This window comes from Chenopodium album, chromosome 3 (genome assembly GCF_948465745.1).
Source record: "Chenopodium album chromosome 3, dcCheAlbu1.1, whole genome shotgun sequence".
In the NCBI taxonomy this organism is placed as follows: domain Eukaryota; kingdom Viridiplantae; phylum Streptophyta; class Magnoliopsida; order Caryophyllales; family Amaranthaceae; genus Chenopodium; species Chenopodium album.
Window position 1 is genome coordinate 28,900,262 of NC_137836.1, and position 72,089 is coordinate 28,972,350.

The 72,089-nt window shown below is 41.3% G+C and overlaps 3 protein-coding genes and 1 pseudogene across 3 annotated transcripts; 3 read left to right on the forward strand and 1 right to left on the reverse strand.

The window, feature by feature from the left end:
• Positions 1–16,330: 16,330 nt before the first annotated feature.
• LOC145624968 (uncharacterized) lies at positions 16,331–17,422 on the forward strand. The gene has a single exon (XM_081678055.1). The coding sequence runs from the start codon at positions 16,331–16,333 to the stop codon at positions 17,420–17,422; it is 1,092 nt and encodes a 363-aa protein (XP_081534181.1).
• Positions 17,423–28,924: 11,502 nt separating this feature from the next.
• LOC145624969 (putative mitochondrial protein AtMg00860) lies at positions 28,925–29,469 on the forward strand. Its single transcript, XM_081678056.1, has 2 exons — positions 28,925–29,222; positions 29,312–29,469. The coding sequence occupies exons 1-2, from the start codon at positions 28,925–28,927 to the stop codon at positions 29,467–29,469; spliced, it is 456 nt and encodes a 151-aa protein (XP_081534182.1).
• A 55-nt stretch (positions 29,470–29,524) lies between these two features.
• On the forward strand, positions 29,525–31,054 carry LOC145624970 (uncharacterized). Its single transcript, XM_081678057.1, has 2 exons — positions 29,525–30,406; positions 30,626–31,054. The coding sequence occupies exons 1-2, from the start codon at positions 29,525–29,527 to the stop codon at positions 31,052–31,054; spliced, it is 1,311 nt and encodes a 436-aa protein (XP_081534183.1).
• Positions 31,055–38,389: 7,335 nt separating this feature from the next.
• LOC145626037 (small nucleolar RNA R71) lies at positions 38,390–38,488 on the reverse strand (annotated as a pseudogene).
• Between the last annotated feature and the right edge of the window lie 33,601 nt (positions 38,489–72,089).

Here is a 72,089-nt window from a genome sequence, read left to right on the forward strand (position 1 = left end):
ATGGCCATTAAGGAATATTTTAAGAACATCAACAAATCCATCGAGGCATTGTTTTCCATGATGGAAACCCTTACCACTAGGGTCACTACCATGGAACAAAACAAGGTCACTGTTTCTACCCTTGACAAATGGAAGGAACAAATGAGTAAGATTTCTAAGGATTTCACTTATGTGGAACATCCTCTTACTCTTTTGGATGTGAAAGACAGGCTCCCTAAAAAGTTCTTCGTTGCTGATATTCTAGAGTTCAAGCCTATTAACAATCAAATATTCATTTTTAAGGCGTTCTCTGCAACCATGGCTCTTAAGGTATTGGACGTAACACTCTTCCCTACGGTTCTCCCTCTCTCCTAAGGCCATGCTTGCCAACAATGGTTTTATTCCCTAAATGCCAAGCGTATGCGACTTGGCAAGATGTCAGCGACAGTTTCATGAATCGTTACAAGTGTAACGTTCAAACTAAAACTTCTTAACGTGAACTCTCCATTGTCAAGCAAAAAGAGAATGAAGGCTTCACCGCTTATCTGAACAGGTGGAGTGAAACGACTTTACTCTTGGTAGATCCTCCAAAAGAAAGAGAGATGGTTCGCTTCTTTATTCAAAATCTGACTCACAAATATAGGTAATTCTTAAATTTCTTCCACTAAACACTTTCGAAGCAGTATATGACATCGGCATCAATATCGTGGATGAGCTAATAAAGACTGTTGGTAGTAACAATAATAACACTTGAAAAAACAAGAAGAACGACCATCCTTCTTCTTCGTCTTCTAAGCACGAAAATACTACCAACAATATAAGCCAAGTGATCTCAATGAAGTGTTAGCTCTTGATGCTACGTTGCCCAAGAAAAAAAGAACTTACACTCCTTTAGGAATGACTTATGATGCGGCCTTTGATCGCCTTTATGGTCAAGGCTTTATTACACCTATTGGGCCATTTCCAGAGCCAAAACCTGAAGAAAGGAGCGCCAAATGGAATCCTAATGACCATTGCAAGTACCATCAAGGAAGGGGCCACACTACCGAAAAATGTTGGAATTTGAAGGACGTCATTCAAGACTTGGTGAAGGCAAACAAACTTCCTGTCCCTCCAGGCGGCAAGAAGTAATAAAGACCAAGCGCATAGCGAGTTCATCATGCAAGATTTCATGATATTTTTTTCTTAATCATTTCCCTTTTCCCCATTAGTCTAGCATAGATTTCCCTTTCTGTTATTTGATCATTGTGTTTGTTGATTCATCATTTCCATCAACAACAAGAGCATTATTCCTTTATATCTCGATCATGACTTTCTTATGCAACCAAACAAAAAAAAAAAACAATTGTCGAACTAAAAACAAGGTACACCAATGATTTGTGGCACCTTTGCAACCTTGTCATTCCCCTTAAACAATTTTTAATCACATATCCATTTCTTCATTAACGACTTTGAGCCTTGTCTAACGGTTGGCCTCATTTATTCAACCCGCATTCACCTAACCCTAGGATGGGAAGGTGTGTAAATTGTGTAACATTCAGAAAGCAAGTTCAACAAAAAAAAAAGAAGTCTAAAGGAAAGTGTTCTAATGTCTTCGATATGAACATGTCTCAAATTACGTCTCTCATCGAGTGCTTGGTATCGTGCCTGAGAAACATGAATGCTAAGTGAGTGATGGACTGCATGATATGAGATTGTCTACATTAATTCCAAACAATGAAAATAAAAGAAAAGAGATTCAAAACAACAAATATATGAAAAATAAAACTTGCTAAGTCTTATACATAATTGTATATCTAGGGGGCTTCTCACGGGTCCTGAGCATTTTACCCCTTTCTTCCTTAAACCATTAGCTTAACCACATTATAACCCTTGAAAGACTCTTTGAGGTGTACATACACGTGTGCAAAGTTCGGTTAGAGCTACGTTCGGCCTAATTCCTAACGGATACGTAGGCAACCTCACATTGAGGTGCAGCCACATTCCTATGCTTGACCGAATCAAAGAATATCCAATGCTTATCCCTATGACCCTATCCATCTAGAGCTAGAATTGGGGGCTTGAACCCACATAATTTAGCATAGCTAACATAAAGGGTCACCATCTTGACTCTTCTCACATCTATTTCCTTCACCATAGCCTTTGCAGCCTCACCTTAGTATCACTTTAACACACTTCTTGCACACATACATAGCCATATCATCTTTCCCTTAGGAACCCTTTATCTTAAAATCTTGTTTCCTTACCGCGCATGCTTCATCGTCTTCCAAGAGAACATCATTAGAAGAAATGTTATATACTTTCTTAGCTTCCTGGCCTGAGCAATATTCATTGTTTCACGCATCGCATAAGGTGATGAACAACATTTATATATTAATGATTTGTAATCATACAAAGCATATCGTACTTAGCCTCCAGACCTAAGTGACGTTCAAGATCGTTTTTTTTACACAATATATGATGCTTAGCTCCATGACCTAAGTTCATTCATGTATCGTGCCACATGATGTAATTTTCCTTAGCCTCCTGGCCTAAGGACATGCATCATGCATACATTATTTACAAGACAGCAATTTAATCCATACGATTCATTTCGTCTTGTTCAACGAGGAAGTTCAAAACTTCTTCCCGTTTTCATATTTTTTCTTTCGGGGAAATTAAAAAAAAATTCAAAATTTTCTCTTCTAGGGAAGTTTAAAAATAAAAGTTCAGTTTTCATGTCTTTCTTTTACGGGAGAAAGTCGATACCCTCCACTTGTCTCATGATGAAAATGACGGAAATTTTTTGCTTTTGCATTTTTGTGTTTATGCACAAACTCACCCAATACACATATACACACAATCACAAGTCATACACATTTCATGATAAGTCAAGCTTGGTCAAGTCATTCATAGTCTATACGAGTCCCTTGGCAAATTTTATTTTGCAGGTGTCATCTACATCCCACGTTTGGGGATAAGCGAACCATCTACATCCCATGATCGGGGATAAGCGAACCATCTACAGCCCAGGTTCGGGGAAAAGCGAACCAATTATAGCCCACATTTAGGGACAATTGAACCAACTACATCCCACGTCCGGGAGCAAGTAGACCATCTACATCCTACGTTCGAGGACAAGCGAACCATTTACATCCCACGTTCGGGGACAATCGAACCAACTACAACCCACGTTCGGGGACAATCGAACCACCATGATTTCATGGCGCAAGGTTCTCGATACACAGAGACTTGCAATCTTATTAGACAAGTTTTTCCTCAAGCATGGAAAATTGTCTGTCGTTGTCATTTCTCCAAGTGAAGAAGTCAGTGATTGAATTAACTGCCGACTTTCCTCAAGCATGGAAAGTATTATCGGTAGGTTTCTTCAAGCATAGAAAACCATCAATTCATATGTCGACTTTCCTCAAGCATGGAAAGTATCATTTGGTAGATTTCTTCAAGCATAGAAAACTACCAAGCTCATTTGTTGACTTTCCTCAGGCATGGAAAGTAATTCAACAAAATGTCATCCGGTGGATTCCTTCAAGCATAGGAAGCTACCAAACACATTTGTCAGCGTTACACTGGTGTCAGATATTATCGAACATATTTGTCACCGATACACTAGTGTCAGATACACATTCTATCCCTTTACTCTTTTATCTGTGGAACTAACATTCTTCTGCAGGTATCGGCATATAAAGAGTGATTTAGGATCGCAAAATTTCATGAATCATTCTCCGTTCCTATCGATTACTTTAACTATCATTTTCAAAATTGACGTTTCTACAAACTCAGTCAAAGTGGAGGCTTGTTTAGACACCTAAAAATGTCTCCCCAAAACCAAACCCGATGATGAACAACCTTTCACTGCCATTATTGGTCTGGTTCTTACATCCGTGTTTCCAATCAATTCATTTCATAAACCAATTCATTTCCTAGCTCATTTCCCTAAACCATAACTTGTTTACATCTTTTCGTGTCCACATCACAAAACCAAGAGAAATTGACTTTGTGGACTAATAATTTTGAACCAATTATTATTTTATTGTATAGTCCTTGAAATAAGCTTTCCAACCTTACATCATAAGCCCAATTCTGATTTAAAACGAAGAAGATATGAGCAAAACACTAAACTCGGCCCAAAATCGACACCCTTCTACTAACACGACTATATTTTAAAATATACAATTTATTTTGACCTGATTCTAATTGGGTTATAAATTAGACTTGATAAAATTTCCAATAATATATTATATGCCTTATTCCAAGTTATGGATCAAAAGTTATGACAATTTTAAAAACATGTTAAAAACAAGAATTAACCCGCATTAAGTAAAATTGTCGTGTCACAGCACCTGATGACGTATTGCGGTGCCTGGTACCGTGACACGGTATTATTCAAGTGTCACGGTGGTCTCCCGTGTTTTTTCTGTGTTACTTTACTCACGCGCTTATGAACTTGGAAGCAAAAAATGTCCCGTGTCACTCCATATTCTGCCGCGTCACTCCAAAATTTGCCACGTCACTCAATATAATTCAGTGTCACGGTGAATCTAAGTCACTCCATATTTTTCCGTGTCACGGTGCATATGGAGTGACACGAGAATTTCCTAGGTTTTCTCCGCGTAAAACCTAAAACGCGTTTTTATCATTTTAGGGCTGATTATTCCCTGTGTCACACTATTTTAACCCGTGTCGCGATATAGTTTGATGTGTCGCGGTATATTTTGCTGTGTGGTGGCATGCTTTGCCGTATCGCGGCGGTGTTTTTTAGGTTTTTTTTTTTTAATCTTTTTAATCTTTTTTAGGGTTTCGTGTGTTCCCTCAGCTCATTTTCCCTATAAATACCCCCTCCTTTCTATTGTTCGGGGCATCAAAATGGAACAAATAACTGAGGGTTTGTTACACCCAAAATCATTTTCTTCTCTCTTTCCCTTATATTCTAAGCCTTAAACCTATATTTCTAATCACACCATTCTTCCCTTAAGCACTTCAAGGAGTCCATACGACAACCGAGGTTCCGTCCTTAAATCAAGGTGTGAAAGGTACAAATAACTGAGGGTTTGGACCAAATTAACTCTACATTTATTTAATTTAATTTACAATTGATTTATATTTTTTTGATTGAAGTTACTAACAATTTATTCATGATGTAGCAATTTAAAGGAACGCGTGGTGTGTGAGTAATTAATTAATTTAATTACTTATTTTATTTTTCTAGTATCATGATTCAGTTATTTTATATTTGATTTTACTAACGCTATTATTGTTAAATTGCTTCCAATATTAATGTTTATCCTATTATATTTATTGATCACCATATTGCATTTTTAAAGGGAAAATGTAATTGAAAATGACGCCTAATAAGATAATTTTGAGAACCTATTTAGGTTTCTTTTTAATCTTATTGTTTAATCAAGTGATCACAAATATTTTAGAATTATGTTTTGCATTAATATTCAACCAATTTAGCATCATAATAGTTTGGAGCAAATTGAATATTTTATTTGCATGCCTTTGAGATCATAGAAATCACTTTTCACTATAAGAATCGAGTAGAGGCCAATACGGGCGAATGTGACTCCATGACTCACTTCGTACCATCATCCCCGATCCTCCTTTAGTGGTTCTGAACCATATGGAGTTAGTAATCTCATGGATTATGAATGGGGTGTAACCTTCACGGGTTAATCATTGTTGTCTATCGTTGTCCCTTTATTGTGGTTGCCTTTTATGATCCGTGAACGGTTTACAAGTGAAAGGAATGGTGTCCTTCGAACAAGTGTACTATTCCGTTAGTGGGTTCAGAATTATTAGAAAGCTAATATATTCAGTGAGGTTAAGTGATCGGAATGCCTGGGTGGAGGCTGCTTCCGATCAGTAATATTAATGAATAATTAATATTACAGCTTAATCTTGACTGAACCCTTCGGGTCACACCCAAGCATTCAACAAACCGAAACGACGAATTAATTCGGAAGGAATTAATGAGTCGACCGAGTAATATTTATTTAGACGTCGGAAATTCGAGCTTAGAGCGTCGAAACCGAGCGTCGGAAGTCGAGTCGAAAAATAGTGAAAGACGAGACGAGAAATAGTAATAAATCAACAAAAGACCAAAATACCCCTAGCATCGGAATGCCCAAGCAAACCGAGTGCTAAGGGCGTATGGCCTAGCATGGTGGCTAGCATGCACACCAAGCCGAGCCTAGGCTGGCTGGTGCATGCTAGCGCACCCATGCTAGCATCGCAAGGCTAGGCGCTGCCAGTGCGTGCTAGCATGCTAGGCACAGCCTTGTGCGCGCAATGGCTAACAAGCCATGCCGCAACAAGCTGCAACAGCTAGCACGCTAGGCGCGCCAGCTCGCCACAGCTAGCAGCAGCATGGCTAGGCCATTGCTTGCTGCCTAGCAGCGCTGGCCAAGGCACAAGGCCAGCAGCAGCCCGCTCAAGCATGCTGGGCTTGCTGGCCAGCAGCGCCTGGCAGCCCGCATGCGAGTGCTGGGCCTACTGTGCTTGTTGGGCGTGGATGCCACGGACAACAGCATATGGCAGCCCACCTTGGCTGCCTTGGTGCCCAAGGGTGAGTGCCATGTGGCTTGTGGTCCTTGAGTGTGTGTGGAGTGAGGTGGCCGGTTATGGGAGAGGGAGTGGGGAGCAATTTTGGTCCCCCCCTTCTCCAAGTGTTCCTCACCTAACCACTCACATGAGCTTGCCACTTGTTGATTTATTACTAGCTTGATTATTAATTTTATTTTAGCTTTAAAATAAAATGGGAAAATCATACTTTCCCACATTGATGGGAGAGTAAATGATACTCCCATCATTTCCTATAAATACCCAAGTATGGGCATTGGGAATGATGCTTGAGTAAGAGTTGGAAAAGGCATCACAATTAGTGAAAACCTTTGAACTCAATATAATTACTCGGGTTTTATTGGTCGGGTCTTGCTAACCCCAATACATTGGACCTAGTCGGTTTTGTTGGTGCGGGTGGACTTCGTTGGAGGTCTCCGTGTGAGCGGGACTTGAAGCTTTCAAGTAAAAGCTCATTTTGGAGCGAAGCACGCGTCAAAGGTAATTAGTTTATCTTAATCTTGTGATTAATATAATATAATTATGTTTATGGTTTTATTTCTTGCGAGTGTCGGACTCACCAAACCCCAACAGCGGTATCGGAGCCTCGCTCGTTTATTTTTAAAATCATAATATTTTCAAGGTGTTTTTATGGCTTAATTTTTCTGGTTTTAAGTTGCTAATTAGATTAGTAACTCGTTTTTCCAATTTTTACCTCGTATTAGAGCTGTCTTCAGCTCCCAAACCCAGATTTCGACCTAAAAATAGTGAATTTTGGGTGGAAAAGGCGTTCTGGAAATGGTTTTTACCTTGTAGGGCACGGTTTTTAGCCAAAAAATGACCAGAAATGCATTTTTCGAGGGATTTTTGGTTTTGACGAAAAATTTTAAGTCTTTCTAACCTTGAAAATTGATTGCATATTTATGGTGGTTATGTAATTGGTTCTTTCCTTAATTTATATGCAATTTTAGACCACTTTAAGCATGATTACTTGGTAGTAATTGGTGCTTGAAAGTTTGGTTTTATTTTTCACATAATTGCAAATTGATTGCATTAAGTGTGAAATTGTTATTCTTTGTTGCTTCCAAGTACTAAAGATTCAATCTTTATTTATGATAAGTGATTGAAACTTTGAGTTACTAAATTCCATGAATTTTGGTTAAACTTTGTTGCTTTAATCATTTTTTAGTTGATTGGAATCATAAAGTTTAAAACTTGTGATTGAAATTGGTTTATCTTCATATTGGAAGATATAATTTTTCATGAAGTCACAAGTATTAAAGTTGGAGTCTTTATTGAACTTATGTTCATTTTTTCCAACTCCCTTTTATTTTGTCAAAATCTCAAGATTAATTTAAAGTGATTAAATTAATAGTGAGAATTGCCCTAATTTATTTTATTACACCAAGTTAAACCAATTTTATTAAAGAATGGTTCTTGGAAATAAATTTGGTTAATCGCATTTGGATTAATTATTTAAGTTGGACTTGTTATTTTTCATTTTTCCTCAAAATTGATTCTAAAATTAATTTAGAATTGATTTATAATGTCACACACAAAAATCAATAATTTTCGAAGCATTAGCACGCAATACGAGGCCTAAGAGCCCCGAGCTAGCTCTCGGCCAGCTGGGCTGCTCACGCAACCCATATGTGGCTACCGAGGATGCTGGGCACTTCGTTCTTAGGTGCGTGGTGCTGCGCGTGTGTGTGTGCGAGGAAGGGCGTGGGCTGCTGCTCGCTGCCAGCAGCATAGCGCGCCAGCCAGCAGCAAGCAGCAGCAGCATAATGCTGTGCGTTGTGCATGCTGCTACGCTTGGCTGGGGTGGGCGTAGCGCATGCGAGCACAAGTAGCCCACAAGCATGCTTGGTGTTGCGGGGGTGCGCATGGGCATACTACGTGCTTGTTGTACGGTACGTACAATCCCATAATTGGCACAATAACCCCGGGTTATTAAGGCGATGCTATTTTAAAGTTAATTTTAGCGTTGCTTAATATGTAAGTAAAGATAATTTTTGGACAACAAGTCTTAGTGCTAGGCACTTAGACATTTTGGAATACGTATTTTGCTTAAATTGTCGTTTTAATTATTTTAATTATTTTGTTTATTTAATTAAAATTTTTGGAGGCTAGGCCTCGGGTTTTGAGCGACATTTGCAAAATTAATTTTGGCAAATATTTGGGTTCACCGACTTAATTAATTGGATTAGTTAAGTTGTATGCGGAATTTAGTGGGAGCGTCTCTAAGTTATTACCATAACCGGTTAAAACAACTTTGACTAGTTTAATTAGGCGTGTTAATTGGATTAACCACCTAGATTAGTTACTAGTTCTCGCGCGTTTTATGCATTGTTACTTGTTTATCCGTTGTAAAATGCATGGGCCATTCACAGATAGTGAATGGATGAATGGAATGTAAATTCTCTCACAGGTTTTATGAAATGGCAACTAGTGGGGCCCGATTAGGATAGAAAATACGGACTGTGATCCGTGATGTATTTTTGTAAATCTAAATACGGTCTGCGAACCATTGAGTATTTTTGTACCTTAATATTTAGATTAGTCCTAATCGTAGATACTAGCAATTGTAATATTTTGGTCAAGTCTTGAAGACGGGGTTCTTAGAAGACTTAGCCATGAAGTTGCAAATGAAGACCTTTTGAAGACTTGAAGATCTCAAGGGGTCATGCTAGTTGCCAAATGCATCTCTATTTATGTTTTCGATATATATTTATGTTTATATATATGAATTATATGTTAGATGCATGTTTAGGATTTCGAATGTTGAGATGATTAATTAAGTTCACTTAAATCAACCAACATCGAAACCCTAGGTCCCTAAAATATTGAGTAAAACTTGCCATTCCAAAACACACTTACCAACCGAACGAGGGTAGTGGTGGGCTACGCCAAAGCGAGGCATCACTACTTCTCCAAGGAACGTAAGGCATACGGGGTATGCAAGGTGGTTTTGGTTATACTCAACGATATAAGTGATGGAGTCCTAACATGTCGTGGCAAAGTGAATAAATTGTTTAGAGAACATTGTATGCGACGATTTATTCAACCAAGAGTGGCTTGGAGCCATTAGCAAAGCGTTGCTTACCTTAGGAGATTGAGTGTTAAGACAAGCCAAAGCATGCTTAACCACTCTTTGTTTCTTTAGATCTAGGAATCGACTTATTCTCACCTAAAATGGGGACAATCTTTAATGTGTGAATAAGACGTTTTAAATAAATTTGATTAAAATGCATGAATTCAATCTTATTTAAGTATAATGAATGGTTTTTTATTTCAAATTCTTTCAATTGTAGAATCATGTCTTCAACTAATGTCAACGACCTTATGCTCCCGGAATTGCCCGAAAAGTTGCCAATTTCTCTGAACTTGGTAAAATTTAAGGAATGGGAAGAGGAACTCCGAAAGACCCTCCGAAATTTCTACCTAGAGCACATTCTGGACACTCAAATCCCAAGTTTCTACTCAAAGAGGATTATGAGTGATGAGGCACATGAGGTATGGAGTGTGGATTGTAAAAGAGTTTCTAGACTCATGGAAAACTCCATCCCGGTACAATGGAAGGGGAAGTTCTCCAACTATTTTCCGAACATGATGCTCAAAGCTCTAGAAGATGTAGTCAATTTGAGAGTCACCAAAAGTACCAGAGGCAACTATGATGGACTTGTGGAAGATGTGACTAGGTCACTCTCGAACATGAGGATCAAGCCACCGCAAGATGGGTGTCTCACAAAAGAGAGACAAGAAGTATGGGCTAAGGTCTATAATGCAAGACTTAGACCCGGGATGCCACTTCAAGCTCATGTGCTCAACATGACAAGGCTATTCACCCATCTGGAGCTAATTGGCAAACCAGTGGACGATGAGCAAGCGGCTCTCATGCTACTAAGCTCACTCCATTCGGGGTATGTTGCATTAAAGATGCGACTTACGGCCAAGCGGAATAAACTGTCCTTGATGGAAGTTGTTCAAGAGCTCCAGAAAACCTATTCTTGCAAGAAGGCTAAGGTTGCTCTAAGACCAAAGAAGAAGGAGTTCAAGAACAAAGCTAAGATGCGCTGCTTCTATTGTAGTAGACCCGGACACTACAAAAGAGAATGTAGCATGTATCTAGAAGATGAGGCGAAAAGAAAAGTAACCTCAATCTCAGGTATCATCTTTACACTTGAACATAAGCAATTTATAAGGTATTAGATACCGGAAAATTGGCTCACTATATGCTCCTGTTTCAGGAACAAAGTGAGCGGTGCTTTTCAAGTGGATATGAGTACACAAGTGGAAGAAGAAGATAATCTTTCAAAGAAAACTTGTAATCTCATATTTTGTCTAGATTTAAAACTTGTTTAGTTTTATCTACCATATTTTGATCTTGTGGCGTTGGACGTCATTTTGAACTTGACCACAAGACATATCATCTTGTTTATATTTATGGAATGACACGTTTGTGTCTTTGGACAAATTGTTTATAATGATACCAAAAGATCTAAGACCATAGAGTCAAATCAGACTTACTTGTGGCATTGTCGTCTTGGCCACATCAACATCAAACGCATCAAGAAACTTCTACAAGAAGGTGTTCTTGACTCTTTCGATTTAGAATCGTTTGAGAATTGCGAGGGATGTCTATAAGGCAAGATGATTAAACAGCCATTCTCCAAGTTGGGAGAAAGGGCAAGTGACTTATTGGGTCTTATACATACCGATGTATGTGGACCAATGAGCTCAACCACAAGAAATGGACATCGATATTTCATCACTTTCACAGACGACTATAGTAGATATGGCTATGTCTACCTCATGTTGCATAAATCTGAATCATTTGAAAAGTTCAAAGAATTTCAGAGTGAAGTTGAAAATCAGCTTGGCAAGAAAATCAAAGCCCTTCGATTGGATCGAGGTGGTGAATACTTGAGCCAAGAATTCGATGACCATCTGAAAGAAAAGGGTATACTTTCAGAATTGACACCTCCAGGAACTCCACAATGGAACGGAGTATCCGAAAGGAGAAATCGAACCTTGTTAGACATGGTACGATCAACAATGGGTCTTAGTGATCTTCCTATCTCTTTCTGGGGACACGCACTTCTAACTGCGGAACTAACACTGAACCGTGCTCCATCAAAAGCTATAGAAAAGACTCCATATGAATTATGGACGAAGAAACCTCCCAGGTTATCTTTTCTAAAGATATGGGGATGCGAAGCATATGTCAAGAAATTGATTTTTGACAAACTTCATCCCAAATCTGACAAGGTTTACTTTGTGGGCTACCCAAAAGAAACGAAAGGGTATTACTTCTACAACAAATCGGAGAACAAAGTGTTTGTTGCTCGCGATGGTTTCTTTTTGGAGAAGGAGAACCTTTCCAAAATGACAAGTGGGAGGAAAATCGAACTCGACGAAGTTCGTGAGGATGAGCAACAAAATCATAATGACAGTCAAAGTGCTCAAACAGCATCTGTTGACGCAGGTCAAAATGATCAAAATGTGCAACGTCGAACCGATAATGCAAATGCTCAATCCATTACCCTACGAACCGATAGATATCTTGGTTTAGTATTAACCGAGAATCAGGACATCCTGATTATGGATGGAGATGAACCGGCAACCTACAAGCAAGCGATGGCAAGCACTGACTCTGCTAAATGGCAAGAGGCCATGAGATCTGAAATGGATTCCATGTTTGAAAATCAAGTCTGGGACTTGGTTGACTTACCCGAAGGTTATACACCTATCAGATGTAAGTGCATTTTCAAGTTGAAAACCGACAAAGATGGAAATGTATTCATTTACAAAGCTAGATTGGTGGAAAAAGGTTACAGACAAGTTCATTGTATTGATTACGATGAAACCTTTTCACCAGTCGCAATGCTTAAATCCGTTCAGATCCTCCTAGCGATAGCTGCATATTACAATAATGAAATATGGCAGATGGACGTCAAAACCACCTTCCTTAATGGTTATTTGGAAGAAACTGTGTATATGACACAACCTGAAGGTTTTGTCGACCAAAACAATGCTAGGAAAGTTTGTAAGCTTAAGAAGTCCATTTATGGATTAAAGCAAGCAAGCAGAAGTTGGAATCTGCGATTCGATGAAGCCATCAGTAAGTTTGGTTTTATCAAGAATCCAGATGAATCTTGTGTTTACAAGAAGGTCAGTGGGAGTGACATCGCCTTCCTAGTCTTATATGTCGATGACATATTGCTCATTGGAAACAACATTCCGTTGTTAGAGTCTGTAAAGGCCTGGCTTGGAAAGTGCTTCTCAATGAAAGACTTTGGAGAGGCTCAGTACATACTAGGCATCAAGATCTATAGGGATAGATCGAAAAGGATGATTGGATTGAGTCAGAGTACTTATATTGATAAGGTACTTGCTCGATTTGGCATGGAGGAGGCCAAGAGAGGTCACCTGCCAATGTCACATGGCATAACCCTAAGTAAGAAGTAGTGTCCACAGACACCTGATGAGCGGGTAAGAATGAATCAGATTCCATATGCTTCGCTTATTGGATCGATCATGTATGCCATGATATGTACTAGGCCATATGTATCGTATGCCTTGAGTGCTACGAGCCGTTACCAATCAGACCCAAGAGAGGCGCATTGGACTGCGGCCAAAAATATCCTAAAGTACTTGAAAAGGAACAAGGATAAATTCCTGGTGTATGGTGGTGCAGAGGATTTAGTTGTGGAAGGTTATACCGACGCAAGCTTCCAGACAGACAGAGACGATTTCAAATCGCAATCTGGATATGTGTTCTGTCTAAATGGAGGGGCGTTTAGTTGGAAGAGCGCAAAGCAGAGTACAAATGCAGATTCTACAACTGAAGCCGAATACTTAGCAGCTGCTGAAGCAGCTAAGGAGGCTGTTTGGATTCGTAAGTTCGTTGGTGAACTTGATGTTGTACCCTCTATAAAGGGTCCAATAGCCCTCTATTGTGACAACAATGGAGCTATTGCTTGGTTCATCTTCCAGGAGATTCTAAACGCAGCTTAGTTAGTCTTCCTGCTGCTACGGCTTATCATGACTTGTAGATAGTTAGTTCTTGCTTTTAGCTTTCTCTTTTCTAATTCTGGTTTTTCTTCCTTCTTTTGCTTATTATTTTATTTTTTAAATTGTTTTTTATTCTAGCTTACTCATTTCTTTCTATGCCTTTTGTATAGGATAGCTCCCGCTGAACTATCGCCCAACCCCCAGGGTGCGCACTCACCGACGAGAAAGCAATTAAAGGAGGGATCACTAGCCCGGCAGAGTCAGCCCGCAGGGCTGACCAGGCTGAACTCTCCACGAAGGAGATGTTACGCCTATAAATAGAGGGTAAAGTACAACGGTAAGAAGGGAGACACTCAAGTCATTACACTTTCTACATCTTTCTAAGTACACTTTCTCTCTCTAAACACTCTCTAACTTAAGCTTCGGAGGGGGTTCCTCGAACCACCCCCGATGGCAGTTTACGTGTGTTGCCTTGTGTAGGTAGTTGACGGCACCCAACTTACCCAACAGAACCCTTGGATCCACACCTGGAACAATTGGCGCTAGAAGGAGGGGATTGATCATCTAACCCGAGGTTCACCAATTGAGCTAGGGACTAGTTAACTAACCACCATGCCCGGAGAAGAAACTGTACAGACACCCATGCCTAAAACTAATGAGACCAGCCAAACACCATAAAAAACACCCCCAGTAACCATTGATCCAAAAGGATCCATCGGAAACCCCAAATCGACCATCTCACAGAAATCCAACCCCATCGGATCGACATCAGCTGCTGCTACAGCGGCGTCGAAACCAGTAGATCCGGTGGGATCCAGTTCCATTTTCAAATACGGAATGCCGTTAACAGGCGCGAACAATGAGCTCATTGTTCCAGCACCTGTAACCAAGAAACCGCAGCCCGTACATATGGCAGCCATTCTGCAGAACCTCTCTAAGTGCAGTAAGTAGTAGCTAGCTGCAATGGCTGCGGTCCTCACCAATATGGGTAAGGGGGCAAGTCCGTCACCGACAACGACAGTTGCGGAGCCTGTAGCGAAAAAGCCGGCGTCCACGACCCTCACCCTTTAACAGAAAGAGCTCATTCAGCTGAGGAAGAAGGTATTGGAGCTGGAAGCTCGTAAACTGAATCGTGAATGGAGTGTGGAGGAAATAACCCCTGCTCGAATCAGCCCGGAGAAGCAGGTCCCTCGCAGCAGGTCACTAGCCTCAAAGCGGGGACCCAGCCCAGAGAAAGACAAACGAGCGCGAACCACAACACCCAAAAGCCACATGTCAGCTTTTGAGAACCATATGGTACTTTACACTATGACAGACTCAGTCTGGTGTAAGGCTTTCCCGCCGACCCTGGAGGGGCTGACAGCGGAATGGTATAGAGCCATTCCCAAATGTTCCATATACTCGTACAGCTAGTTGAAAAGAATGTTCATGGAGCATTTCATAACCTTGGTAGACCGAACCAAGATGACAACCGAGCTGATGTCATTGGTTCAAGGGAAAGACGAGCCCCTGAGGGAGTTCATCACTAGATTCAACAAGGAGGCAACAACCATCCCAAATATGATCTAGGAGGTAGCGCTACTAGAAATGCAGAGTGGCTTACTACCATGATCACCGTTCAGAGCGTATATGGGGCGTAAGAGCCTCAAAACACTTGCTGAAGCGCTGGGCAAAGCGCACGAGTTCATCAAAGCAGACGAGACTGACAAAGCAATACTGGGTAGGAAAGCACCTGGTGACTCAGTTAAGCGGGTAGAGGTCACCCGGGCAGAGAACACAACTAGGGTGGACCAGCCGAGCAGGGCTGAGCAAAACCGCAGAGAAGCGGATAGGGCAGTAGGACTGAGAAGGTCAGACTCAAAGAGAGGGCCAAGGCCTGGGAGGTTTGACCAATATACCCCGTTAACCCATTCCAGGTCTCATATATTCAGCGTGAATAAAGCTGACGACAAGTGGCAGAGACCCCCGAGGATGGTTAACAGGAATCGTGATACCAGCAGAAGGGTAGAAATGTTTCGGGCTGAAGAATGCTGGGGCAACTTTTCAAAAGGCAATGGATAGAGTATTCCCACACCAAAAGGGTAGAAATGTTGAAGTATACATTGACGACTCAATTGTTAAGAGTGTCACGCAGGCTGGACATATCATGGATCTGGAGGAAACATTTGCCACCATGAACAAGTATAAAATCAAACTCAACCCGAAGGAATGTGTCTTTGGAGTGAGCTCGGGAACGTTCTTGGGTTTTCTGATCAGCGAGAGAGGGATAAATGCCAATCTAGAAAAGGTCGAAGCAGTCCTCAACCTGCCTGAGCCTAAGAGCATCAGGGATATCATGCGGTTGACAGGAAGAATGGCTACGCTGACCAGGTTCATCAGCAAGTCAGTGGATAAGGCCTTGCCGTTCTATCAGCTATTGAAAGGGAACAGAGAATTTAAGTGGGGGACTAAAGAGAAAGAAGCCTTTGAGGGTATTAAGGAGCATCTGACTAAGCTCCCAACAATGATCAGCCCGGAGCTGAGGGAAAAGCTGCAGCTTTACATCTCTACGTCAATACAGACAATCGCAGCCGTTTTGCTGGTAGAAAGATAGAAGAAACAAAGGCAAATATACTTCGTAAGCCACGTGCTGACCGAGGCAGAGCAAAGGTACCCATTGGTAGAGAAGCTAGCCTTCGCTGTGGTCACAGCAGCAAGGAAACTAAAGGCATATTTTGACGCGCATGTAGTAGAAGTCCTCACAAACCACCCGCTGGAGAAAGCATTACAAAAAATGGATGCATCGGGCAGACTCTTAAAATGGGCAATTGAGCTTTCTGAGTATGAATTCGAGGTCAAACCTAGAGCAGCCATCAAGGCACAAGCTTTAGTGGAGTTCATAGTGGAAGCCTCCTACGAGGAGAAAGAAGATGATATTGGGGTCTGGAAGGTGGAAGTGGATGAGTCCTCGGCCCAAACAGGTAGTGGAGTAGGAGTCATAATGACATCTCCTGAAGGAAACGTATTCGAGTATGCTATAAAATTCAAGTTCAAAGCATCGAATAACGAAGCTGAGTACGAAGCGGCGCTGGCAGGCATGCGTATGAGCCTCGCAGCCGGAGCCCGCAAGGTACACCTGCAAACTGATTCTCAGCTCGTTGCCAGCCAACTGCAGGGGGCGTATGAGATAAGGGAAGCCACCACGTTGAAGTACGTAACCAAGGTAAAAGAACTGGCAGCCCAGCTAGTCCACTTCCAGATATACTTGGTCCCCAAAGCAGGAAACTCTCAGGGCGACGCCTTGTCCAAGTTAGCCAACTCTACCTTACAAAGCCTCACAAGGACAGTGGTGGTTGAAGTGCTAGAAGAAAGCAGCATTGCCGAAAAAGAGCAGGTAAACTGCATTGGAAGGCAGAAAGCCTGGTTCTCAGACATCTTGGCGTACAAAGTCCACGGCTCACTGGCCGATGATGAGGTACAGGCTAAGAAGGTGAAGAAAGACTCCAACTGGTATGTAGTGATGAACGGGGAACTCAACAAAAAAGTTTTCTCAAAACCACTAATGAGGTGTATTCCTGAGTGGGAGCAGGAGGGCATTATGGAAGAAGCCTACTCCGGAATATGCGCCAACCACATTGGTGGAAAAGCATTGGGAGTAGAGGTCCTTAGAAGGGGGGTATATTGGCCAACTCTCACACAAGACACACTAGCATATGTGAAAAACTGCGACAAGTGTCAAATGTATTCACCAGTCATAAATCAGCCAGCAAACGATCTAACTCCAATCTTTAGCCCGATCCCGTTTGCCCAGTGGGGAATGGACATATTGGGACCTTTCACCACTAGGTCAATGGGCAGGAATTATCTCATTGTGGTGATAGATTAATTTATAAAGTGGATAGAAGCCAAACCCACTAAGTACATAAAGGCAGCCCAAGTCAGGACGTTCATATGGAAAAACATCATCACGAGATTCGGGGTGCCACAGTGCGTAGTCTTTGATCACGGATGTCAATTTGACTGTGACACCATAAATGACTACCTGGGGGACATGGGCACCAAGTATGCAAGTGCCTCAGTCTGCTACCGGCAGAGCAATGGTCAAGCAGAAGAAGCAAACAAGCTGATCCTGACATCCCTGCAGAAGAAGCTAGAGGAGTATAAAGGCTTGTGGGCAAACCTAGTCCCAGAGGTCTTGTGGGCAAACAGGACCACTGAGGAGGAGACAACCTGTAAGAGCCCCTTCACCCTAGCCTACGGGGCTGATGCAGTTGTCCCAGTGGAAGTACAAATCCCCAGCCTGAGGATACAGCACTATGAGTAGCAAGGAAATGAAAAGCGTGGAAGAGCTAGACTTCATGCCAGAAGTAAGGTTGAAAGAAGCTCTCAAGTTGGCAACCCAGAAGAGCAGGATTTCAAAGGCTTTCAACAAGAGGGTCAAGCATAGGGAGCTCCTGCCTGGAAACTTGGTCCTTAGAAGGACAGCAGCAGTGGGAAGAGGAAATCAGCATGGAAAGCTATCAGCAAACTAGGAAGGCCCTTTCATCATTCACGAGCAAGTTGGACCAGGAGCGTTCCCCCTTGCAGATCAAGAAGGTCAGGTCTTAAGAAACAGTTTCAATGCTGATGTGTTAAAGAAGTATTTTGTTTAAACAGTCTGAACAAACAAACATAGTTGTTTCAAGTCTGATAGACTTTTATTCAGCCCATGTTATGTTAATTAAGGCATTTGAGCCATTTTTATTAAATGAAATACAAGCCTCTACGTGAGGAGTATGCTGCGTAAATTTGTTTAATATGTTATGACCAAGCATCATATGCTAACATGCAGAAGTCAAATAAGGACAGTAACAAAGTGTTAGAGGCAAGAAGCACTCTAGTGCAAAGTGGCAAAGAAAACGCATCCCTCCCCAAAACCTCACCTCACCTGCTCACAGCAAAGTAGGGCACCACCTCGGGGACGCCTGAGGGAGAAGCCTGGCACGTTCAGCTTGAGTAGGAGAGAAAAGGGAAAAAGAAGAGGATGAGCTATGTGGGAAACACTAAGGCTCTCTTAGTCCCACTTAGCCCATCTCTTTGAGGGGGAGATGAAAGGATAAGACAACCAGACAATTAGCCCTTACGAAAAGAAGTAAGTAGGCACAAAATGACAAAGTCGCAACATAAACAAGCTGAACGACATAAATAAGTCGTATCAAAACAAGCTGAATGACAACTCACAAAATGACAAAGTCGCAGCATAAACAAGCTGAACGACATAAATAAGTCACAGCAAAACAAGCTGAATGACAACTCACAAAATGACAAAGTCGCAGCATAAACAAGCTGAACGACATAAATAAGTCACAGCAAAACAAGCTGAATGACAACTCACAAAATGACAAGTCGCAGCATAAGTAAGCTAATTGACACAAATAAGTCTCAATAGGGTTGATTAAACAACGCGCAATCGAATAAACTAGCCAGCGCACAGGCAAAATCTCTGGTCAGAGCCAAGTAGAGTGCGCAATGCATAAGAACTTAAAGCAAATACAGCAGGAAGGATAAAATGCGACAAAGTTCCTGCTAAAGCACAACAGAGTACAAAGAAGCAGGTAAGCGCTAAGCAGCTAAATTAAGAAGACAGGGAGGCCCAACCTACGAGGCCCCACCAAATGCAATAAAGATGCTGCTGCGCTAAAAAAATCTGGATACTGCTAAGAAATGCATAGTTTCATGCAAATGTGCAAACAATAAAATAAACAAGAGACAAAGCAGCAGAAGAAGATCATAAAAGGCATACATTATAAAGCTGAACCCCTGCCCCCCATGGCAGAGTAAACATTCAGCAAGTCAGTCGCGGGGAAAATAAAGAAGAGCCCTCGTCCACCAGGACAAGGAAACACTCAGCAGGTAAAGTTAGGAGAACACAAATACAAGTTAAGCTGGGCATACCCAGCAACAAAAGACAAAGTATTCAGGAATTACACGGAGAAACATAATCTTTGGCAGCTATACACCCCAAAGATAGTAACAAAAACTATCTAGTTACAACAGATCTGGGTGAGGGAAACTCAGAGGAACCACTAGAGTAGGAGGGTGACAGCCGCCATAACCTTTATTGATCACCAGTCAAGGACTCCACTCCAATAGCTGCAGCAACGTCAGGGCAGAGAGGCACCTCCAAATTCAGCACAGCTTGGTTGGAAATCTTGCAGCTGGCAGCACGAGGATGATCAATAGGGAGGTCAAACAAACCAGCCTCACCTGCAGCTTCAACCTTAGCCCAGAAAACGTTGAAGCGAGCCTGTTGCTCCTCACCTCCACCATATAAGCTGCTAACGCACCGAGCCGCAGTTTCCCATCCACCATCATGGCGATCAACCAATAGCTTAGCAAAAGCAGGAGAGAACACAAAAGGTCGGAGAGCCTCTTTCCTAGCAGCTTCCAGCTCAACTGTATACGCAGCTCGCAGATCTGCCATTTCCGCCTCCTACGCCTTCACTCTGGCCTGAGAGGTCCCCAACTGTTCCTCGCACCTCTTCAACTTGGTCTGAGTGAGATGAAATTCTCCCAACTGGAGCTGCAGGGCATCCGCCCTGTCCCTCAGCGGAGTCACCTCACTAGCCATGTATAGACACCGATTTGTGTCTCCCAAAAACCAAACCCGGTGATGAGTTCCTTTCGCGTCGAATCATAATCGAATGAAGTGAAAGTGTGGAAAGTTTAGTGCTGCGGATAGTTTTAATTTCTTTTCTCTTCTCTTTATTTTTGAAAACCTATTTTAAGAAAATAGCCAATCCAGTTTGGTTGTACCATGATATGGGTCCAATAGTAGTGTAGTTGGATAGGGCTTGAAAAGAGCTTTCCAACGATTTATTATAAGCCCAATTCCGATGAATATTGAGCAAGTTATGGCCAAATTACTGAACTGGGCCTGGTTTGAGCCTTATATGCGGCCCAATGATCTAGAGGAGGGCCTAATATGGATTTATCGTTCCTAATGCAATTAGGAATGATTTTAGTCTTCTATATTCTTCTAGAAGGTTCTTTTCATTCCTAATTCAATTAGCATTGATAAATTGACTTTTGTTGACTGCATATTGATTGCATATTTATGGTGGTTATGTATTTGGTTCTTTCCTTAATTTATATGCAATTTTAGACCACTTTAAGCATGATTACTTGGTAGTAATTGGTGCTTGAAAGTTTGGTTTTATTTTTCACATAATTGCAAATTGATTGCATTAAGTGTGAAATTGTTATTCTTTGTTGCTTCCAAGTACTAAAGATTCAATCTTTATTTATGATAAGTGATTGAAACTTTGAGTTACTAAATTCCATGAATTTTGGTTAAACTTTGTTGATTTAATCATTTTTTAGTTGATTGGAATCATAAAGTTTAAAACTTGTGATTGAAATTGGTTTATCTTCATATTGGAAGATATAATTTTTCATGAAGTCACAAGTATTAAAGTTGGAGTCTTTATTGAACTTATGTTCATTTTTTCCAACTCCCTTTTATTTTGTCAAAATCTCAAGATTAATTTAAAGTGATTAAATTAATAGTGAGAATTGCCCTAATTTATTTTATTACACCAAGTTAAACCAATTTTATTAAAGAATGGTTCTTGGAAATAAATTTGGTTAATTGAATTTGGATGAATTATTTAAGTTGGACTTGTTATTTTTCATTTTTCCTCAAAATTGATTCTAAAATTAATTTAGAATTGATTTATAATGTCACACACAAAAATCTATAATTTTCGAAGCATTAGCACGCAATACGAGGCCTAAGAGCCCCGAGCTAGCTCTCGGCTAGCTGGGCTGCTCACGCAACCCATATGTGGCTACCGAGGATGCTAGGCACTTCGTTCTTAGGTGCTTGGTGCTGTGCGTGTGTGTGTGCGAGGAAGGGCGTGGGCTGCTGCTCGCTGCCAGCAGCATAGCGCGCCAGCCAACAGCAAGCAGCAACAGCATAATGCTGTGCGCGCTGTGCATGCTGCTACGCTTGGCTGGGCTGGGCGTAGCGCATGCGAGCACAAGTAGCCCACAAGCATGCTTGGTGTTGCGGGGGTGCGCATGGGCATACTACGTGCTTGTTGTACGGTACGTACAATCCCATAATTGGCACAATAACCCCGGGTTATTAAGGCGATGCTATTTTAAAGTTAATTTTAGCGTTGCTTAATATGTAAGTAAAGATAATTTTTGGACAACAAGTCTTAGTTCTAGGCACTTAGACATTTTGGAATACGTATTTTGCTTAAATTGTCGTTTTAATTATTTTAATTATTTTGTTTATTTAATTAAAATTTTTGGAGGCTAGGACTCGGGTTTTGAGCGACATTTGCAAAATTAATTTTGGCAAATATTTGGGTTCACCGACTTAATTATTTGGATTAGTTAAGTTGTATGCGGAATTTAGTGGGAGCGTCTCTAACTTATTACCATAACCGGTTAAAACAACTTTGACTAGTTTAATTAGGCGTGTTAATTGGATTAACCACCTAGATTAGTTACTAGTTCTCGCGCGTTTTATGCATTGTTACTTGTTTATCCGTTGTAAAATGCATGGGCCATTCACAGATAGTGAATGGATGAATGGAATGTAAATTCTCTCACAGGTTTTATGAAATGGCAACTAGTGGGGCCCGATTAGGATAGAAAATACAGACTGTGATCCGTGATGTATTTTTGTAAATCTAAATACGGTCTGCGAACCATTGAGTATTTTTGTACCTTAATATTTAGATTAGTCCTAATCGTAGATACTAGCAATTGTAATATTTTATTTAGTCTTGAAGACGAGGTTCTTAGAAGACAAAGCCATGAAGTTGCAAATGAAGACCTTTTGAAGACTTGAAGATCTCAAGGGGTCATGCTAGTTGCCAAATGCATCTCTATTTATGTTTTCGATATATATTTATGTTTATATATATGAATTATATGTTAGATGCATGTTTAGGATTTCGAATGTTGAGATGATTAATTAAGTTCACTTAAATCAACCAACATAGAAACCCTAGGTCCCTAAAATATTGAGTAAAACTTCCCATTCCAAAACACACTTACCAACCGAACGAGGGTAGTGGTGGGCTACGCCAAAGAGAGGCATCACTACTTCTCCAAGGAACGTAAGGCATACGGGGTATGCAAGGTGGTTTTGGTTATACTCAACGATATAAGTGATGGAGTCCTAACATGTCGTGGCAAAGTGAATAAATTGTTTAGAGAGCATTGTATGCGACGATTTATTCAACCAAGAGTGGCTTGGAGCCATTAGCAAAGCGTTGCTTACCTTAGGAGATTGAGTGTTAAGACAAGCCAAAGCATGCTTAACCACTCTTTGTTTCTTTAGATCTAGGAATCGACTTATTCTCACCTAAAATGGGGACAATCTTTAATGTGTGAATAAGACGTTTTAAATAAATTTGATTAAAATGCATGAATTCAATCTTATTTAAGTATAATGAATGGTTTTTTATTTCAAATTCTTTCAATTGTAGAATCATGTCTTCAACTAATGTCAACGACCTTATGCTCCCGGAATTGCCCGAAAAGTTGCCAATTTCTCTGAACTTGGTAAACTTTAAGGAATGGGAAGAGGAACTCCGAAAGACCCTCCGAAATTGCTACTTAGAGCACATTCTGGACACTCAAATCCCGAGTTTCTACTCAAAGGGGATTATGAGTGATGAGGCACATGTGGTATGGAGTGTGGATTGTAAAAGAGTTTCCAGACTCATGGAAAACTCCATCCCGGTACAATGGAAGGGGAAGTTCTCCAACTATTTTCCGAACATGATGCTCAAAGCTCTAGAAGATGTAGTCAATTTGAGAGTCACCAAAAGTACTAGAGGCAACTATGATGGACTTGTGGAAGATGTGACTAGGTCACTCTTGAACATGAGGATCAAGCCACCGCAAGATGGGTGTCTCACGAAAGAGAGACAAGAAGTATGGGCTATGGTCTATAATGCAAGACTTAAACCCGGGATGCCACTTCAAGCTCATGTGCTCAACATGACAAGGCTATTCACCCATCTGGAGCTAATTGGCAAACCATTGGACGATGAGCAAGCGGCTCTCATGCTACTAAGCTCACTCCATTCGGGGTATGTTGCATTAAAGATGCGACTTACGGCCAAGCGGAACAAACTGTCCTTGATGGAAGTTGTTCAAGAGCTCCAGAAAACCTATTCTTGCAAGAAGGCTAAGGTTGCTCTAAGACCGAAGAAGAAGGAGTTCAAGAACAAAGCTAAGATGCGCTGCTTCTATTGTAGTAGACCCGGACACTACAAAAGAGAATGTAGCATGTATCTAGAAGAGGAGGCGAAAAGAAAAGTAACCTCAATCTCAGGTACCATCTTTACACTTGAACATAAGCAATTTATAAGGTATTAGATACCGGAAAATTGGCTCACTATATGCTCCTGTTTCAGGAACAAAGTGAGCGGTGCTTTTCAAGTGGATATGAGTACACAAGTGGAAGAAGAAGATAATCTTTCAAAGAAAACTTGTAATCTCATATTTTGTCTAGATTTAAAACTTGTTTAGTTTTATCTACCATATTTTGATCTTGTGGCGTTGGACGTCATTTTGAACTTGATCACAAGACATATCATCTTGTTTATATTTATGGAATGACACGTTTGTGTCTTTGGACAAATTGTTTATAATGATACCGAAAGATCTAAGACCATAGAGTCAAATCAGACTTACTTGTGGCATTGTCGTCTTGGCCACATCAACATCAAACGCATCAAGAAACTTCTACAAGAAGGTGTTCTTGACTCTTTCGATTTAGAATCGTTTGAGAATTGCGAGGGATGTCTATTAGGCAAGATGATTAAACAACCATTGTCCAAGTTGGGAGAAAGGGCAAGTGACTTATTGGGTCTTATACATACCGGTGTATGTGGACCAATGAGCTCAACCACAAGAAATGGACATCGATATTTCATCACTTTCACAGACGACTATAGTAGATATGGCTATGTCTACCTCATGTCGCATAAATCTGAATCATTTGAAAAGTTCAAAGAATTTCAGAGTGAAGTTGAAAATCAGCTTGGCAAGAAAATCAAAGCCCTTCGATCGGATCGAGGTGGTGAATACTTGAGCCAAGAATTCGATGACCATCTGAAAGAAAAGGGTATACTTTCAGAATTGACACCTCCAGGAACTCCACAATGGAACGGAGTATCCGAAAGGAGAAATCGAACCTTGTTAGACATGGTACGATCAATAATGGGTCTTAGTGATCTTCCTATCTCTTTCTGGGGACACGCACTTCTAACTGCGGAACTAACACTGAACCGTGCTCCATCAAAAGCTGTAGAAAAGACTCCATATGAATTATGGACGAAGAAACCTCCCAGGTTGTCTTTTCTAAAGATATGGGGATGCGAAGCATATGTCAAGAAATTGATTTTTGACAAACTTCATCCCAAATCTGACAAGGTTTACTTTGTGGGCTACCCAAAAGAAACGAAAGGGTATTACTTCTACAACAAATCGGAGAACAAAGTGTTTGTTGCTCGCGATGGTTTCTTTTTGGAGAAGGAGAACCATTCCAAAATGACAAGTGGGAGGAAAATCGAACTCGACGAAGTTCGTGAGGATGAGCAACAAAATCATAATGACAGTCAAAGTGCTCAAACAGCATCTGTTGACGCAGGTCAAAATGATCAAAATGTGCAACGTCGAACCGATAATGCAAATGCTCAATCCATTACCCTACGTAGGTCTTAGAGGCCGAGATCTCAACCTGATAGATATCTTGGTTTAGTATTAACCGAGAATCAGGACATCCTGATTATGGATGGAGATGAACCGGAAACCTACAAGCAAGCGATGGCAAGCACCGACTCTGCTAAATGGCAAGAGGCCATGAGATCTGAAATGGATTCCATGTTTGAAAATCAAGTCTGGGACTTGGTTGACTTACCCGAAGGTTATACACCTATCGGATGTAAGTGCATTTTCAAGTTGAAAACCGACAAAGATGGAAATGTATTCATTTACAAAGCTAGATTGGTGGAAAAAGGTTACAGACAAGTTCATTGTATTGATTACGATGAAACCTTTTCACCAGTCGCAATGCTTAAATCCGTTCAGATCCTCCTAGCGATAGCTACATATTACAATTATGAAATATGGCAGATGGACGTCAAAACCACCTTCCTTAATGGTTATTTGGAAGAAACTGTGTATATGACACAGCCTGAAGGTTTTGTCGACCAAAACAATGCTAGGAAAGTTTGTAAGCTTAAGAAGTCCATTTATGGATTAAAGCAAGCAAGCAGAAGTTGGAATCTGCAATTCGATGAAGCCATCAGTAAGTTTGGTTTTATCAAGAATCCAGATGAATCTTGTGTTTACAAGAAGGTCAGTGGGAGTGACATCGCCTTCCTAGTCTTATATGTCGATGACATATTGCTCATTGGAAACAGCATTCCGTTGTTAGAGTCTGTAAAGGCCTGGCTTGGAAAGTGCTTCTCAATGAAAGACTTGGGAGAGGCTCAGTACATACTAGGCATCAAGATCTATAGGGATAGATCGAAAAGGATGATTGGATTGAGTCAGAGTACTTATATTGATAAGGTACTTGCTCGATTTGGCATGGAGGAGGCCAAGAGAGGTCACCTGCCAATGTCACATGGCATAACCCTAAGCAAGAAGTAGTGTCCACAGACACCTGATGAGCGGGTAAGAATGAATCAGATTCCATATGCTTCGCTTATTGGATCGATCATGTATGCCATGATATGTACTAGGCCATATGTATCGTATGCCTTGAGTGCTACGAGCCGTTACCAATCAGACCCAAGAGAGGCGCATTGGACTGCGGCCAAAAATATCCTAAAGTACTTGAAAAGGAACAAGGATAAATTCCTGGTGTATGGTGGTGCAGAGGATTTAGTTGTGGAAGGTTATACCGACGCAAGCTTCCAGACAGACAGAGACGATTTCAAATCGCAATCTGGATATGTGTTCTGTCTTAATGGAGGGGCGTTTAGTTGGAAGAGCGCAAAGCAGAGTACAAATGCAGATTCTACAACTGAAGCCGAATACTTAGCAGCTGCTGAAGCAGCTAAGGAGGCTGTTTGGATTCGTAAGTTCGTTGGTGAACTTGATGTTGTACCCTCTATAAAGGGTCCAATAGCCCTCTATTGTGACAACAATGGAGCTATTGCTTGGTTCATCTTCCAGGAGATTCTAAACGCAGCTTAGTTAGTCTTCCTGCTGCTACGGCTTATCATGACTTGTAGATAGTTAGTTCTTGCTTTTAGCTTTCTCTTTTCTAATTCTGGTTTTTCTTCCTTCTTTTGCTTATTATTTTATTTTTTAAATTGTTTTTTATTCTAGCTTACTCATTTCTTTCTATGCCTTTTGTATAGGATAGCTCCCGCTGAACTATCGCCCAACCCCCAGGGTGCGCACTCACCGACGAGAAAGCAATTAAAGGAGGGATCACTAGCCCGGCAGAGTCAGCCCGCAGGGCTGACCAGGCTGAACTCTCCACGAAGGAGATGTTACGCCTATAAATAGAGGGTAAAGTACAACGGTAAGAAGGGAGACACTCAAGTCATTACACTTTCTACATCTTTCTAAGTACACTTTCTCTCTCTAAACACTCTCTAACTTAAGCTTCGGAGGGGGTTCCTCGAACCACCCCCGATGGCAGTTTATGTGTGTTGCCTTGTGTAGGTAGTTGACGGCACCCAACTTACCCAACAGAACCCTTGCATCCACACCTGGAACAATTGGCGCTAGAAGGAGGGGATTGATCATCTAACTCGAGGTTCACCAATTGAGCTAGGGACTAGTTAACTAACCACCATGCCCAGAGAAGAAACTGTACAGACACCCATGCCTAAAACTAATGAGGCCAGCCAAACACCATAAAAAACACCCCCAGTAACCATTGATCCAAAAGGATCCATCGGAAACCCCAAATCGACCATCTCACAGAAATCCAACCCCATCGGATCGACATCAGCTGCTGCTACAGCGGCGTCGAAACCAGTAGATCCGGTGGGATCCAGTTCCATTTTCAAATACGGAATGCCGTTAACAGGCGCGAACAATGAGCTCATTGTTCCAGCACCTGTAACCAAGAAACCGCAGCCCGTACATATGGCAGCCATTCTGCAAAACCTCTCTAAGTGCAGTAAGGAGTAGGTAGCTGCAATGGCTGCGGTCCTCACCAATATGGGTAAGGGGGCAAGTCCATCACCGACAGCGGCAGCTGCGGAGCCTGTAGCGAAAAAGCCGGCGTCCACGACCCTCACCCTTTAACAGAAAGAGCTCATTCAGCTGAGGAAGAAGGTATTGGAGCTGGAAGCTCGTAAACTGAATCGTGAATGGAGTGTGGAGGAAATAACCCCTGCTCGAATCAGCCCGGAGTAGCGGGTCCCTCGCAGCAGGTCACTAGCCTCAAAGCGGGGACCCAGCCCAGAGAAAGACAAACGAGCGCGAACCACAACACCCAAAAGCCACATGTCAGCTTTTGAGAACCATATGGTACTTTACACTATGACAGACTCAGTCTGGTGTAAGGCTTTCCCGCCGACCCTGGAGGGGCTGACAGCGGAATGGTATAGAGCCATTCCCAAATGTTCCATATACTCGTACAGCTAGTTGAAGAGAATGTTCATGGAGCATTTCATAACCTTTGTAGACCGAACCAAGATGACAACCGAGCTGATGTCATTGGTTCAAGGGAAAGACGAGCCCCTGAGGGAGTTCATCACTAGATTCGACAAGGAGGCAACAACCATCCCAAATATGATCTAGGAGGTAGCGCTACTAGAAATGCAGAGTGGCTTACTACCATGATCACCGTTCAGAGCGTATATGGGGCGTAAGAGCCTCAAAACACTTGCTGAAGCGCTGGGCAAAGCGCACGAGTTCATCAAAGCAGACGAGACTGACAAAGCAATACTGGGTAGGAAAGCACCTGGTGACTCAGTTAAGCGGGTAGAGGTCACCCGGGCAGAGAACACAACTAGGGTGGACCAGCCGAGCAGGGCTGAGCAAAACCGCAGAGAAGCGGATAGGGCAGTAGGACTGAGAAGGTCAGACTCAAAGAGAGGGCCAAGGCCTGGGAGGTTTGACCAATATACCCCGTTAACCCATTCCAGGTCTCATATATTCAGCGTGAATAAAGCTGACGACAAGTGGCAGAGACCCCCGAGGATGGTTAACAGGAATCGTGATACCAGCAGAAGGGTAGAAATGTTTCGGGCTGAAGAATGCTGGGGCAACTTTTCAAAAGGCAATGGATAGAGTATTCCCACACCAAAAGGGTAGAAATGTTGAAGTATACATTGACGACTCAATTGTTAAGAGTGTCACGCAGGCTGGACATATCATGGATCTGGAGGAAACATTTGCCACCATGAACAAGTATAAAATCAAACTCAACCCGAAGGAATGTGTCTTTGGAGTCAGCTCGGGAAAGTTCTTGGGTTTTCTGATCAGCGAGAGAGGGATAGATGCCAATCTAGAAAAGGTTGAAGTAGTCCTCAACCTGCCTGAGCCTAAGAGCATCAGGGATATCATGCGGTTGACAGGAAGAATGGCCGCACTTACCAGGTTCATCAGCAAGTCAGTGGATAAGGCCTTGCCGTTCTATCAGCTATTGAAAGGGAACAGAGAATTTAAGTGGGGGACTAAAGAGAAAGAAGCCTTTGAGGGTATTAAGGAGCATCCGACTAAGCTCCCAACAATGATCAGCCCGGAGCTGAGGGAAAAGCTGCAGCTTTACATCTCTACGTCAATACAGACAATCGCAGCCGTTTTGCTGGTAGAAAGATAGAAGCAACAAAGGCAAATATACTTCGTGAGCCACGTGCTGACCGAGGCAGAGCAAAGGTACCCATTGGTAGAGTAGCTAGCCTTCGCTGTGGTCACAGCAGCAAGGAAACTAAAGGCATATTTTGACGCGCATGTAGTAGAAGTCCTCACAAACCACCCGCTGGAGAAAGCATTACAAAAAATGGATGCATTGGGTAGACTCTTAAAATGGGAAATTGAGCTTTCTGAGTACGAATTCGAGGTCAAACCTAGAGCAGCCATCAAGGCACAAGCTTTAGTGGAGTTCATAGTGGAAGCCTCCTACGAGGAGAAAGAAGATGATATTAGGGTCTGGAAGGTGGAAGTGGATGGGTCCTCGGCCCAAACAGGGAGTGGAGTAGGAGTCATAAGGACATCTCCTGAAGGAAACGTATTCGAGTATGCTATAAAATTCAAGTTCAAAGCATCGAATAACGAAGCTGAGTACGAAGCGGCGCTAGCAGGCATGCGTATGAGCCTCGCAGCCGGAGCCCGCAAGGTACACCTGCAAACTGATTCTCAGCTCGTTGCCAGCCAACTGCAGGGGGCGTATGAGATAAGGGAAGCCACCACGCTGAAGTACGTAACCAAGGTAAAAGAACTGGCAGCCCAGCTAGTCCACTTCCAGATATACTTGGTCCCCAAAGCAGGAAACTCTCAGAGCGACGCCTTATCCAAGTTAGCCAGCTCTACCTTACAAAGCCTCACAAGGACAGTGGTGGTTGAAGTGCTAGAAGAAAGCAGCATTGCCGAAAAAGAGCAGGTAAACTGCATTGGAAGGCAGAAAGCCTGGTTCTCAGACATCTTGGCGTACAAAGTCCACGGCTCACTGCCCGATGATGAGGTACAGGCTAAGAAGGTGAAGAAAGACTCCAACTGGTATGTAGTGATGAACGGGGAACTCAACAAAAAAGTTTTCTCAAAACCACTAATGAGGTGTATTCCTGAGTGGGAGCAGGAGGGCATTATGGAAGAAGCCCACTCCGGAATATGCGCCAACCACATTGGTGGAAAAGCATTGGGAGTAGAGGTCCTTAGAAGGGGGGTATATTGGCCAACTCTCACACAAGACACACTAGCATATGTGAAAAAATGCGACAAGTGTCAAATGTATTCACCAGTCATAAATCAGCCAGCAAACGATCTAACTCCAATCCTTAGCCCGATCCCGTTTGCCCAGTGGGGAATGGACATATTGGGACCTTTCACCACTAGGTCAATGGGCAGGAATTATCTCATTGTGGTGATAGATTAATTTATAAAGTGGATAGAAGCCAAACCCACTAAGTACATAAAGGCAGCCCAAGTCAGGACGTTCATATGGAAAAACATCATCACGAGATTCGAGGTGCCACAGTGCGTAGTCTTTGATCACGGATGTCAATTTGACTGTGACACCATAAATGACTACCTGGGGGACACGGGCACCAAGTATGCAAGTGCCTCAGTCTGCTACCGGCAGAGCAATGGTCAAGCAGAAGAAGCAAACAAGCTGATCCTGACATCCCTGCAGAAGAAGCTAGAGGAGTATAAAGGCTTGTGGGCAGACCTAGTCCCAGAGGTCTTGTGGGCAAACGGGACCACTGAGGAGGAGACAACCGGTAAGAGCCCCTTCACCCTAGCCTACGGGGCTGACGCAGTTGTCCCAGTGGAAGTACAAATCCCCAGCCTGAGGATACAGCACTATGAGTAGCAAGGAAATGAAAAGCGTGGAAGAGCTAGACTTAATGCCAGAAGTAAGGTTGAAAGAAGCTCTCAAGTTGGCAACCCAGAAGAGCAGGATTTCAAAGGCTTTCAACAAGAGGGTCAAGCATAGGGAGCTCCTGCCTGGAAACTTGGTCCTTAGAAGGACAACAGCAGTGGGAAGAGGAAATCACCATGGAAAGCTATCAGCAAACTAGGAAGGCCCTTTCATCATTCACGAGTAAGTTGGACCAGGAGCGTTCCCCCTTGCAGATCAAGAAGGTCAGGTCTTAAGAAACAGTTTCAATGCTGATGTGTTAAAGAAGTATTTTGTTTAAACAGTCTGAACAAACAAACATAGTTGTTTCAAGTCTGATAGACTTTTATTCAGCCCATGTTATGTTAATTAAGGCATTTGAGCCATTTTTATTAAATGAAATATAAGCCTCTACGTGAGGAGTATGCTGCGTAAATTTGTTTAATATGTTATGACCAAGCATCATATGCTAACATGCAGAAGTCAAATAAGGACAATAACAAAGTGTTTGAGGCAAGAAGCACTCTAGTGCAAAGTGGCAAAGAAAACGCATCCCTCCCTAAAACCTCACCTCACCTGCTCACAGCAAAGTAGGGCACCACCTCGGGGACGCCTGAGGGGGAAGCCTGGCACGTTCAGCTTGAGCAGGAGAGAAAAGGGAAAAAGAAGAGGATGAGCTATGTGGGAAACACTAAGGCTCTCTTAGTCCCACTTAGCCCATCTCTTTGAGGGGGAGATGAAAGGATAAGACAACCAGACAATAAGCCCTTACGAAAAGAAGTAAGTAGGCACAAAATGACAAAGTCGCAACATAAACAAGCTGAACGACATAAATAAGTCATAGCAAAACAAGCTGAATGACAACTCACAAAATGACAAAGTCGCAGCATAACAAGCTGAACGACATAAATAAGTCATAGCAAAACAAGCTGAATGACAACTCACAAAATGACAAAGTCGCAGCATAAACAAGCTGAACGACATAAATAAGTCACAGCAAAACAAGCTGAATGACAACTCACAAAATGACAAGTCGCAGTATAAGTAAGCTAATTGACACAAATAAGTCTCAATAGGGTTGATTAAACAACGCGCAATCGAATAAACTAGCCAGCGCACAGGCAAAATCTCTGGTCAGAGCCAAGTAGAGTGCGCAATGCATAAGAACTTAAAGCAAATACAGCAGGAAGGATAAAATGCGACAAAGTTCCTGCTAAAGCACAACAGAGTACAAAGAAGCAGGTAAGCGCTAAGCAGCTAAATTACGAAGACAGGGAGGCCCCACCAAATGCAATAAAGATGCTGCAGCGCTAAAAAAATCTGGATACTGCTAAGAAATGCATAGTTTCAGGCAAATGTGCAAACAATAAAATAAACAGGAGACAAAGCAGCAGAAGAAGATCTTAAAAGGCATACATTATAAAGCTGAACCCCTGCCCCCCATGGCAGAGTAAACATTCAGCAAGTCAGTCGCAGGGAAAATAAAGAAGAGCCCTCGTCCACCGGGACAAGGAAACACTCAGCAGGTAAAGTTAGGAGAACACAAATACAAGTTAAGCTGGGCATACCCAGCAACAAAAGACAAAGTATTCAGGAATTACACAGAGAAACATAATCTTTGGTAGCTATACACCCCAAAGATAGTAATAAAAACTACCTAGTTACAACAGATCTGGGTGAGGGAAACTCAGAGGAACCACTAGAGTAGGAGGGTGATAGCCGCCATAACCTTTATTGATCACCAGTCAAGGACTCCACTCCAATAGCTGCAGCAACGTTAGGGCAGAGAGGCACCTCCAAGTTCAGCACAGCCTTGTTGGGAATCTTGCAGCTGGCAGCACGAGGATAATCAATAGGGAGGTCAAACAAACCAGCCTCACCTGCAGCTTCAACCTTAGCCCAGAAAACGTTGAAGCGAGCCTGTTGCTCCTCACCTCCACCATATAAGCTGCTAACGCACCGAGCCACAGTTTCCCATCCACCATCATGGCGATCAACCAATAGCTTAGCAAAAGCAGGAGAGAACACAAAAGGTCGGAGAGCCTCTTTCCTAGCAGCTTCTAGCTCAACAGTATACGCAGCTCGCAGATCTGCCATTTCCGCCTCCTACGCCTTCACTCTGGCCTGAGAGGTCCCCAACTGTTCCTCGCAGCTCTTCAACTTGGTTTGAGTGAGCTGAAATTCTCCCAACTGGAGCTGCATGGCATCCGCCCTCTCCCTCAGCGGAGTCACCTCACTAGCCATGTATAGACACCGATCTGTGTCTCCCAAAAACCAAACCCGGTGATGAGTACCTTTCGCGTCGAATCATAATCGAATGAAGTGAAACTGTGAAAATTTTAGTGCTGCGGATAGTTTTAATTTCTTTTCTCTTCTCTTTATTTTTGAAAAACTATTTTAAGAAAATAGCCAATCCAGTTTGGTTGGACCTTGATATGGGTCCAATAGTAGTGTAGTTGGATAGGGCTTTAAAAGAGCTTTCCAACGATTTATTATAAGCCCAATTCCGATGAATATTGAGCAAGTTATGGCCAAATTACTGAACTGGGCCTGGTTTGAGCCTTATATGCGGCCCAATGATCTAGAGGAAGGCCTAATATGGATTTATCGTTCCTAATGCAATTAGGAATGATTTTAGTCTTCTATATTCTTCTAGAAGGTTCTTTTCATTCCTAATTCAATTAGAATTGATAAATTGACTTTTGTTGACTTTTCAGAGTTTTAATCAGAATAAAAGAACGTTTTTGAGGAAAATACGATTTTATCCTCCTGTACGGCAATTTCTATCTGATTTTAAGAAAAAGCGTCAATTTCTTAGTCAGCGTCAAACGCCAGCTGTAGCGCCTGACGCTACGCTTGGCGCCTGGCGCTAGCCTTAGCGTCTGGCGCTAAGGTCAGCGTTTGGCGCTAATATGGTTTTATGCGTCAGAACTCTGTTTTTTGATGTTTTATCTTTTTGGCTGATTTTTTCTATAAATAGTCTTCTAAAAACTCCGTTTTAAATCATCAATTCTTATTCTTTCTAATTCTTATCGACTCTCATCAAGATTCTCTTGATTACTCTCTCTCTCTCTTTTCTAAACTAGCTTCTCTCAAATATAAAAATTCCACACTCATTAGATTTAGAAACACCTAGCCATATTCGAAGTTGCCTTTGCCCTAGACGTGAAAGGTTTTAATTTTTGAGGGTTTGGTCCCAAATCTCTCTTTCAATTATTTAATTTAATTGTTTTTATATTTTCCTTGAAGTTACTAACATGTGTATTTTGTTATTAGAAAGAGGTGCGAGGCATCCAAGTAAATATTTTAATGGTTTTTATTGATGTTATTATATAAAAATCATGCTTAGGTTGTTATTATGATATACCTAGTATCATGTCTAGGGTAACTTTAATATTAAGTATGATTAAAAGTATGATGCCTTCTATGTTCTTCCTAATATTTATGATTGTTAGTATCATGTTAGGGTTAAAGCTTTGATTTTTATCGTTTAGTGACATGCTAGGGTTTGTTATTAATCTTGTTAGTATCATGCCTAGGATCTTGCAATTATTATGCTTTAACATGATTATGAATATTATTATTATTATTATTATTGTTATTATTATTATTTTGTTGCTTTCTACTTATTGTTATTGCTTGATCACACCTTTTATGCATGTTGAAAGGGAATTTTTACTTGTAATCAGTCTTAATAAGATAATTAATAATCTTGTTTAGGGTTAATATGATTATAATTCAAGTGATCACCAACAATAGTTTATTTGTGCATTAATATTCAACCAACATAGATTAAACAGGTTTATGGTTAATCATATAGCTTGCATGTTAGTCAGAAAGCGCACATGAATACGATCAGAATAAAGTAGAGGCCTATTATTAGGACAGGTTCAATCTCTTTTAGGTTGGATTTGTACCTTCATCCCTGAACCCTATTTGGTTCAAGACCTTATTAGAGTTGACGATCTCTTAGAGCGTTAAGGGGTGTAACCTTCACCTCGCGAACGGTTTACAAGTTCCTAAAACTTGTTGGCGACTCTTTTTCTCTATCTTCTTTCCCTTTGGACGCCACCGTACTTTAGTGTATGATCACAGTGGGGTTCAAGCTAGGGGTTAACGCTTGAAATATTCCCTACAGTTTTTGGCGACTCCTCTAGGGAGGATTTCTATTTTAATTCCTGAATTTGTTTTGGCAATGATTTAGAATGAGTGGATGAGACTGGAAACGTTCTAAGTATTTCATGTGCGTAATTTTGTTTAACATTATTATCATATGCATAAAAAAGATCTCATTGGAAAGACCATCCGTAATGAGTTAAAACATAGGATTTTACATGTAGGAAATTTGAGGAATATCTTGCACAACTAGGAACAAAATAACACTGCGCAAAAACTGGAAAATTTTATCGAGCACAGAAAGCTACTGAGGCATGTTGAAATTAACGTTAGCGAACAGAGTATTAGCGCAAGAATTTTAACTGTAGCGCCAGACGACAGTTCTGTCGCCAGGCGCTACAGCTAAAACCTAGCGCCAATCTCTGTTTGCTGGCGCCAAATTATTCCAATATCGAGCCACAAATATGCATTCTAATTTCGACTAGTTTTTCGCATTGTTTGCTCGATCCTACTTCCTGATAGAGTTTTTCTCACTTTTTCTGAAACCCATATGTGTTCTACATATGGACATAACCCTCTGGGAATTTATGCTCCATCTACCTTATTGAACACTCTAAGAAACAAAGGGTACATCCGAGATTGTTGAATTCACCAAACCATGGAAGCGAGTTTTTTCTAAAACTCGCGGTGTCCCATCCACTCGCGCCAACCTTTCACGGTTAGGCTTCCGCGCGGTGCATTCGGACAATTAACCATTGACCCTCTATTGACTAACCCATATCCCGAACTTTAGAGAACTAGAGCCATGGTTAGGTTGCGAACTCATTGCATCATATCGTGCCTACTTGACTAATTGTGCATTATTTGTTGTGCATTGATGAGTGTCATTTATGGCACTCATAGGGTAGTCTTTTGGGGTTATTTCTTTCCATTTTTCATGCTTTCTTCTCTTATTTTTGGTCCTTTTTCCTTTAGTATTCTCTTTCTCCTCTTTTCTTTATGGTTCTCGTGTTTTTTCTCGTGTTTTCCTTTTATTTGGCTCCTTTTCCCTTTTATTTCCTTTCTTTGTTTGCTTGTGTAGGTACTTGGAGAATCACCTTTGCAAAGGAATCAAGTTGGGACCTTAATGACCAAGCAAGGAAGAAGCATTTGGATAGAGAGGGCTTAGAGAGGCCTTGTAGAGGCCTCGGAGAGGTCTCCAAGGTATTGCCAGCAGGCCGCGGGCGCGGGTCAGTGAAGTTGCGGGTGCGGGCTCAAGAAGCACAAATGGCCAGATTTTGGCAGGAACTTCCCGCGGTTGCCCCGCGGGCGCGGGAAACTTGGAGAGGGCGCTCCGTCTCAGAGAGACCGCGGCCCCCTGATTGAGTTTTAGGAGCAGGGGATTAGCCGCGGGCGCGGCATCTTTGGCCGCGGGCGCGGGTTTATATTGCCGCGGGCGCGGGTGTTGCCCAGATAGCCCGCGGAGGGTTCCGTACCCATTTATCCGCGGCCGTGGGTTCATCGAAAGAGGGCGCGGGATTTGCCGGTTTCTTCTTTGCTTATAAATAGAATTGTAATTCCTTTTTGAAACCAACTTTTTGAGAATATTTCATTAGCTTAGTTTTAGAGAGAGAATTTAGAGAGAAGTTAGAGAGAAGTTCTTTGTTTTTGATTTGTAAATCAACATTTGATCAATCAAGTTTGGATTTCTTCATTTTCAATCATCAATATTAGTGAGAATCACTTCCTTCTTTCATCTCTTACTTACTTGCTATTTGATTTATGCTTGTTGCTTGTTTTTCTTTGGATTTGAATTTGATATTGTTGATTATTTTGATTTCTCTTAGAATTTGATATAGAATGATGATCAATGCAATTTCTATTTATTTGTTCTTGAATTTCACCATGATTAGTGAGTAGATTAGTTGCTAGGGAAAGGGGGAAGCATGTTTGATTAATGAAATTGCTAGTTGATGCTCTTTGATTGATTGATTTGTTGCAATTAAATTGGTTGACATAGTTTTGCATGTGATTGATTAGACTAGGAGTGATCAACCTATAAGATTAATCTAGATTGCATTGCAACTCTTAATGACATGAACAATTGATTTGAAAGTTACTCTAATTGATTGGGTTTGCTTGTGATTCTTCTTGATTTGCCTTTCATAGTGACTCCTAGATTGGCCTATAGGAGATAGCATTTGAACTCTCTTGATTTCTACTATTGTTTGTCCATTGCAATACTTGAATTAATTGATTGAGCTCTAAACTAGCATTATCATTGAACTTGCATGTGGAACCCATATCCCTAGTGTTTAGACCTTTGATTTACTTGATTAGACTTGTTTTAGTTTACCATAGTGCCAACCATAATCTCAACTCCATCTTTGATGTAGGTTGACTTAGACTCTAGTTTTCATCATTGCATTCCCTAGGGATCGACCCTTAACTTGCCCTATATTCATATAAGGTTGGTTAGGTGTTTACAAATTTAGTTTGACTTGGAAGAAGGGTAGATAACGACATACATTTTCCTCTTGTCAAAATGGCGTCGTTGCCGGGGAATGCTATTGGTGCTTATCTTTTGTTGTTGAGTCTACTTCATTTTAATTGAAAAATACAAAAAGATTTTGTTTCTTTAGGCTACACTTGTAGCCGTGCTACTAATATTTTCTTTGAGTTTTGCATGCATAGAGCTCGTGATCGATCCATTGTGCCTTTTGACCCGAAAATCGAAAGGACTCTATCAAGGAGAAGAATAGCTAATTGATCCTTGGGGTATAGTTCTTCAAGTGAAGAAGGGATTGAAGAAGAGCAAGGCATGGGAGAAAATCCGAGAGTGGCCTTGAAGGAGCTAGGAATACCCGGTGCTTATAGGTTTGAGAGCGGTATAGCTCCGCCTACAACACCGGCAAATGATTTCGAAATTCGGCCGGCCATGATCACCTTAATTGAGAGGAGGAAATATAGTGGGGCTAAGAATGAGAGCCTGTTGAACCATCTTAAAGAATTTGAGAAATATTGCAACACCATCAAAGTCAACGGAGTTTCTCAAGAGTTCATCTGCCTCAAGTTGTTCCCCTTCTCTTTCATAGGAAGATCCTTAGAGTGGCTAGATAAAGAGGTGAAGCCCAACTCCTTGAGAACATAGGATGATGTTACAAAGGCCTTCTTGTCCCGCTTCTACCCTCAAAAGAAGACGGCGGAGGCAAGAGCCTTGATTCAAGGGTTCAAGCAAAGGCCAAATGAAAGCCTTTACGAAGCATGGGAGAGATACAAAGAGTATCAAAGGGAGTGCCCTCACCACGGAATCCCAACATACCAAGTGGTCCAAATCTTCTATGGCGGTTTAAGTCCCCAAGGCAAGTCATGCCTTGATGGGGGGGCCGGGGGTCCTATCATGAACAAGACTGAAGAAGAAGTGGTGGACATTATTGAGGACGTGGTGACGTACTATAGAGATTGGAAAGATGGGGAGAGGGACTCTTCAAGCAAGCAATCTTCATTATACTCGGTGGACCATCTAAATGCGATCAACAACCTTTCCTCCCAAATGACAAACTTGGGAAAGGAGGTGACCGCAATCAAAGCCAAGTTGGAGACCGCTTCTTCTTCTTCTCAAGCTTCGAATCTTCCCTCCCAATTTAAGGGGAGAGGTACTCTTTCTAACTCTCAACCCCCTCCCTCTTCACATAATATGCCTATGGGTTGTTTGTTTTTTGATGCATGTGGATCGTATGATCATGACTCTAGTAATTGTCCTAATGAATGTGTTGATGATTTTGATAACAATGAGAGTGAGCATGTGAATTATGTGTCAAATAATAATGTTCAAAGGTTTGATAATCAAAGAGGTCAATGCATGGAATAGGAATTACCAAAACCAAGGCAATTTTGACAACTATAACCAAGGTGGTGGTTATAGAAACCAAGGGAACCAAGGTTGTCGTGGTAGCTATAATAACCAAGGTTATAGTGGCCAAAATCAAAACCAAAATTATGGTAATCAAAACCAAGGTTATGGAAATCATAACCAAGGTAGTGGTAATCATAATCAAGGTGGTGGTAACCATAATCAAGGTTATGGTCAAAATCAAAATAGGGGTACTTGGAACAATTAAGGGAGGGGCAATTTTCAAAATAATGCTCAAAGAGGTCCCCCACCCATATTTGTTCCAAAGACTCAAGGTGAAAATTCCTATTCATAACCTTCTTCACCTAGGACCAATTTGGAAGAAATAATTGAGAATCAAACCAAGTTGTTGAACACATACATGGCCGTTAGTGATAAAAAGTTCAATGAAATGATGACCCACAATAAAATGCTTGAACCAAATTTCTCAACTTGCTAATGCTTTGAAAGATCATGCAAGCCCTTCTTCTTTACCTTCCCAAGGTCTTGATCCCAAGAAACCCGTGAATGCTATTGTTACAAGGAGTGGTAAGGTTCTTGAGGAGAGATTGCCTAGGAAGGGTGAAGATAAGGAGATTCCTAAGGAAGCCTTGGTTGAGAATGAGGGGGATAGGGCATCATTGGATGAGGTTGTGGTTGAGACACCTAGAGAGGTGAGAGTAGAGAAAGAAATTATGAAACCCAAGCTCCCTTACCCACAAAAATTCATGAGACACAAATTGGATGAACAATTTGGGAGATTCATTGATATGCTAGAACAACATCATCTTTCTCTACCTTTTACCGATGTGATCAACCAAATGCCAAATTATGCCAAATTCCTCAAGGACATTTTAAGTGGGAAAAGAACTTGTGAGGTTGTGGAGACTATCAACTTGACCGAAAATTGTAGTGCTATCATCATGAACAAAATGCCACCCAAATTGAAAGATCCCGGAAACTTCTCCATCCCTTGTGCCATTAACAAGATGCAAATTGATAATGCCTTATGTGACTTGGGAGCTAGTGTGAGCCTAATGACATATTCGGTTTATCAAAGACTTGAACTAGAGGAACTCTTACCTTCTAACATTACCTTGCAATTAGCCGATAGGTCAATCAAGTTTCCAAAAGGTAAGGTAGAAGATGTTCCATTGAGGGTTGGGAAGTTTGTGTTCCCGGTGGATTTTGTTGTGCTTGAAATGGATGAAGATGCTACAATTCCAATCATTTTAGGTAGACCCTTTCTTGCTACCTCGGGTGCTATGATTGATGTGAGGAGTGCAAAGATTTCCCTTAAGGTAAGAGATGAGGTCATTGAATTTGATTTGAATGAAAGCATAAAGTATCCATGTTCTTCTCTAAAAAATTGCATGATTATTGATTCACTTGATCATGTTGTGTCTTCCATGCATGAGCACTTTCTAACCTCTAACGATGCTCTTGAGAATGTTTTGTTGAACAAGGAAAAAGTAGGTACACCATGCAAGGAAATGGCATTCTATGAGGAATTGCTTAATGAAAGCATGGAGGAAGTGGATGAGCAAATGTGCTTGAAAATCTCAAGCCAATAAGCTTTGCAAGCGGCCACATCAAAGGAAGGTAATGGTGTGCCTATGGTAGAGCTCAAACCTCTACCATTACACCTTAGGTATGAGTTCTTGGGCCCTCATTCCACTTACCCCGTGATAGTTAGTGCATCCTTGAGCGTGAGCCAAGCTCAAGCGTTATGTGGTGTTTTGAGAAAGCACCAAGGTGCTTTGGGGTACACAATTGATGTTCTTAAAGGTATAAGCCCCGCCATGTGCCAACACCACATAACACTTGAGGAAGGCGCCCTTCCTTCTATCGAACGACAAAGGAAACTACGTCCCCAAATGGGAGAGGTAGTTAAGAAGGAGATCACCAAGCTATTGGACGCGGGAATCATATTCCCCGTCTCTAGCTCAAGGTGGGTCTCCCCCGTGCATGTCGTTCCAAAGAAGGGGGGCATGACCGTGGTTGAGAATGAGAAGGGTGAGCTCATTCCAACTAGGACGGTCACGGGTTGGCGGATGTGTTTAGACGTCTGTATAGACTATAGACGTCTAAACAAATCCACCAAGAAGGATCACTTCCCTCCCCCATTTATTGATCAAATGCTTGAAAGACTAACAAGGCACAAGTTTTATTGTTTCCTCGATGGATATTCGGGATTCTTCCAAATCCCCATCCACCCCGATGATCAAGAGAAAACTACCTTCACATGTCCTTATGGGACCTTTGCATAAGAATGCCCTTTGGGTTATGCAATGCACCCGCTACATTCCAAAGGTGCATGATGAGTATTTTCGTGGATATGTTGGAGGAGGAAATGGAGGTCTTCATGGATGACTTTTCGGTGGGGGGTGTTTCATTTGAGGAGTGCCTTATGAACCTTGAGAAGTGTTTGGAAAGATGTGTGAAGGTCAATCTTGTTTTGAATTGGGAGAAATTCCACTTCATGGTGGAGGAAGGTATAGTGTTTGGGCACAAGATTTCAAATAGAGGCATTGAGGTGGATAAGGAAAAAATAGAAGTGATTGAGAAACTTCCACCTTCGGTGAATGTCAAGGGAGTGAGATCGTTCCTTGGTCATGCGGGTTTTTATAGGAGATTCATCAAGGATTTTTCACTCATTGCTAAGCCTCTAAATGACCTTCTTCAAAAGGATGTTGAGTTCATTTTTGATGACAAATGCTTGAAGGCATTTGATAGATTGAAGAAGGCCCTAATCTCCACTCCTATTGTTCAAGCCCCAAGGTGGGATCTTCCTTTTGAATTGATGTGTGATGCGAGTGATTGGGCGATTGGAGGTGTTTTGGGACAACGTGTAGGCAAGAATCTTCATGTGATTTACTATATGTCCAAGACACTCAATGGGGCTCAAAAGAACTACACAACAACGGAAAAGGAATTTTTAGCAATTGTGCACTCTTTTGAGAAATTCCGTTGTTACTTGTTGGGTTCCAAGACCATAGTTTCCACGAATCATGCGGCCCTCAAGTATCTCTTTGCCAAGAAAGAGTCCAAGCCTAGGTTGATTCGATAGGTGCTTGAATTGCAAACTTTTGAGATTGAGATTAGGGACAAGAAGGGTGCGGAGAATGTTGTGGCGGACCATATTTCTCGCCTTGAGGGTGATCAAATTCATGATGATGGTTCACCAATTGAGGATAGAATGCTTGATGACTTCTTATATGCCATAGAGGTGAAGGAACTCCCATGGTATGCCAACTTGGTGAATTTTCTAGCATGTGGGGAGTTTCCACCCTCTTTCTCAAAGAACCAAAGGAAGAAAATCAAAAGGGAGGCAAGACATTACTTGTGGGATGATCCCATCTTATACAAACGAGGGGTTGATGGATTACTTAGGCGTTGTGTTCCAAATGAAGAGGTGCCTAGTGTTTTAAGGATGTGCCACTCGGACCCTAGTGGTGGGCATATGGGTGTTTCCAAGACCACTACCAAGATTCTTCAACGTGGTTTGTGGTGGCCGCATCTCTTCAAAGATTCATGGGGCTTTGTGAAGTCATGCGACCGATGTCAAAGGGTTGGGAATATCTCCAAGAGGAATGAGATGCCTCAACAGCCCATTCTTGAGTTAGAGGTGTTCGATGTTTGGGGGATTGACTTCATGGGACCATTCCCATCTTCATATGGTAATCAATTCATACTTGTGGCTGTGGACTATGATTCTAAATAGGTTGAGGCCATTGCCTCCCCTACTAGTGACCACAAAGTAGTGTTGAATTTGTTCAAAAAAATCATCTTCCCAAGGTTTGGCGTGCCTAAGGCCGTGATAAGTGATAACGAATCTCATTTTGTTCACAACGCCTTCCAAAAGATGTTGAGGAAACATGGAGTGCATCAACGGTTCGACCTTCCATATCATCCTCAATCGAGTGGCCAAGTCGAGGTCTCCAATCGTCAAATAAAGCTCATTCTTGAGAAGACGGTTACAAGGAATAGAAAGGATTGGTCGGACAAGTTAGATGATGCTCTTTGGGCTTATAGGACGGCTTTCAAGACGCCTATTGGTACCACTCCATATCGCCTTGTCTATGGCAAATCATGCCATCTCCCGGTAGAGCTTGAACATCGTGCCTTGTGGGCCATTAAGAAGATAAATTTTTACTTAGCTAGTGCGGGAGAGAAGAGGTGGTTGGATCTTCATGAGTTAGCGGGACTTCGACTTGATGCTTACGATTGTGCTAGCACCTATAATGCTCGCTCCAAGGAGGTTAATGACAAGTTGATTGAGAAAAAGGAGTTTTGTGTAGGTGACAAGGTCCTCCTCTACAATTCAAGGATGAAGTTGTTCCCCGGAAAGCTCATGTCAAGATGGAATGGACAATTCTTGGTGAAAGATGTTTTTGATAATGGTGCCATGGAGATTCTCCTTTGAACTCCTCATCTTCATTTAAGGTTAATGGTCATCGGCTCAAGAAGTACTATGATGGAGTGTTTCTTGGACTTGTTCACAAAATGATTCTTTTTAAGCCACCTTGAGATGATGGTGCACGTCGAGCTAACGACGTTAACCAAAAGCGCTTACGGGAGGCAACCCGGATTCTCATCTCATTTCTCTTTCCTTTCTTTTCTTTTATTTTTCCTTGATTGGATTTTGATCTTATTTTGAGTTGGTTTTTTGTTTGTTTTGTAGGTCGCCTATTATCATCACTTGTTGGAAAGAAGGGGTTTGATGAAGAGTTTAGAGTGCAGGGGAGAGGGCTCCCCGAGGGCTTGGAGAGACCTCGGGGGCCTCTTCACCTTTTTAAGGCATTTCCAGTCAGGAACTCCCCGCGGTTGCCCCGCAAACTCTCCGCGGGCGCGGGAGAGATTGGAGAGGCCTCGGGAGATAAGGAGAGGGCGCGACCCTCATTTCAAGCAAAATTGGAACTTCAATCCAGGAACTTCCCGCGGTTGCCCCGCGGTCTCTCCGCGGGCGCGGGAAGTTTTGGAGAGGGCGCGGCCCCCCGTCTGGTAAAAAGTTCAAAAAATAACAGGAACTCCCCGCGGTTGCCCCACGGTCTCTCCGTGGGCGCGGGAGAGTTGTCACGAGCGAGACAGAGTCGGGAGAGGGCGCGGCGAACTGGGTTTGTTATACCCGGGCGCACCCCCTCCTCTTTCTCTCTCCTCTCTTATTTTATCTTCTTCTTCTTATTTTTCCCCTTTCTCTCTCTACCTCCTCTCAAACCCTAACCCCAAAACATCAATTTCTCACTTATTTCTTCAAATTTTGCCTAAAATTTTCACAAATTCTTCCATATTCCTCCATTTTCTTCACTCCTACTCTACTTTCTCGTAATTTTTCGGGAAATTTCGGGTCTTTGAAGTGCTTTGGTCTTAATTTGAGTCTCCAATCTTGGTATACTTCTAACCTTTGTATTATTTTTGTCAATTTCAATTGATTTCTGTACATTGGTTTGTTTACCTTGATTTTGAGCATGATTTTTGTGTTTTATGGTTGATTTATGGGAAATTTGGTATATTTGGGTGATTGTTACTTTTTCTTGTTGATTCATGAATATATTGATGATTGATTGTTGATATTGTTGTTTGTTGTTGGAATTTTGGTTGCTGTGTTGATTGGAATATGTACCTTGTGGTTTGTGGTGGTTTGGTTGGATTTGTAAGGAGGGTTGTGAGTAATTTTGGTGGTAGTTGTTTTGTTTGAGGGGTTTGTGTTGTTATTGTGAATTGTGTGAATTTTGTCAAAATGGATTCTTTAAGAAGAGTGAAAAGTAACAAGAAACGCTCAAACCAATCCCCCGGCCAATCCTCAAATCCTCAACCCCAACCGCATTCCACAACACAAGATGATGCTCCTCCTCCTCCTCTACCCCCTCTCAAGTTTTGGAATCGGTCTAAAAAAACCCCCATCTATAACAAAATGAAAGACCGGAAGTTTAGACCTTCCCGCCATTACTTTCGTGAGGACATGGCCTAGCTAGGAATTGAGAATGACCTTGACATCTTTCTAAAAAACCTAAGCTTGGGTGAGTTTATAAAGTCTTCCCCTAGAACCTATTTGGAGCCTTCCATTGAGTTTTTCTCCACATTTGAGTTCAATAAGGTGGGGGAAACCGCTTTATTATTTCCTTCCAACTCTTCAATGTCAAACACACCATGAACCTAGCCGAGTTCAATGTAGCCCTTGGTTTCAACCCCAATGGTGATATCTTCGAGCCCCTTATCTCCCTAGTCCAAACTAAGTATAATGAGGTTTCTTGGTGGAGAACCATAGCCCACAAGAGGGAGTTTAATTCGATGAAGTCTCTTGCTAGTGAGACTATCCATCCGGCCCTTAGGATCCTTCATAGAATTCTTGGGTATTCGGTCTTTAATAAGCAAGATTTGGGGAAGTTATCTCGAGAGGAGATTATGGTGTTATGGATGGCTACCAAGCCGGAGTTAGGGTCAAGGATTAATTTTGGCTATATCTTCATTGACTGTTGTAAGGAGATAATGCATGGGACCAAAACGGGGGAAATTCATTGTGGGGGCATGGTGACACGTCTTGTGTCGTATTTTAAGCAAGAGGGGTTCTTGAGGTCTTGCACTCCGGTTGGAAGGAGTAAAGACGTGTGGATTAGTTTGAAACAAGTTAACACTTTGCGTTTCATAACTAGCACTAGGAGAACCGATACTTACTCTTGGCTAGTGAGAAATACCCACCATTGCCTACTCCCTTACCCGGCCGCCACCTCCATCCTTCGTGAGTCTAGAAACATTTGGATGGTCCCTAGGGACAATGGGAGGATTGAAGATGAGATAGAGGAGGATGATGGGATTGATGGGGGTGATGAGAATGATGAGGAAGAGGAGGAGAAGAATATGATGAAGAACAACAACAACCGCCACAACAACAACAACATGAGCATTTTCATGATGATGCTCAAAGAAGAAGAAGAGAAAGAAGACAACAAGGACAACAACAACAATAAGATTTCCAAGGAGATGCTTATCTCCGAGAGATGGAGGCCATGAGAGCCAACATGGAGCGCATGCAATTGAGCATGCAAGGTATGTACTCAAACCACCAAACTTTGTCTTATCAAACTAGCGCCTTGTATGACGCTAGTGTGCGTAGGGGGGAGGTCACACCTCCGGTCAACTACCCTTATGTGCCGCCCCAACAAGGGCTGGTACCTTCCCGGGGTGGTGACAACCTCCCTACGTACCCATATTGGCCCGGGGTTGAGGACCCCGATGTGCCAAGGCGCAACTTCCCACCTTATGATTATAGGGTCTCGGGGGTGAGTGATTATCGGGGTGATCCCGCATACTACTATGTTCACCCCCGTCACCCCGAGCTCCTTGTTCAGCGTGAGCCCTATGACCAATTGACCCAATCCCAACTTGACCTATTCAAGGATCACTATGGATTTCCTCCCGGTTACACCGGAGGTTGGGATACGGGTGATGATGGTGCCGGCCCTAGTGGCCAATAGTCCCCTTATGCATGTTTGTTTCCCTTTTTGTTCTCCCCCTTCCCTATTTTGCACGGTTGTAGGCATCGCGGTCGATGCCTTCATTTTGTGAGGGGGCAGGGTTAAAAAGGATGTTTTATGGTTGGTTTGGGGGAGGCACCTGGGGCTCGGTGGGAAGTCTTTGATAAGGTTTTTGGTGGATTTTTGCTAATGGTCTCGTTGGTTTGTTTCTTGTTGTTGTTTTGTTTCACTTCATGATGTTTTTGGGAGTTTCTTGAAATTTTTTTTTTTTTGATGATGATGGGTTTCTCTAGGTTTTTTTTTATAGCTTGTGTCTAAGTGTTTTATCGTTTGCTTTTGTTTGGAAGTTACTAACAATTTCATTTTGTATATATAGCCTTTTTCTTTAACTCACCTTGCTCGTAGCCTATGCTTTGGATTGCGGAGCCTTTTGGAGAAGCACGTTCCTACTCCTTGGGTACTTTAGTTTAGCACGGACGCTTGGTGAGGCCTTTCTTATTTTACCTCTTTATTTTCACTTCTTTATTTTCTTGGTTGCGTAGATTAGGATTAGATTTAGGGGAAGTTGAACGGTTCGAGGATGTATGAATTTAACACCTAGTGTGTTTGGGGTCTTTGGCGTTGTGTCCATTAGACCGCTTGTATGTCGATTGGGATAAACGTGTTATGATTGCATCTTTTCCCTTTTCCTCTTTCCCTTTCTTGTCCTTATCTAAGTTTTCCATCTTCTTTTTTCTTTTCTTTCCCTTTCTTTTATTCTTGTTTGTGTGCATAACTTTTTGAGGCTTTATTTTCACTCTTTCTCTTTTTGAAAATTGGACTTGTATGCAATAGACTTTTGCTTTTAAATAATAGTCTTCCTAGGTAATAATGGTATGCACGGTTTGAGATTACGTTTGGTGGATTCTAGGATAAAGCATGCTAAGATAGTTGTCTAGAACTAGGGGGATCATGAAACCGGATTCTACTCGTTTGTGGCATGTTGGTAGTTGCTCCCTATCTTTGATTTGACAACCTTAGTGAGTTTTTGCTACAACCATGTGAGATGTATATTTGTTCAAGCCTTCATCAAATTCTTGCATGAGCGGCATGGATCCTTGATTTTTGCAAACCTAATCTAGAATCTTAGTGTATGATTCCTAAGACCGTGACCGAACTACCTAGGGAGGACAAAGGCAACTTTTCGGGGAGGTATTTTCTTTTTCTAGGATAGTCCCTTTATGTTTACTTTTTTTTGGTTTGGGATACATTTGCCTACTTGTTACCCCTTTGAACCTTTTTCCCTCTTTTCAAGCCGCATAATTAGATATCTTGAGCCTTTTGTTTCGTTCTCCTTCTTTTTAATTTTTGTGAAGCAAGGGTCAATGTTTGGTGATTGTGGTCTATGAAGTTGGAGTTTGGTTCGAATTGGTACACATAATTGAGTTGTTTATATTTGGTAAATAATGGCAAATTCTTATGTAAAAGCCGTCCTTAGTAAGAGAGGCAGGGATGTTAATAAATGCATACTTGAAAAAGCCGTCCGAATTTAAAAAAGGCAAGGACTAATGCTTTTAAATAGTACGAGAAAATACAAACAAATTTATAAATGAGAAAATGCAAAAAAAAAAAAAAAAAAACCATAAAAATTCAAGTGTCTTTCTCCTCTCTATGCATTGAGGACAATGTTTCTTTTAGCTTGGGGGGGAAAGCGTTTGCGCTTTTTGTTCTTATGTTTGTAGATTGTTGCTTTGAATAAGCTTGGGGGTGTTAATACGTTTTTGTTTGGTGATTACTTAAGTTTGGTGTTGAGACTTGGCCGGTCTTTCCTTCACAATTTAGGATAACCACCAAATTTTTAATTTTAGCCTACCTTAACCCTTCTTGCCTTACGCAACAGCCTTTGGGAAGGCCTTTGGACCTAGGAGTTGAGTCTTTCATCGGTGGAGGGAATCATGGGTTGTAGACTAAGGAAAGGGGATGCGAAATCAAGATGTTGAGTAGCCCAAAATATTGATCTTTTTCCGGTTCCTTCGCGGAATCTATGAGATGCTCACTAAGGGGAGATATGAGATTAGTAGGGGGAACGCGGTAAGACCGTTTGGGATGAAAGTGGAGTGTGATAACTAGTTCTTATGCTTAGCATATTTATGTTTCAATCAACCTTAGGTATCTTATAACGTGCATACCATAATTCACTTTAGAAAGGTTGTTATTCATTTGAATTATAGTCTCTTTGTAAAGTGCATTTCGTAAAGATTTTGTTTTCTTTTTCCTCTTTATTTTCCTTTTATGGTTTGCCTCTTGGGGGTTTGGTGGAGAGTTATGGGTAAACTCTTAGGATACCCTTACGAGAGCATCACTCGTCCCCTTGGGCGATCTAGGGGTTTAAATGGCTTGTTTTAGCTAAAAACAACCGTGATTCTTACGACAGTGAGTCTTAGTGTAAATTCTCGCCCCTCTTTTTCTTTTTGCTTCGAATAAGCCCTTCTTTTTCCTTTTTAGCCTTTGTTTTGCTCGGGACGAGCGAAAGTCTAGCTTGGGGGAATTTGATGAGTGTCATTTATGGCACTCATAGGGTAGTCTTTTAGGGTTATTTCTTTCCCTTTTTCATGCTTTCTTCTCTTATTTTTGGTCAATTTTCCTTTAGTATTCTCTTTCTCCTCTTTCCTTTATGGTTCTCGTATTTTTCTAATGTTTGCCTTTTATTTGGCTCTTTTTCCCTTTTATTTCCTTTCTTTGTTTGCTTGTGTAGGTATTTGGAGAATCACCTTTGCAAAGGAATCAAGTTGGGACCTTAATGACCAAGCAAGGAAGAAGCATTTGGCTAGAGAGGGCTTAGAGAGGCCTCGGAAAGGTCTCCAAGGTATTGCCAGCAGGCCGCGGGCGCGGGTCAGTGAAGCCTCGGGCGCGGGCTCAAGAAGCACAAATGGCCAGATTTTGGAAGGAATTTCCCGCGGTTGCCTAGCAGGCTCTCCGCGGTCGCGGGAAACTTGGAGAGGGTGCTCCGTCCCAGAGAGACCGCGGCCCCCTGATTGAGTTTTGGGAGCAGGGGATTAGCCGCAGGCGCGGCATCTTTGGCCACGGGCGCGGGTTTATACTGCCGCGGGCGCGGGTGTTGCCCAGATAGCCTGCGAAGGGTTACATACCCATTTCTCCGCGGCCGCGGGTTCATCGGGAGAGGGCGCGGGATTTGCCGGTTTCTTCTTTGCTTATAAATAGAATTGTAATTCCTTTTTGAAACCAACTTTTTGATAATATTTCATTAGCTTAGTTTTAGAGAGAGAATTTAGAGAGAAGTTAGAGAGAAGTTCTTGGTTTTGGATTTGTAACTCAACATTTGATCAATCAAGTTTGGATTTCTTCATTTTCAATCATCAATATTAGTGAGAATCTCTTCCTTCTTTCATCTCTTACTTACTTGCTATTTGATTTATGCTTGTTGCTTGTTTTTCTTTGGATTTGAATTTGATATTGTTGATTATTTTGATTTCTCTTAGAATTTGATATAGAATGATGATCAATGCAATTTCTAGTTATTTGTTCTTGAATTTCACCATGATTAGTGAGTAGATTAGTTGCTAGGGAAAGGGGGAAGCGTGTTTGATTAATGAAATTGCTAGTTGATGCTCTTTGATTGATTGATTTGTTGCAATTAAATTGGTTGACATAGTTTTGCATGTGATTGTTTAGACTAGGAGTGATCAACCTATAAGATTAATCTAGATTGCATTGCAACTCTTAATGACATGAACAATTGATTTGAAAGTTGCTCTAATTGATTGGGTTTGCTTGTGATTCTTCTTGATTTTCCTTTCATAGTGACTCCTAGATTGGCCTATAGGAGATAGCATTTGAACTCTCTTGATTGCTACTATTGTTTGTCCATTGCAATACTTGAATTAATTGATTGAGCTCTAAACTAGCATTATCATTGAACTTGCATGTGGAACCCATATCCCTAGTGTTTAGACCTTTTATTTACTTGATTAGACTTGTTTTAGTTTACCATAGTGCCAACCATAATGTCAACTCCATCTTCGAGGTAGCTTGACTTAGACTCTAGTTTTCATCATTTCATTCCCTAGGGATCGACCCTTAATTTGCCCTATATTCATATAAGGTTGGTTAGGTGTTTACAAATTTAGTTTGACTTGGGTGAAGGGTAGATAACGACATACATTTTCCTCTTGTCATGCATATACTATGTTTTCTTAACCGTTTATTGACTTGTGCTGAGATTAAATAAATTAATGACTAAAACATTTTTGCCTAATTAATTAATTTATTTATTTGAGTAAATAAAGTCTAATATCTCAACCAGATTTGACCTAGTACGACTTTAGGCATACCCCTGTTGATTAATAACATCGTAAACAGTTTCAGATTGAAGCTCCAGCAATGGCACCAAAGTCTGAATTGTAGCCCCACTCTGTGGAGTGTGGCGCCTGGCAACAGCTCTGTCGTCTGGCGCTACACTGCAAAGAGAGGCGCCAGTCCTGTCGCTTTCACGACAGTTCGGATTATTGATCGAGTCATCACCTTATGTCTAATTAACCAGTTTACTAATTAATTAGGTTGAAATTTAATGTCAAGTCATTAATTGAGTCTACGCACTAAGTCCCATGGTCTTACACAAGAGTCTGAACATGTCACTTACACTCAACGCACACACCAATACACATACTTTGACCATGTCTAATAGAGTCTTGTATGCGCGTTTTTTCCGTCATTTTTTTAGGGGGGTAAATCGGATATTAATCCTCCAATTTAAAAACCATACTTAGTTCTAAAAAAATATATACCTTATTTTTGCCAAAATATGCACCAATTTTTTATTTTTTCCTCTTTAAAACCGTAAAGTCGAGGTTGATTTGAGTCAAGTAATTAAAACGCAAAATGGTTTAAATTACAGCGCGTGGTCAAGAAAGGAAGGGCGGTTAATCAAACACAACCTTTTCGTACAAGTCCAACTTTTCGACAAACCCATTGCTCGTAAGAGGAAAGCTAGGACAGTAATGGCAACACAAGAAGAAGTCAATGAGCTTAGGAACCAACTAGTTACCCTGACTGAGGCACTGAAGCTCCTAACACTTAAGATTGATGATCCCGTGAAACAACAACAGATGAACCTCATGCAAGAGAGTCTAAGCAAGCTATCTAGCGACTACAAGTTTCAAGAGATTAGTTCACAAGGGGTCTTAGTGGACAAAGATCTTCTTCCGCAGAAATTCAATGCCAAAGACATCGCGAAATTCAAAGAAATCGATAACTCTTATTTTCATTCGAGAGCCTTCGAGACAATAATGAGTATTAAGGGTATCGACAAAAAGGTGTTCCCCTCTCTGTTCTCACTATCTCCCGAGACTGTTTTCCAACAATGGTTCTTTTCTCTCGAGAAAGAAAAGACCTCCACCTGGGAGTCCATAGCAAACGCTTTCGTTAATAGATACAAATGCAACATTCAAGTTGAGACTGACCATAAGGAACTTAAAATCCTCAAGCAGAAGGAGAACGAAGACTTCATCTCCTTCTTTGACAAATGGAGAGAAACCTCAGCTAAGATGATTGAGGTGCCAAGTGAAAAATAGTTTGTAAGGTTATTCATCAAAAACCTTCAAGAAAAATACTCCAAGCATCTCAAGTATCAAAATAATCTCCATACCTTCAAGGCCGTCTACGACATTGGAATCAATATTGAAGACGACCTGGCTAAGTTGAAAGCTGCCAACAATAACTCCAATAGTGGCTGGAAAGGAAAGAAGAACGACAATCCTTCTTCTTCCAAAACCACCCACTCAAACAACGTTAGCACTTTTAACCTAGAAGAAGTCCTTGCTATGAATAATCAAGGACAGAAGAAACCATTTAGGAGGAACTTTACTCCTATTGGCATGAGTTATGACACCGTATTTTACCGACTAAATGCAAAGGGTCTTATAACTCCCATTGGACCATTTGGGGACCCACTAGTCGAAAAGAGGTCGGCTAATTGGAACCCCAATGCACACTGCAAGTATCACCAAGGTAGGGGCCATCTTACCGAGAACTGTTGGAAGCTTAAAGAAGCTATCCAAGATTTAATCGATAACAACAAGTTGTCGTTGCCCCCTGCCAGTAAGAAGCCAATTATTGATAATGCGCCTCTCGCTCATTCCTTGGCTATATCTGATGAGGAAATTGAGGTCGACCCCTCGTCTCTCATTAAACCTGTCAAAGAAATCCATGCCATCAAAGAAGAGGAGGAGATCTTTTTCGACGCCATGGATAACCTTCAAGAACCAGCAAGCAAAGAGGACATACAATCGCTCACACTGTCTATGATGGAAGGATCGCATTTGCTACGTGAAACTCTCAAGGCTATAAAGGAACTTCAGAAGAAATATGATGAGGTTCCACTCCCAAAAGATGAACCCAAGAGAGAATTCACACCCTTGAGAACGACTTTATGAGGCAAAGTGTTTTCCTTTACAAGTCACTGAAAAACCCAAGAAGAGTAATAGACTCTACACTCCAATTGGGATCCCATATAAACAAATGTTCGAAATACTCTCCGAGAGTGGCAAGATCAAACCTCTCAAACCAAGACCATTCGAATCATTGAAAAGGACAGATAGATATTACTGTCAGTATCATCAATCAGGGGGTCACACTATCGAAAACTGTTTTAAATTGAAGGATTTAATTTAGAAAATGATTGATGAAAAGAAACTAGTCCAAGTTCCACAAGTAGAGGATGCAAGTATTAATGGAGTTTGGGACAATGATGAAGAAGACGTCTACTTAAAAGACGTGGTAGGATCTCCACCTTCAGTATCATACGCCATGGATGACTTTTGGGCTGAAGAAGACTCATCGATAGACGTCCTCACAAGATCCGGGAGAATGCAACCTCCCGTCTCAACATAACCCATACCAACCGCACATAAAGTGCCCATACCTATCATTGAAGACAATGATATCGTCAAGGAGTTCAAAAAGACAAAAGTTGAAATGAACGTATGGAAACTTCTTGCAACATCCCGAGAACATAGGTTGGTTGTAATGAATGCCTTGGACAAAATAGGGATAGATTCTGACACCACTCCTGAGGGGTTGGCTAACTTCCTCACGAGTGATCTACCTAGTCCCATCAATTTGATCACCTTTTCTGACAAGGATTTACCTCTAGAAGGGGACAAACACTATAAGGCATTAAACCTCACAGTAGTTTGCAAGAGAATGAATGTCTCTATGACTCTTGTAGACAATGGATCAGCCATTAACGTCTGTCCACTAAGAACAGCGAGGATTCTAGGCATAAGGGATGAAGATTTAACTCCGTCGACACAAGGAATAAGAACCTACGACAACACTCGTCGTCAAGCTCTTGATAAAATTACCATGAATGTAACGGCAGGAGCAATAGAACATGCTACTACTTTCCAAGTAATAGACATTAAAGTTTCATTCAATCTACTGTTGGGACGCCCTTGGCTTCACGACCTAAAGGCCGTCCCCTCATCTCTCCACCAACAAGTAAAAGCCATAGTTGGGGGAATTCCTATCACTATCAATGCTTAACCTATGAGAATCAAGTCAATAGAAAATCCCATAATTAATGTGGAGCACGACGAGGATGATGAAGATTTATGGGGCTTTAACGAAGAGGTCTCCATAATCTAGGAGGATGAAAGGACCCCTCTTTGCCATGACCCCCATTCCAACATGATTGTAAATGCTATTTTAATGAAACAAGGACATTTTCCTGGGATGACCCTAGGAAAGAAGACGGGAATAGCAAAACCGCTGGAGTCACCTGGCCTCCCTAAGTTAGACAATTTTGGACTTGGTTTCGAACCGACTCGGAAAGATCTCAAGCGAGCCCAGGAAAAAGCAAAGGCACGTAGGGACGCTCGCAGTCAAAAGAAAGCAATCCCAATGGATCAGTACCCTCTTACACTTAATGGTCAATTCATAAAAGAAGGAGAGGACTATCCATGCCATGAATTTCCCGAACCATTTTTCGTAAACGGTATAAGGCAACCGGGATTTGAAATTTTCTTGGATTGTTATTTCACAGATGAAATCCCAACTCCTGTCCATAACGAGAAAGCACCCCAATGCTTTGACTTTAACATCATGGGATTATTATTTGGGCGAGAAAAGGATGAGCCAACTTACAAAGAGGATAACTCCTCACTCATTCAAACAGTCCTACAGAGCGAAAGCTTCGATCCCTCGAAGCTAATCACTCTAGCAGAAGGATCATTACAAGGGTGGCGTAAGACCGTCAAAGTGACTACTCCAAGTGGAAGAAATATATCCATCAGGACAGGGCAAGGACCGATGTTTGAAGAGTCGTCTAGGTCAGAGTCTGAGTTGGAGTCTCTCCCTATAGAGTCATCTAGGTCTTTAGTAGTAGCACCTTCCCCTTCTATCTCTTTTCCCAGAATAGTTAGTGATCAAGTCCCTGAGGACATATCACTCTTTGATGTAATGATCTCAGAGTACAATAATATATCTTCTTCTCCTTATTTCTTGTGTTCTTCTCTAACCTAAAATGACAAGCATTGCTTAACTAACAATGAAAAAGACAAAGAAATTATTAAAGCAATGGAAACACTCGAAAAGAAAACACCGGTAATTGAAGAAACTGAAACGGTTGATATCTCAAATGATTCAACCAATAAAAGAGAAGTTAAAATCGGACTAACACTTAATGAACAAGAATGAACCAATTTAATTACCTTACTTAAATAATTTATCGATGTATTTGCTTAGTCATACGAAGATATGCCAGGCATTAACAGAAAAATAGCTCAACACACTATACCACTAATCCTAGGAATGAAACCTGTAAAACAAAAGTTACGTCGAATGAAACCCGACGTAGCACTCAAAATTAAAGAAGAGGTCCAAAAACAAATAACTGCAGATTTCATCAAGGTATCTAAATACCCTGAATGGGTGGCCAACGTCGTCCCAGTTCCGAAAAAAGATTGAAGGGTAAGAATGTGTGTCGACTATCGAGATCTAAATAAGGCAAGTCCAAAGGACGACTTCCCTTTACCACACATCAATATTCTGGTGGATAACACGACAAATCACGCACTTCTATCATGGAAGGATATGCAGGTTATAATCAGATTCTCATGGCAGAAAAAGATATGGAGAAAACAACCTTCATAACACCATGGGGCACTTACTGCTACACGGTAATGCCATTCGGGTTGAAAAACGCGGGTGCCACTTACCAACGTGCAACAACTGCTTTACTCCATGACATGATGCACAAAGAAGTCAAAGTATATGTCGACGACATGATTGTAATATCAAAAGACCGCCCAGGCCATCAAGTAGCCTTAACGAAATTTTTCGAAAGGCTAAGAAAATACAACATGAGGTTGAACCCATCTAAGTGTGCTTTTGGAGTCACCTCAGGCAAGCTTTTGGGTTATGTCATAAAGTCTAGAAGAATAGAGATAAACCCAACAAAGATCAAAGCAATCATGTCAATGCCACCGCCCAAAACCGAGAAGCAGATTTGAGGATTCATTGGCCGGTTGCAATACATAAGTAGATTCATATTGAAATTGACAACGATATGTGAACCAATCTTTAAGAAGCTTAAGAAGAATGTACCAGTAATATGGGATGACAAGTGTCAAAAAGCCTTTGAAAAGATCAAAGCTAATCTCGCAAATCCTCCCGTATTAGCACCAGCACTTCCCGGAATACCTCTTAGGTTGTACTTAACAGTTACCAAAGAGACAATGGGAGCTATGCTAGCGCAAGAAGTAGAAGGCAAAGAAAACGCAATCTATTATCTAAGCAAGAAAATGCTCGAATATGAAGCACGTTACACACCACTTGAGAAATTGTGCCTCGCCTTGGTGTGGGCCACAACCAAGTTAAGACATTACATGCTAGTGCATACCGTCTTTGTAGTCTCCCGATTAGATCCACTCAAGTATCTGTTTGAGAAATCTACACTCAATGGACGCATATCGAGATGGATAGTCAATTTAGCCCAATTTGATGTAAGGTTTATGCCGCAAAAAGCTATCAAAGGATCTGTGGTGTCAGACTTCCTAGCATACAAATCACGCACTTCTAATACAGTGGTTATAATTGATTGACCCTCATTATTTTTACCACTAGTAAGAAAAAATTGATTAAGCATACAAAATAAGAAAGCCCTTCTTCTATAAACATGAAAAGATTCGGAGTAAGGTTTATCAAAATAATGGCGAGCAAATTCTTTCAAATTAACTATGTTACCATATTCTATTTTTGATAAATCCTTGTCTTTTAAATTGAAGAAGCGTTCAAAATCTTTATAAAAATATGCATCTATTCTAGGGATTACTACAAGATCTATTGCTTTAGAATAGGGATTACTACCTGCTCTAATTCTTTTCTTCCTTTGGCATTAAGAGACTGACACCATTCATGGGTGTAATTGGTAAAAGTTTTGGTGACTAGAGACATGATATTATTTTTCTAAAAGCTAAGAAATATTTTATCTGCTGAAATTATGAAAAGAATCGGCTGGGCAGGGGGCTATTTATGCACAAAATCGGAGCAGTTTTATTCTGGGAAGGATTCGGGATCAGCGCTCTTAGCGTCACATTTCTTTGCACACACAAACATGCACATAATAATAAAAAATGAAAAAACAAGATAAATAAAATAAACTCATAATAGTATGTATATACAAATATGTCTGAAAAATGAATCTAATTAAAAGGAAAAGTTCTATACAAAGTCAAATAAATAATAAAAAAGCACAGGTATAAGCTACGGCGCCGGGGGACGTAAACCCATCATCGCGTAAAACTCCGCTGTACGAGGAGTAACCTCTCAACCAGCTCCGGCTCCAGCTCCAACATCAGCTCCAGTCTCTGCGGGAGGAGGAAAGATCAACGTAGGACCTGTCCACCCGAGATCAACCTGAGGCTGAGCCTGTGGAGGCTGCTGCGATGACGAGCCAACCTCGTAAATCCCACCACCTCTAAGAGCCGAGGTAGCCTCTCCCTGGCCTATGCAGCCTCGGAACGACCGCCCCTACCTCCCGAAGTAGTACGGCGACGTCTCGAGCTAGACCTCGCTGGATCCCTCCGCACCTCGGGTCTCGTGCGGGTACGAGAAGGAATGGGATGACCCTGCAAAGGAAATTAAAGTCAGAAACAAACAAAATAGAAGCGGTAGTACAAAAAAATATGAAGGGAACACTACCTCATGAACAGCGTCGTCTCGACAACAGGTAGCCACGTTTCTCATCGGGACAAGCTGGCTCCGGAAGGCATCTATGCATCGTGCCATCGCTAAAACCACCTCGCGTGAGAACTGTCATAGGAATAAGTCAGTAAACATGCATAACATATATGGATAAAAGTTGCAAATAAACAAGCTTACCCGAGTCTGGTGGCGAGGAATCGACCGCTCCACGAAGCGCTCGTCCTCAAGAGCCGGAGGAATCATCCCCTCAATTGGCCCATATGTCCCCTGATAGTGGATAGACATACGGGGTGGCACGAACTCAGCAGTATCGTCTTGTGAAAGCAAAACAAAATCTGTAAAGCATTACTTGGGGGTTACTTCACTCAAGGTAAAATTTGAAAAATCGTACCGCCACATCCTGAGCAGGTACAGGAACTGGAGCTAACAACTACAGTAGCTCCTCCGCATAGCATCGCCCAGGGATCATGTAAGATCGCTAAGGGGTACCAGCTCCCTATGACATGCTCAATAACCTCGTGGTGTTAAACATGTGACGTGGGGGAGGAGGAGGAACGACAAATGTATCGGAGGAATGCTGAATAGCAACCCTCTCTCCATGGTATGCAGTCGCTCCATAAGTCCCCAAGAAATAGCGACGCTTAGCAGAATATTGCGCGGCTAACCCAGGGACTGCCAGGTCGACCCACGGTCGGTACAGCACCTCAGGCTCATGCAAAGAGCGTCAATCAGGCAAGAATCTATCTAAAGCATCTTAAAATGTCAAATAAGAAAAGAATCATACCGAGATGATCCAATCTCGGACATATGAAATGGACATCCCCACACGCTGGCTGCCCCAGGAAGCACTAACTGGAAACCTGCGCGGCGAAGGTCTCGCCGGCACAGCTGAGGGGAAGTACTCGTAGAACCAGATCTACAAGAAGCTAAAGTTATCAGTAAATGCTAACTAAAACGTAGAGCTAAAGTTTATAGGGAATAAGGTTTACCTTTACGACCCTCCAAAAGCTGGACAAATCAACATTCGTCCCAAAGGACCGATGTCGACACGAGTCCCGCAGCGCTCGAATGAAATCAGCATAGGCCAAGCTGGCCTAGTCATAAGTCCCGATCCGGTGTAGATCGCGGACGGCAGGAAGGTAGTAAAGCAGCGCCCTACTACCCTTGTTAGGGGAGAACGTCCCTGACAGCAAGATGAGTGTAATGATGCGTACCCGCTGCTCTCAGGTAGTCGCACCATCGTCCAAAGCCGCTGCTAGAGTCGAGCGGCGAATCCCCCTCGCACTGAACTGAGTCGACTCAACCTCAGCTCGAGCCCGAATACCAATCGGACCCAACAGCTCCTCGACCTTAGGGGAAAAGACGTCGATCCCACTGTCAAACGGCAGTGACACGGAACTAAACTCCAATCCTGTGATGAGATTCAAGTCGGTAAAAGTGACCATCATCTCACCCCAAGGAAAATGGAAAGTGTTGGTGGTGTCCCAAAAGAACTCCACCAGAGAACGAACTACATTGTGACCCCGCTGGAGGCAACCATTGCCTCAGAGGTCTCGTACAGCGCAGCAAGCCCGCAAGACTCCCATAGAAGTTTCATCTGATCATCTCTGGCGATGTACATCTTGTACAGATCGCCTAAGCCGTCACAGCCGGAACCATGACAGCGCGTCCTCCCAACAGTGATGCCCCGTCTCACCCTCTAAGAAATGTGATGGACGGGAAAAAAGTATAAGGTCCGCTCATCGCACTCGGGGAGTCGACCAAGCGAAGTGGACGGCTCGGCATCGTCCTCTACGGGCTCATGCTCCCGTCGAACGTCTCGGGACCGTGAACCGGAACCTCGTTGTCTAGCCATGCTACATTGTGCAGAATTATCATGAATTAAGGTTCTATAGTATCTTAGGTTCGCCTAGCCGCATGATACTATGTTCGAAAAAAAAAGAGTACGTAGTACCAAAATAGAGCACAAATTCAAATTGAGCATAATGGCATTTTTCAAGCAATCAAACAATTTCTTGCAATACTATAGTGATTATTGTGACAAATTGGACAAGAATTGATAGCAAAAACATGAAGAACGAGCCACATTGTATTCCCGACCTTAAGAGGTTCAACAATGGCAATTCGTTTATTTCTTCACCAAATTGAGTCAAACAAGTCTCAAATTACTCCCAAGGAAATTTATAAAAATAATCAAGCAATTTCATGGCATAAAATTTGACAAACAAAGAGGATTAAGCATTCTAAATTTCGAATTTTCATGAAATTCGGGAATAAACACATGCAAAATTCATTAAAACCGATTTGAGTTTGAAGAAAACTTACATAGATCGGCAAAATGGATGGAATGAGCTTTGATTTGCAACAAATTTGAGTGAATTTGGTTGAGAAACGAGCAAGAACAAAGCAAATGAATTTCTGGAAATTTTCGAGCAAAAAACGCGACGAGCAGCAGCGAAAATGAATAAGAGAAGGGTATTTAAGGAATACCCGATTCTGGCGCCAAACGCCAGACTTTGGCGTCAGTTAATAGGCGTGGCGCCTGGCGCTAGACCAGCTTCTGGCGCTACAACCAGATTATTGGCGCTGATGTTATTTCAGCGGCGCCAGAATGTTCAGCCACTCAGTACGGTTGTTCTAACCTTTTGCGATATATTTTGGGTTCCTTGGTACGCCAGTTAGCCCCTCTAAGCAATTTGACACGATTTTTAGTAATCGGCTTGATTACACAAGTGATCACCTGATTAAAGATCCTCTCACTTAGTTTAAAGCGCCTAAGCATTGGCTCATCGCAAAAAGCACCGACGTAGTGGTTCATTCGCAAAAGGCACCGACAGATTGGTTCATTCATTTTACAAAAGGCACCGACATACAGGTTCAAAAGCAGCAAAAGCGCCGACGTACAGGCATAGCGGAAGCAAAGTTCAAGCGAACATTTAAAGATCGACAAGTGGAGGTCTTTGGTAATTTCCTTTGGAAAATTATCGCAACAAATGAGGATAGCTTCAAGCAAGGATATCTTCAACAGCGTTCCCTAGATTGTGGAGCGTTGTCACAAATAACTGAAGATGACTTCAAGCGAAGTTGTCTTCGATCATGTTCCCTTAGACGTGGAAGACGGTCACAAAGCGGAAGAGGATCGTTTCAAGCAAAGCAATCTTCGATATTGGAAGCAGTTAGAAGCGTAGGGGTTTTCAAGCGGGATGCCATTCTCTTGGCAGAAGGTCTTCAAAACAGTAAAGCGGCAGCAAATCCGTTACTTTCAGATACGTCTGCTCGACGGTGCAAGATACGCGTTTCTTAACTCTTTTATCTGTTTAACTAACGCTATTTTGCAGGTATCGGCGTTACAAGAGTGATTTAGGATCGCCGAACGTTCTGAATCATTCTCCGTCCCTATCGCTACTTTGACTTTTGTTTTCGAAACTTGCGTTTCTCCAAACTCACTCAAAGTGGGGGCTTCTGTAGACACCCATTTTTGTCCCCCTAAAACCAAACCCGGTGATGAGTGCCTTTTGCGTCGAATCATAATCGAATGAAGTGAAAATGTTGAAAGTTTAGTGTTGCGATTAGTTTTAATTTCTTTTCTCTACTCTCTGTTTTTGAAAACCTATTTTAAGAAAATAGCCAATCCAGTTTGGTTGGTACATGATATGGTTCGAATAGTAGTGTAGTCAGATAGGGCTTGAAAAGAGCTTTCCAACGATATATTATAAGCCCAATTCCGATGAATATTGAGGAAGTTATAGCCAAATTACTGAACTGGGCCAGGTTTGAGCCTTATATGCGGCCTAATGATCTAGAGGAGGGCCTAATATGAATTTATCGTTTCTAATGCAATTAGGAATGTTAGTCTTCTAGATTCTTCTAGAAGGTTCTTTTCATTCCTAATTCAATTAGCTTTGATAAGTTGACTTTTGTTGACTTTTTAGAGTTTTAATCAGAATAAAAGAACGTTTTTGAGGAAAATACGATTTTATCCTCCAGTACGACAATTTCTATCTGATTTTAAGAAAACGCCTCAATTTCTTAGTCAGCGCCAAACGCCAGCTTTAGCGCCTGAAGCTACGCTTGGCGCCTGGCGCTAGCCTTATCGTCTGGCGCTAAGGTCAGTGTTTGGCGCTAATCTGGTTTTACGCGTCCGAACTCTTTTTTTGATCAATAGTAGAAAAAAAGCATTAGGCACCCCCCATATGGCACCGGTTCAGCCTAAACCGGTGCCCAAAACCGGTCTAGAATTGGGCGGGTTTTTACCAAAAGAGAAAAGGCACCGGTTCAGCCTGAACCGGTGCCAAAAATCAAAAAGGCACCGGTTTGAACCGGTGCCATTCAAACCGGTGCCAAATTCAAAACAAAAAAAACCGCGTCTTTTCCTCTTTTCTTCATCTCTTTCTCTTTCCTTCCCTTCATTCGTTCATCCCTTCTTTCGTTCTCACTCAGAGTAGTCGTGCCTCCACCTTTTCCCTCCACCACAGCCGCCACCTTCACTGGCGCTTTCAGGTGCCTAAACCACCGCCGTGAATCTCCCTGCCCTGCCCTGCCCTCCACCGCCTTTCTCTGTGCGAAACAAACAACAACAGCTGCAGCGCGCACCGCCTCCACCTCCACCAGCGTGCACCACCTCCACCTCCACCAGCGCGCACCGCCTCCACCTCCACCAGCGCGCACCGCCTCCTCCACCAGCGAGGGTCTTTTCATTCTCTCATCCCCTTAGCTTCTTCCACCTCCAACTAATTTAGGGTAAGTTCATCTTTTCAAGTTAATGGGTTCATCTTATTTTAGATTAAAATTGTGCTTAGATTGTATATGAAATGCAAAGAAAATTAATGGGTTCATATTATTTTAGATTAAAATTGTGCTACATTGTTGGGATTAAAATTGTATGTTTGTGCTACATTGCTGGCTGTGAAATTTGTTTATGATGCCTTGTTTTGGGGAGTTTGGTTTTTGATAATTTAATTAATTTAAGGATTTATTACTGAATTTTGTTGCTTGGATTCGATTTCAGCTGAATTCTTGCAAAGTTCTTGCTGTTGGACATGGCCTTCCTGACAAGACGGGGAATCATATTCCTGTTGCTGTCAAAGAAGAGGATACCGTGAATACGGAGGAACTACAGTGAAGCTTGGTGAAAAAGAGTGAGTTTATTTTTCTCCATGCACTTTTCTTTTTGTTCCAGATGGTGATTTCTTAGTCAAATTATTGTGATTGAATGCTTTGACTCTTGATCCTCGATTGAATATATTAGTAATTTTGCATTACCTTGTTCCTTAGTCGAGTTTTTGTATGTTTTAATGTGTATATTAGTGACCTTGCTTCTAATTAGTTGTGAATAAATTAGAAAATTGTGAATAAATTAGAGAATTGTGATTACATTATAGATTTGTGAATAATTTAGAGAATTTTGATTAAATTAGAGAATTGTGCATAAATTAGAGAAATAGTGATATTGCCACTTAATTAGTTGTGAATAAATTAGAGAATTGTGAATACATTAGAGATTTGTGAATATATTAGAGAATTAGTGACGTTGCTAATTTTTGTTTTTTTAATATATAGATTCATATGTGAATTGAAGCAAGAGTTTAATTAGCTTGAGGACTACATATTGAGCTCAAGTGGGTAGTTGCTATATTGGTATGACTACTAAACTTTAATTAGCTATATTTCTTTCTATTCATCCATTTAATAAAAGTTTATTCATGAAATTGAAACTTGTGTATTGTTTAATTGCAACTAAATACAACAATATATAGAATACTTGAATTGCATCATCATCATCAAATAAATACAACAATATGTTGTTTTGAGCCGAAATGGCTACTTACTTGCCTATTTTCTTCATTTCTCAACTTATAAACTTCTTGCATCTCAAACACAACTCATAATCACATATTTATAAGTGTTTGTCATTTGAAATTACATAAAAATCGCCAAGTTCTAAGTTTTTGGGTCCAATTCATCAAAATAAAGCCATTTTGAGCCGAAATGGCTACTTACTTGCCTATTTTCTTCATTTCTCAACTTATAAACTCATTGAATATCAAAACAACTCATAATCACATATTTATAAGTGTTTGTCATTTGAAATTACATAAAAATGGCCAAGTTCTAAGGTTTTGGGTCCAATTCATCAAAATAAAGCCATTTTGAGCCGAAATGGCTACTCACTTGGCTATTTTCTTCATTTCTCAACTTATAAACTCCTTGAATCTCAAAAAAAACTCATAATCACATATTTATAAGTGTTTGTCATTTGAAATTACATAAAAATCGCCAAGTTCTAAGTTTTTTGGTCCAATTCATCAAAATAAAGCCATTTTGAGCCGAAATGGCTACTTACTTGCCTATTTTCTTCATTTCTCAACTTATAAACTCCTTGCATCTCAAAACAACTCATAATCACATATTTATAAGTGTTTTTCACTTGAAATTACATAAAATTCGCCAAGTTCTAAGTTTTTGGGTCCAATTCATCAAAATAAAGACATTTTGAGCCGAAATGGCTACTTACTTGCCTATTTTCTTCATTTCTCAACTTATAAACTCCTTTCATCTCAAAACAACTCATAATCACATATTTATAAGTGTTTGTCATTTGAAATTACATAAAAATCGCCAAGTTCTAAGTTTTTGGGTCCAATTCATCAAAATAAAGCCATTTTGAGCCGAAATGGCTACTTACTTGCCTATTTTCTTCATTTCTCAACTTATAAACTCATTGAATATCAAAACAACTCATAATCACATATTTATAAGTGTTTGTCATTTGAAATTACATAAAAATGGCCAAGTTCTAAGGTTTTGGGTCCAATTCATCAAAATAAAGCCATTTTGAGCCGAAATGGCTACTCACTTGGCTATTTTCTTCATTTCTCAACTTATAAACTCCTTGAATCTCAAAAAAAACTCATAATCACATATTTATAAGTGTTTGTCATTTGAAATTATATAAAAATCGCCAAGTTCTAAGTTTTTTGGTCCAATTCATCAAAATAAAGCCATTTTGAGCCGAAATGGCTACTTACTTGCCTATTTTCTTCATTTCTCAACTTATAAACTCCTTGCATCTCAAAACAACTCATAATCACATATTTATAAGTGTTTTTCACTTGAAATTACATAAAATTCGCCAAGTTCTAAGTTTTTGGGTCCAATTCATCAAAATAAAGACATTTTGAGCCGAAATGGCTACTTACTTGCCTATTTTCTTCATTTCTCAACTTATAAACTCCTTTCATCTCAAAACAACTCATAATCACATATTTATAAGTGTTTGTCATTTGAAATTACATAAAAATCGCCAAGTTCTAAGTTTTTGGGTCCAATTCATCAAAATAAAGCCATTTTGAGCCGAAATGGCTACTTACTTGCCTATTTTCTTCATTTCTCAACTTATAAACTCCTTGCATCTCAAAACAACTCATAATCACATATTTATAAGTTTTTGTCATTTGAAATTACATAAAAATCGCCAAATTCTAAGTTTTTGGGTCCAATTCATCAAAATTATGTTGTTTTGAGCCGAAATGGCTACTTACTTGCCTATTTTCTTCATTTCTCAACTTATAAACTCCTTGCATCTCAAAAAAACTCATAATCACATATTTATAAGTGTTTGTCAACTTATAAACTCCTTGATTGTGCTTTGTATGTGATGAGATTCATGCTTGACATTGTGACTCATTGTACGGACACTCAACAGCTTGATGAGGTAAGTCCTAAAACTTCTTGAAATGCTATATTGATGTGATTTCACGCCTTAGACACCTAATATTACCAACAATGGAATGTTATGAGAAACAAAAAAGCTATTTCACAAGAAAGGTAGAAAATGGGCTGAATAGAAGTCATATGGGCCATGTTAGGGCCATTTTGTGTTAATATGCTCTTTTGATGTGATTTCTTTCCTTATACACATATAACTAGATAATATTGACATGTTATGAGATAAATAAAGTTCATTTAATAAGAAATGTAGGAAATGGGCAAAGTAAGGTCATATAGGCCATATTCGGGCCATTTTGAGTAAAAAGCGTCATAAACCTTAATAAAATGCTCTCCTATACAATTTTAGGGCTTACATACATACAACTACCCAACATTGACATGTTATGAGAAATAAATAGTTCATTTGATAAGTAATGTAGAAAATGGGCTACATAGAAGTCATATAAGCCCTATTTGGGCCATGTTGAGTAAAATGCGTTGTTAAACTTCTTGAAATGCTATATTGATGTGATTTCTAGCCTTAGACACCTAATATTATCCAACAATGACATGTTATGAGAAACAAAAAGGCTATTTCACAAGAAAGGTAGAAAATGGGCTGAATAGAAGTGATATGGGCCATATTAGGGCCATTTTGTGTTAATATGCTCTTTTGATGTGATTTCTTTCCTTATACACCTATAACTAGATAATATTTACATGTTATGAGATAAATAAAGTTCATTTAATAAGAAATGTAGGAAATGGGCAAAGTAAGGTCATATAGGCCATATTCGGGCCATTTTGGGTAAAAAGCGTCATAAACCTTAACAAAATGCTCTCCTATACAATTTTAGGGCTTACACACATACAACTATCCAATATTGACATGTTATGAGAAAGAAATAGTTCATTTGATAAGTAATGTAGTAAATGGGCTATATAGAAGTCATATAGGTAATATTTGATAAAATACATATTGTTTGTCTAATTAATTATTTTTAAAATAATGTTTTTGTATTTCAAGTTTTGCAAGGTCCAAAAGGATGGTCCGTTGACAATCAAGGAGCTTAATGAAGTTCGTGACATGTTGGCGTCTTTTATCACCTTCAACATGTAAATGGCATTGTAATTGTATTATTTATGTTAAGTTTTGAACTATATAACTTATTATTCATTATATATGTGTACTTACTATTATTTGTATATGTAAGCAACTTTTTTTTTTTTTGTATTGCGTTTGGGAATATTTATATCTATATATATCATTGAATTCTTGTTTCTAATATTATTTTTGTATATTTTTGTATATAATAATTAATAATATTATTATTAGTTATTATAATAATAAAATTATTAATTATTATATTTAATATAATTGCTGGAATTACAGGTTATTATTATTGCAGGTTTTTTTTTTAAATATTATTGCACGATGGAAAAAAAAACGAAAAAAAAAAATTACATAATAGGCACCGGTTAGGCAGCAACAGGTGCCTAAACTATCCACCACCAAAAAAAAAATGGCGGGAGAGCAGTTTTAGGCACCGGTTAACCGGTGCCTATTCCACCCTATGGCACCGGTTAACCGGTGCCTATTACACCCTATGGCACTGGTTTTGAACCGGTGCCAAAACCCATGTTTTTGGCACCCCTCACATAGGCAGCGGTTCAAATCGGTGCCTTAGACCGGGTTTGAACCGCTGCCAATTGCCTTTTTTCAAAGCAGTCTTCTAAAAACTCTGTTTTAAATCATCAATTTTCATCAATTCATATTCTTTCTAATTCTCATCGACTTTCATCAAGATTCTCTTGATTACTCTCTCTCTCTCTCTTTTCTAAACTAGCTTCTCTCAAATATAAAAGTTCCGCGCTCATTAGATTTAGAAACACCTAGCCATATTCGAAGTTGCCTTCGCCCTAGACGTGAAAGGTTTTAATTTATGAGGGTTTGGTCCCAAATCTCTCTTCAATTATTTAATTTAATTGTTTTTATATTTTCCTTGAAGTTAATAACGTGTGTATTTTGTTATTAGAAAGAGGTGCGAGGCATCCAAGTAAGTATTTTAATGGTTTTTATTGATGTTATTATATAGAAATCATGCTTAGGATGTTATTATGATATACCTAGTATCTTGTCTAGGGTAAATTAAATATTAAGTATGATTAAAAGTATGATGCCTTCTATGTTCTTCCTAATATTTATGATTGTTAGTATAATGTTAGGGTTAAAGCTTTGATTTTTATCGTTTAGTGACATGCTAGGGTTTGTTATTAATCTTGTTAGTATCATGCCTAGGATCTTGCTATTATTATGCTTTAACATGATTATGAATATTATTATTATTATTATTATTATGATTATTGTTATTATTATTATTTTGCTGCTTTATACTTATTGTTATTGCTTGATCACACCTTTTATGCATGTTTAAAGGGAATTTGTACTTGTAATCATGCTTAATAAGATAATTAATAATCTTGTTTAGCGTTAATATGATTATAATTCAAGTGATCACCAATAATAGTTTATTTGTGCATTAATATTCAACCAACATAGATTAAACAGGTTTAGGGTTAATCATATTGCTTGCATGTTAGTCAGAAAGCTCACATGAATACGATCAGAATAAAGTAGGGGCCTACTATTAGGGCAGGTTCAATCTCTTTTAGGTTAGATTTGTACCTTCATCCCCGAACCCTATTTGGTTCAAGACCTTATTGGAGTTGACGATCTCTTGGATCGTTAAGGGGTGTAACCTTGACCTCGCGAACGGTTTACAAGTTCCTACAACTTGTTGGCGACTCTTTTGCTCTATCTTCTTTCCCTTTGGACGCCACCGTACTTTAGTGTATGATCACAGTGGGGTTCAAGCTAGGGTTTAACGCTTGAAATATTCCCTACACCATGGCATCCCTTTCTGCTTGAGCTCGCTGGACTTCCAAATTCCTCTTAGAGAGTTATACCCTGATTCTGATGCTCCTTCTCCACTGACAGCAGAGCGTTGGACAAATCTCCCACAAACATAACAAGCTTCAAGAAAAGCAAAGGAAGAGAAGGGTGAGCCAAAGCAGGAATTAACAAAAGAAGTTAACAAAAAAATAAAAGTAAAATAAAACAACAGCAACAGAAAAAGCAGAGAAGAAAAGAGAGGCTGAAACGAGAAAGTGAAAGACCAAAAGCAGAAACTAACCTTCTGCAGGTCATGGCAGGCCGTAGCAGCTGGGAGGCTGACAGAGCTACACGTAGAATCCGCACGAAGACGAACTCCCTGAGTCAAACGGTACCCTAAGGTACCACCCTTCTGAGGGTCGTCCACAAAAAAAGATTCGTCAGCCCTCACATTCATTAAAGGCCAAAAGGGAGCGTTCTCAACTCCAGCACAAACAGAGTATTAGGCGGAGATGAACATCAATAGGAACCTCAGCAAACTCAATAGCTCCAGTGGGGCGGAAAGTCCCTCCAGCAGAGAGTGAGGTCGCAGACAAAGGTTAACTGGGGAACACAACGGTTAAGTTCACTGGAGTTCTGAGTGTCTTCCCCACCAGCATGCCCACCTGGAAGCCCAGTGTTGGCAGATGTGGAGGCAAGAGGGTCTGGACCAAAAGAAGTGCGAGCCTTTTTCGCTTCTGGCTCATCTCCAGCAGGGGTAGAAGACACCGGATCGTCCTCTAAGTCAATCACTAGACAATCTTGCTGGTGAGAACCCCCTGCTCGGGAGAGCCCAACCCGTGAAGCGCTTTGGAGCCGCCCTCTCAACCCATAGGGACGCGGTAGAAATCTAGGAAGGTCCATGATAGACTCATTAGGGAGCTGAAAATCAGTGGCTGCAGCAGAAGGAACATTAGTGTCCTTCGCAGCGGTAGTATCATCAACAGAAGAAGGAAAGAGCAGAACATGCTCAGCAGAGGAAAAAGGTTTTTTCACCCGCTGTAGTAGTCTCAATCCCCTCAGAGGGTAACTGGAGAACATTGTCAGAAAAATCATCGGCGGTAGCCTTTGGTTCATCGGAAACTTGGCCACGTTGCCTTTTGGCAGCAGAGGTCTGAGGTGCCACCAGGCCGAAAGCCGCGACACACTGCTTCTCAGGAGAAGCAGCAGACGCCACTAACGCCTCATAATCTGAAGCCTCCTTTCGAGGAGCAGGGCGAGTCTCACGCCTACTCCTAACAGTACAGGACGAAGTCTCAGGTAGAGCACGACTGAACCTAGCACGCTCACCAGTAGCTGTTGTGCCAACAACAGCCCGCAGCTCTAAAGGAGCCAGGCGCACCTCAAATCTTCAGAGAGCCCGCAAATACCTCCAGCGTATCAAAAAGCTGAGGAGGATTCTCAAGAGTGGCGGTTAAAGGGTCCTTCCAATTATCAGCCAGCCCGAGCATACGTTTGTCCAACTTGTTATAGCCTGAAAAACAAAACGGCAGAAAAGTCAGATAATACGAGGAAGGAAAAAGAAAGGGCAGAAAGCAGAAAAACTTACAGACTCATGCGTACAGCACAAGCGCATGGCAGAAAGCTGTTCATTGCCCACAATGTAGGTGGAGTTGGGCAGCCAGACCTTGGGAAACATTGAGTCACCAGTCCCCGCTCCCCGCAGAGCCTCAAAAGCTTCTGTCTCACGGGCAGGCTCAGAGGGGGAAACCGTGACCCCGACCATATTGGTACGAATCTCTCTGAAGTTGCGCGGGACAGCAAAGTTGGAAGGCACCCTCACATAGAAGAACTTGCTAGTCCAGTCCCTGAAGCGTCCAAGTTTTGGGTAGGACAAGACCCTACTCTCCTTGGGAGCAACATAGTACCACCCCGACTCAGTCCCAGAAGCAGACCTCTTCAAGCTCATGAGTGTCTTGAACAAGTGCAGGGACTCAAGATACCTTCGAAACCTTAAAAACCACAGTAGGCAAATCAGGGTGCAAAGGGAATCAGGGGCCTCCTCTACGGGCTCCACAACATAAATGGGCTGATAGTCGTAATATGAGCGGTCAGCAGGCGACTCATTCATCCTTCTTGATTGAACTGTTGGGGAAGGAGACGGTGATGGAGTTCTAGTATTTCCACCTCGCAATACATAATGATCAAATCGATGCATGCCAGCCATGTCATCAAGCCAAGCAAAACTGTTTAAAGGCTGAACATGGGGAATGGGGCTAACAAGAGACACGTCAGGGGGATTAGCCTTGACAGCGTCAGCCAACATTTTATGGCGCATTGCGCGCAGCCTCAAGCGAGTAAGATGGGATAAAGGAACCCCATCCAGCGTGAGCACTCGCTCGCAATAAGGATCAACGAAATCAGGGCGGGGCCAGCGCTGGAAGGGGCGAAATGCACTACCCTCAGTGGGACGATTACTGCTCGACCTAGACGCAGCAGCAAGAGTCGCAACAGTACCCATCCCGCTCGCAGCGGGGGGAAAGTCAGGAGGCATAACAGTTCATATAGGGGTAGGAGAAGAAGAAGGAGAAAGAGGAGAAGTGTGCGCAGGGCGCTCACCTGAAAGAGAAGATTGGGAAGAAGAATCCGATCTAGTGGTCGTTTTAGGCTCACTCATGTTCTGACTATCAGAAGCGTCGGACATTATGAAATCTACAAGGAAATACAGGCCTGCAAAGGAAAGAAAAAGCAATGGGGCACCAGAAAATCAAAGAATCCGTTTAGGAACAATGAAGGAATAAGAAGAAAAAAGCCAAGAACGCAAATACAACAACAAAGAGAAGAAATGGGGACAACGACAATTGAGAAGAATCAAAAGGCACAATCTTGCATTGAAAAAGCAAAAAGAAGCAAAAATGGGGTAAGTACAAACAACAAAAGGTACAAAGTAAGTACCTTTAAGAAAAAAAGTTGAAGAAGCAACAGAGTACAACAAAAACGGCGAAAATAAAAGCCCAGCAAGACGAAAGTTCGAACCTGCAATTAAGAAGAAACAAGTCAGTGAAGGAGCAAGAATTAAGGAGGTAAAAGCAAATAAAGTGAAAATTAAGACAAAAACAAAGACAAAGAAGCTAGAACTTACCGCAACAATGGAGGATCACGAACGCTTGAAAAAGGAAAAGCAAAGAGCGAAAATTTTGAAATGACAGAATAATGAAGAGGGAAGATGAAAAAGTAAGAGGAGTAAAAGAAATAAGGGAAAAGAGGGGACAATGAAATTAATACGAAGTAAATGGGCAGTTAGACACAAGGCAAAACTAAACCGCCATGTCACTTCAGTAAAATCAAACTGAGAGCCCGGATCGTCAACATGAGTACCACTTATGCAAATACGATTCCCGCCCCAAAAAAAAATAAAAAATAAAAAAAAAAAGAAGAGAAGAGAGCACTTCAGCGGGAGTGATCGAAAATCCTCTCTACAAGATCGTCATTTCTCAAACTTCAGCGGGAGTGATTGAAAATCCTCTCTACAAGATCGTCATTTCTCAGACTTCAGCAAGAGTGATCGAAAATCCTCTCTACAAGATCGTCATTTCTCAGACTTCAGCGGGAGTGATCGAAAATCCTCTCTGCAAGATCGTCATTTCTCATACTTCAGCGGGAGTGATAAAAAATCCTCTCTGCAAGCTCGTCATTTCTCAGACTTCAGCGGGAGTGATCGAAAATCCTCTCTATAAGATTGTCATTTCTCGGACTTCAGCG

Bases quoted from the DNA above. Each gene is read 5' to 3' on its own strand.
- LOC145624968 (XM_081678055.1), top strand. From the start codon at position 16,331: ATGGATGCATCGGGCAGACTCTTAAAATGGGCAATTGAGCTTTCTGAG.
- LOC145624970 (XM_081678057.1), top strand. From the start codon at position 29,525: ATGGATGCATTGGGTAGACTCTTAAAATGGGAAATTGAGCTTTCTGAG. The intron at 30,407-30,625 runs GTATATTGGCCA...TAATTTATAAAG, and splicing joins TAGAGGTCCTTAGAAGGGGG to TGGATAGAAGCCAAACCCAC.
- LOC145624969 (XM_081678056.1), top strand. From the start codon at position 28,925: ATGAACAAGTATAAAATCAAACTCAACCCGAAGGAATGTGTCTTTGGA. The intron at 29,223-29,311 runs GTATTAAGGAGC...ACGTCAATACAG, and splicing joins AGAGAAAGAAGCCTTTGAGG to ACAATCGCAGCCGTTTTGCT.